The sequence below is a fragment of the Perca fluviatilis genome, chromosome 18, assembly GCF_010015445.1.
Source record: "Perca fluviatilis chromosome 18, GENO_Pfluv_1.0, whole genome shotgun sequence".
Lineage (NCBI taxonomy): Eukaryota > Metazoa > Chordata > Actinopteri > Perciformes > Percidae > Perca > Perca fluviatilis.
This window is the reverse complement of record NC_053129.1, coordinates 5,232,196-5,304,284: the sequence shown is the minus strand read 5'-3', so window position 1 is coordinate 5,304,284 and position 72,089 is coordinate 5,232,196. Positions and strand designations below refer to the sequence as shown.

General features: G+C 40.4%; 2 protein-coding genes across 2 annotated transcripts; both read left to right on the top strand.

The window, feature by feature from the left end:
* Positions 1-24,564: 24,564 nt before the first annotated feature.
* On the top strand, positions 24,565-44,820 carry LOC120547345 (G-protein coupled receptor family C group 6 member A). Its single transcript, XM_039782918.1, has 6 exons — positions 24,565-24,790; positions 35,188-35,479; positions 37,134-37,976; positions 38,160-38,372; positions 40,163-40,280; positions 42,049-44,820. Exons 1-6 carry the CDS (start codon positions 24,585-24,587, stop codon positions 43,206-43,208), a joined length of 2,832 nt encoding a protein of 943 aa, XP_039638852.1. The 5' UTR covers positions 24,565-24,584; the 3' UTR covers positions 43,209-44,820.
* Positions 44,821-50,584: 5,764 nt separating this feature from the next.
* On the top strand, positions 50,585-56,340 carry LOC120547277. The gene is made up of 2 exons (XM_039782808.1): positions 50,585-53,582; positions 55,649-56,340. The coding sequence occupies exons 1-2, from the start codon at positions 50,905-50,907 to the stop codon at positions 55,716-55,718; spliced, it is 2,748 nt and encodes a 915-aa protein (XP_039638742.1). The 5' UTR covers positions 50,585-50,904; the 3' UTR covers positions 55,719-56,340.
* Positions 56,341-72,089: the final 15,749 nt, after the last annotated feature.

The following is a 72,089-nucleotide window of genomic DNA, read 5'->3' as shown; positions in this document are numbered from 1 at the left end:
TTACTTGTTAATTTTTTAAAAAGTAACTACCGTTTTCTGTCCAGCCCAGGTAAAAAGAAAAAAAAAGAGAGGAAACAGAGGTGGGCTTACATTAACGCTGGTGCAGGTATTTATCGCTGCTTGTCTCGTTCACATTAACCAAAGGCATTTGGTAGCCTTAATTTCAAGGTATTCAGCAGCCTCCGAAGGATTGTTGTAGATGTAGGCTACTTCACCTTGTAGTGACAATAAGCCAAGCGGGGTACAGTAGACCATGCAGCTTCGTTTTTTTCCGGAGTTTCCCTCTGATGTCATCATATTCTGCTCGTTTTAGCTTAATCTCCGCTGGCAAATCCTGGAATTCAAGAAAAGTTGTTTTTCGTGGCTGCTACCTCCAAGGCCTTCTGTCTGTCACTCCATCACAGCAGACGCAGTAGATACAGGCGCACAGGTTGGTCCTGGGCTTGAGGCGCAGGGGACACTGCTGTCTTTCAACCTCTGGCGTCGGCTCGTTGGTTTTGAGTTCCAGAATATACATCCGTATGTCATCCATCATCTCGGCTGGGTCTGGGTTACGTGACTCAAAACCTTCTTGGCCAACAAAGACCAAATTATCTCACCGACTATGAGCCTCCAGGTTGGTGAACCTTGTTTGTAGAGTGTGTTCCCCTTTTTGGTTAGATCTCCCATGGCATTTTTTTTGGCATTAGAGAGTCTATTCAGTGTACTTCGTGTTTCTTTCAAGCTCATCCTTTTTTTTCTTTGTTTTGGCTCGGGTTTCACAGGAGAAACATGCATTATAAATGCATGTATAAAGGCAACTATATTTTAGGCAGACAAATCCAGATCTTTAGTTTAAGTAAATTGTCATTGAGAGGCCCAACATGAAGTTTTAAGGACAGAGCTGTGCAGGAGCGTTCGTCACGCCATTCCTCTCAGTTAAGACATCTGACCGATCTAGTCTTTTTGTGTTCATAAATAGAAGGTGCACAATTGTCCTGTTAACTTACATTGTAGATTGTTTCACTGATGCCGACTGCAGCGTTTTCGCTTAATACTGGACTAATTTCAAAGATTGTTGTTCCCATCAGTCACTTAGACACAGGTTAAAAAAAAAAAGTTTCCCTTTAGTTGAAAAGCCCTTGTTAATCTCCAGAGGAATTTTGCTGAAAAAACTGCTTTATTTATTCATTATTAGAGGGGGGGCCCTGGGGCAAAAAATAGCTGTTGGCACCAAGTGACCTCCCCATTGCCTCTACTCTCTATTCATTGTGTATGTAGTAGTCGGTAATTAGGAATTACTTTGTAGTAACTTGATTACGCAGAAATATATTTTGTCTATTGCACCATGTAAAAACAACATTGTGATTAAAGACACATTGAACTGCAGACACAGGCAGGGCAACAGCATATCTAGTGCAAAGTACAGCATGCTGTAAAAGTTCTTTATTTGGTCTTTGCATAATGATTTGCTTTTAGTCTGAGAGGCTGACTGTCTTGTTTGAATTGTTCTGCCTGTCTCATGGTCCCGTTGTTTTTTCAAGTAAAACATATGCACTGTAGGCCAGAAACAGTACTTTGGGTAGTTTATTAAAAGCAAAGTCAACTAGAAAACCACTGACTGGTAAATCTTGTTAAAAGGGCTTTAACACAAAACTAAATTAAGCTGCACAAGCAGTTGTGAAGCACCAAACTGCATGTCGGCTTTTAGACAGTCACCACTTATTTAAGTCACACATTTTATTTTTTTCAAATATTACATTCATAGCACAAATATAATATTGACAATTGCAAATCTATTTTTTTTGTTAAGATTGACTAAAAACGTTTTGGAATTTAAGTTCTGGACGGATACATGATGAATATGAAAGTAATGTTTGTCTCCTTTTTAAAAAAAATCAAATGTCTTTTGTGTTGTTGTCTCAGAAGATAAAACGACAAAAACAGCATGCTGTCTGCAAATGACACAGCCTTCTCAAAACTATAGCTATCAACATCATCCTCTGCGACCATCACATTAACGTCGCATCCTGATTACAATGAAAAAGCATTTTTTCAGCTACCTCATGCATCTTCCCTAGGGTGTATCCTTACTGTGGGCCTTATCTAGCTTAAAAACACCCTCTCGCCGGTGCTGTGGGGGTTAACAAACACACCACAGTCTTATTATCTCAAATTTAATAGTCAACCACTGATGCCAACATTTAACACACTTAAGCCATACATAATCTGTAAACCCCTTTATAGAAGACATAGAATGCATAAAGTTAAGTAAAATATAACATTTTAAAAGAAGTGCAGCAGTGCAAAAGAGGAAAGCAAAGTGTAAAAAAAGGTTTCAGGCTTGTATTAGGTAAGTCATAACTAGTTAAAAGATAATGTGACGAGCTATATGCTATATAGCTATATAGCTATACAAGTTATATTGTTATGTATGTAATTTTACCTTCTTTTAGGGTGACCTTTTTACCATCTGTCTAGGGACTGCAGATAAAAAATAGCCTTCTGGCTAACTCTGGCATATTGACAGAAATGTTTATGTCCCTGTAATAAAAAAAAAAAAAAAAAAAAATTAATTTTTTGTGGGGGCTTCCCTGATATTTAGTGTGATCCATAGCTTTGGGGTGTAAATTGACAAAGGCTGCATCCCCGATTTTATTTTGGCTGTTGCTGGGAACCTCCAATAAGCAGGGGATCACAGTGTTCTTGAAGGCAAATAGTTCACAAGGGAATTAGAAATGTAGCGTGGTCCTTGCCCATTTAGGGCTTTCTCTATAAAGAAGAAGACATTTTGCAGGGCAAATGAAGTGCTGTGCTGCTCAGTATAAAATGGTGTGTGAACCCTGTTTTACAGCAAAACTCAGGCAGCTTCATCAGGCCAAAGAAGACGCCTACAGAAGTGAGAACAGAATCCTGTACATCCTGTACTTACCTATGTATTTACATTCAGTTCTTGCATTATTTCACTTCTTGCTATTTAACCTGAATTGCAGCACTTGTCTCTTTAAACTCCAGACTGTGTGTGTGCTTGTTCAAGTACCAGCTGTTAGATGAGGATTGGGGAATGGGCTGTATTTTTTTCATAGTATCTTCTCTGTGATATGCAAACACTGTACACATTTGTGTATTTGTTCAACGAAATAACATAATACAAAATATTTGAAGGAAAAAAAGTTTACTCATATATAAAGTTACAAGGGGCGGCTGTGGCTAAGTGGTAGAAAGGTCGTCTGCCAATCGGAAGGTTGGTGGTTCGATCCCTGGCCCTGCAGTTCCATGCCGAAGTGTCCTTGGGCAAGACACTGAACCCCGAGTTGCCCCCGATGCTGCGCCATCGGAGTGTAAATGTGTGTGAGTGTTTCTCTGATGAGCAGGTGGCACCTTGTACGGCAGCCTCGGCCACAGTGTATGAATGTGTGTGAATGGTGAATGGTTCCTGTACTATGTTAAAGCGCTTTGAGTAGTCGTTAAGACTAGAAAAGCGCTATATAAACACAGTCCATTTACATTTACAAGATTCACTCTGTTGTGCTCAACTTGGCATTCTGGTCAAAAAAACTGTCTTGCTCCTCAGACTGATAAAGCTGTAGTGCGTAACTTTTTGATATTAATGAACGTTACATTCAAGCCGTTGCCAAATGTGTTGCTACAAAGCTAATTAAGACTATCAGCTCCACACAACTCTCTTTGTATTTCTCAGTATGACTATGTTCAGAAGATTGTGTCGTCCGGTGACTTCCCCGTGAAGAAACTCTGTGTCCTCCTTGGCTACTAGCAACTGTGTGGAGGATTGGGGGGGGGGAGGTGCACAGTTATGGAAGGCTTGTATCATGTGGACGAGCCAACAGTTTTGTTGTCATTATTTATAATTCCTCCCTATGTTCTTTCACAAATATGTGCTCATTCGTTTGTAATTACTTCCACCAACTCATCAAAGTATTCTCGTAAGCATAGAATCTGCCATTCAGAATCATTCAGAATACATAGGAGCGAGTCGCTCGAATGACGGCCGCCATGTTGCACCTCCATCTTTAAAATACATTAGCCAAAGAGGGACATACCTCCGCCTTTCTCGCTTTTACACTAAGTGGCACTGTGTGACGAATGCCAGGGAGGGGGAGATTACTCGCGACTGCCGGCAGATTTGAAAGCCTGTTGAAAATAGAGGATCACACCTATTCTCGAGGACATGTAACCGAAAAGTAAAGGAAGTTAAAAAGAGAATTAAAACAACAACGCGACAGGCAAAGCAACAAGACGAAAGTTAGTATTGGAGTGGCTTTTCCAAGATGGAAAGAGCTCATAAGAAGCAAGGATTTTAAATGGGACACCGACGTTGCCTGCTTTCTTCTCAATAGGTAATTCTGCCTATTTGTGTAAATTCAAAGTTTCATAGTTGCTTGGCTAACTATAGCATGCATCCTGAGAGCTGAATCCAGAACCAGGGACTGATTTATGGTGAGTTTGAGTCCTGTCGCCCGAGACCAGAGAATTGCCCGCTCAAACCTGACGTTCGGACCAGCTGGAGAGTCAGCTGGAGAGCCACGCGGTAGCCACTTCGTTTTGCTGAGGGAAAACACAGGGAGGGAATTTGTCCCTCCCTGGCCAGTAAGTCCCGGTCCAAAACGGTGTTATCAATAGAAGACGAGTGTGTTTTACTGACGATTGGGTGAAATATACAACATTACTGCCGCCAAGTCTCTCTCGTTCTTATTACAGGCTGAAAAGAGAGGAAAATGGCAAATACCAACGCGAAACAGAAAGACATTAATGACGTCAGGAGCCTCATCGAAAACAAGTTCGATGGACTGAAAACATCATTGGAATTTTCACAAGGGGAATTCGGTGAAATCAAGAAAAACTTTGGGTGTTGGGTTTGATGAAGAGGGGTTGATGAGCTAGAACGACAGAATGAGGAGAAAGACAACAAAATTACAACCTTGGAGGGCAGGATCAATGATTTACAGCAGTACCCCAGAATAAACGACAAAGCCTCAGTCATACGCCAAAGCAGCAGTCAGTACACGAAGAGGTGACTTGTTCAACGAGGAAGACAACCAGTCAGTTGAACAGCAACTGATTACGTTTTTACAGTCAAACGAAATCCTAGTAAATGAGCAGGACATTGAAGCTTGCCACCCCCTCCCACAATCAAGAAAACAGAAAGAAGAGGGCAAGATAGCACCCATAACAGTGAGATTTACCAACAGAAAGTCTAAAATTATCCTACTGAAAAAAGGGAAAATGCTCAAGGGAACAATTTATTCTTAAATGAGCATCTTACAAAAAACAATGCTGAGTTAGCCTGGCGTGCCAGACAGCTGTGCAGAGAGAAAAAAATTAAGGGTACGTGGACCAGAAATTGTAAAGTTTATATACAAACGAATGGAACTCCTGAAACAGCTGAAGTGAAGCTAGTGAGAGGCCTAGAAGACCTAGGGAAATATAAAGGAAGATGAGGCCTTCTAGCCGAGGTAACACTATGATATAGGCCACGAATACAAAACAAGCTTATGAACGTAAACCAAGATACAGATCCGGAAATTAACTTTTTTAACAATTTAGACAATTGCAATTATTTTTCTGTGGACCAATTTAACAATGATATTAAAGTAGAAGACAAAATTTCAATTATTCATTTCAATAGTCATAGCCTAAATAAGAACTTCCAGGACATAGTCGATTACCTAAGTGAATTTAAGAGGCATTTCAGTGTTATAGCAATTTCTGAAACTTGGCTTGGTAATGGTAGGGGTGAGGAATATGAAATTCCAGGATATGGGTCAGAACACATAAACAGAACAGCAAAAGCAGGAGGAGGAACAGCGCTGTATGTAGATAGAAGATTAAATTATAGCGTAGTAGACAGGTTGACAGGGGCTGTGGAAAATGTTTGTGAATGCATAACTATAGAGATTGTTATGAGCAGGAACAGAAATATCATGATAAGTTGTGTTTATCAGGCTCCGAGTTATGATATAACTATGTTCAGGGATTGGATGGAAAAAGTGTATGGAAAGACTGAACAGAAGGTCAAGTTTATATGTGGGGATTTTAATATAGACTTATTGAACCCAAACAAGCAATCAGCGATAGACGATTTAATGGAAACTATTTATGCAATGAGTCTATATCCCACAATAACAAAACCAAGTAGAATTACATCACATTCAGCCACAATTATAGATAATATATTTGTAAATAGTATGGAGAATAAAGTAGTAAGTGGGCTTCTTGTGAAGGACATTACTGACCATCTACCAGTCATGCAAAGCAAATGGAAAAACAAAAGTAGGGATAAGCCCTGGCTCACTAGGAGTATATTGAATGCATGTAAAAAAAGAACCTTATGTACAAAGAATTTATTGAATATAGATCCACAGACAAAGAAATCAAATATAAAAGATACAAAAACAAACTAACAACCATAATAAGAAAAAGTAAAAAGGAGTATTTTGATAATAAACTTGAAATCAATAAATCAACATTAAGGGAACATGGGATATACTAAATTAAATTATCAGTAAAAAAATCAACTGGTACCACATATTCCAGTCATTTTATTGCCAACGGAAAAGTTGTCGATGACATAAATGCAGTGGCAGAAAGTTTTAATAATTTTTTTGTAACAGTAGGCCCCAATCTGGCAGGGGAAATTATACCGCCAGATGGGGGCAGTGTAGAACAATTTTATGGAGCCAGAAATTCTGAATCAAAGTTCCTGAGAAAAGTGGGAGAGAATGAGATAATTGAACTTGTAAATAAATTGAAAAACAAAAATTCCACAGACTGGAATGGGATAGACATGACAATAATAAAAGAAGTCATTTCAGACATCGTAGTGCCTCTGGCGTGCATTTGTAACCTATCATTCCAATTGGGCTGTTTCCCTGATAAAATGAAAACAGCTAAAGTAATTCCACTGTTAAAATTATAAAATGATATACAAATTATAGACCGGTCTCACTCTTATCTCAATCAGAACAGCCGCGTGTAAACACTGGAGATAATTTCGGGTTCGGCCACCGTAGGAGTTAGAACGCACTCAGGGGCTAGAAAGTAATATTCAGTTGGCAGTCATAAACAATTTCACCGCTAGATGGGAGAAATTCTTACATAATGTAGCTTTAAAGCACTAAAACACTACAGAACTTTTGATATCATCACGATGTGGTGGCCCTACAGTTTCAGAGTGTAATTCATTTATACACCGCTGTCGTAAATATGGACAGCTGTAAGTGCATTAATTATGATTACATTACTAATAATCAAAAACTATCAAGCAACGTTGCTAACACAACTTAACAATAAGCAAGTGCAACAATCCTGTCACCCTCCTATCTGAAAGTCGTTGCTGACCAGCTGGCCCCGTCGTCACACAGATTTTAAACAGATCACTGGAGCTGCATTATGTAAAATCCCCTGTAATGTACAACATGTTTGGCTGTAAATTGGCAGCAGAGGGCAGCATTGTCCAAGTTTATCACAAAGGTCCCTCATGCACATTCAGGATTCATTGTCATTGTACAATGCCGGGTTGCAAAAATGCTGTTGTAATCAATTTATGCTACACAAGAAAAAACACTCACAAAATAATATAAAACAAACTCTACTGCATTTTTAAAAATGTGCATCCAGCGGAATATTTACAGCAACGACATTGGTGTATTCTCTGGGCAGATGATAAGGCATGCATCTTAACAATAAAAATTGGACATCAGTGAAACAAGGTCCATCAACTTTGACTACATTGGAGCACCAAGCATCAAAATAAATTATTTTGACAATGTGGATGAGGTCAATACAGTCTCCAAAACAACAGACTCCCTGAACGCCTTTTACCCGACTCACGTTCCACTCTCAAATCAACTGTCTTCGGACAAGAAGTCACCTTGTGAGATCGATGATGTTGTCAGACACTTTTCATAAGAATCTGAACCTGTCAGTGGTATTTGATCAAGGATGCAAAATTGTCCTATTAGGTTACATAGCAGCTTGGTTCGCACCAGCCTGTCAATGCGATCTTGCTCAATACTGGACCAATTACAAAGATTTTTGGTCACATCAGTCTGTTAGACACAAATGCATGGGGAAATGGGGTCTATGTTGAAAAAAACTAAAATTACCCTTTAAGCGTGTTACTGGGGTCTGACCTGTGCTTTATCCTCTTCATGAAGGATTTCTGATTTTGCAATTTGTAAAAATTCTACGACACTATACTAATTGATATGCCTGTGGATAAGCCTGCTCTTCAGACAGTGGATATTGTGTCTCACAAGAGATAGAGGCACTGGCAAGCCTGCCCATTTTTTTCCAGGAAGTGTTTGGTGAATAAATAGTAACTGTATGAAATAGATGCAACAAAAAATGCAAGTAATGTTTCTTAATGTAGCTTTAACACCTTAAAGTGTGATTTAATAGCTAATACTATTTATTTTATGCATAATACACTTTGTGCCCAGAGGTGTTTAAAAGATGAGTTCACCCAAAATGAAAAAAATGAACAACAAACACCTTCCCCCCCAGTGTAGTTTATCAGTCCAGATATTTTTGGTGTAAGTAGTTTTCTATGACTTTTGCTGTTTTTCTGCCCGATGGGCAACAGCTAACCTGAAACAGCTGGCCATTGTTGGCTGGTGTTTTTTTGGAAGAAAATACTTCTTAACACAGAAACTACCAGAAGCATTTCCTGGTAATCTCTACGCCTCTGTTATTCTGATACTATCATGTAATACAATAGAAACAGGCAGTTTTGCATTTTGCAGCACTGATTCATGGTTTTACACAGAAACTACCAGAAGCATTTCCAGGTAATCTCTACACCTCTGTTACCTAATATTACCATGTTAAACAATAGAAACAGGCAGTTTTGCATTTTGCAGCACTGATTAATGGTTGTTACACAGAAACTACCAGACGCATTTCCAGGTCATCTCTACACCTCTGTTATTCTAATGTTACCATGTAATACAATAGAAACATGCAGTTTTGCAGCACTGATTCATGGTTATTACACAGAAACTACCAGACGTGTTTCCAGGTAAGAAGTCACAAGATTAAACCTATAATTTGTGAAGTATTACCTTGAAACAAAAGGAAAATGTTTGGAACATAATGAGTGGATGAATTTCAGCATTATAATATGGTAATTACCAATTTTAACTTCCAAGAAGTTTTATCTAATTTAGAAGGTATTAGGCTGATAGTAGCCTATAATACTGTGAAAACCTCAACATATATTACCCCATTATTACCATGTTATTACAATATTAATATAACTATATTGCCATTACCTAGATATATATATGGTTATCATTGAACCCTTTCCTACTTACTACATTGTTAATTATGTTATTACATCTGTTAACTTCTTATCACCTTATTACCCCAGTATTACATCTTATTACTGTGATGTATTACCCAGTTATTAATTTAGCCATTACATGTTATTACCTATATATTACATCTTTATTATCACACTGTTACCCCACTATTACCACCTTATTACCGTGCTGTAATGTAAAGTGCTACCGAAATATATTTAGTCTTTTAAGTTTTTTCTTAGCACTTGTTAGAATATATTTGTGAGAGTAAGCTAACAGGATTGTAGAGTTCATGATTTTGACCTTGTTGTCTCGTTTCCCTGGGTTTTGAGAGGCCATCTGGTTCTACAGTGATTTGACATTACAAAAGTAGGATGAGATAATGCCTGAAATGAAAAGGTCTTCTCTGATCAAAGGGGGAACAGGCAACAAGGTCAGTGTTTTGTAAGCGCGTGATATGTGACACAAAGTATAGTGGAATGACCTGACTCTTGGAGAACTCCGTAAATTTGAAGGAGATTAAAAAAACACAGAGGTTCAAATTTAACAATAGCAGTCTGTCTTTATGAGCTGAGAATGAGACGGATGAAGCAGAGAGAGGGAATAAAAAGTAAAGGTTCTGGTTCTTAGCCGGGATCAGATGCTGGGGGAAACTCTGTCTGTTTGCTAGGTTTTAGCGATAGGCTGTTTTATCTTGAAGTAATCTGATCCTTGTGCACAAGTTTATTGTATTTTTCAAATATCATTCACTAAAGCTTGTTATTAACTTTAACTGGACGAATCCTGAGTCTTATTTTGAATCCTGAGTCTTTTCCTCTGATCTACCAGTAAACGAACACTCTTCAGTGACCATAGAATTGGAGTCAGATTAAGTCTGGCCTTTTTAGGTCATCGATCACATTTTAGATTAAAATCTTACATTGTGACCCCGACGTGATGGATAGATCGGATCATCGGCTTCTTGGAGCTGTTCAGAATTTTTTGGCAGCCTCCACTACTCAGACTCTCGCCTCTCCAGGTCCAAACGGTACCGAAACGACTAACAGGTGAGAGAATTACCAATTGCTTGATATAGCTAAAAATTCTCATATTTGGCACTCACACTAAATTCCTTTGGACCTGGGTGAGTGTGTATCATCTGAGCATTTCAAATTTAGCAAGAAAACATGTCTGGTGACTGATATTGCAATGCTGATACCTCTATTGACTGTGATCATGTTGGATAGGGTTTGTTATTGGGCACTGTGAGCATGTGTGCCAAATCCTAGTTGTTGTGATCATACATTCCGGGTAAAATAACTGTGATCATGTATGGTAAATCCTAGTTGTTGTGATCATACATTCTGGGTAAGATAAGTCACTGTGATCATGTGTGGTAGATCCTAGGTGTTGTGACCATACACTCTGAGTGAAATAAGTGAATTGTTTTGCCGTTGCGATCATATGGCTGAATCTATAATTGCCGTGATCGTGTAGTTATACGTAATAGCTGTTTTGCCGTTGTGATCATGGCTGAATCTATAATTGCCGTGATCGTGTAGTTATACGTAATAGCTGTTTTGCCGTTGTGATCATATGGCTGGATCTATAATTGCTGTGATCGTGTAGTTATACGTAATAGCTGTTTCAGGAACTGTGATCAAGCTTCCTGATCCGATTGATACTGTCCGTTGTGATCATATGGCTGGATCTATAGTTGCCGTGATCGTGTAATTATACGGAATAGCTATTACAGGAACCGTGATCGAGTTTCCTGATCCAATTGATACAGTCTTCTTTTGTATTTTTATTGTGACTGCTGTTATCGCTGTTGTGCCTGGTGTTTGAGACATTGTGCGAGAGCATTCAGTTTCCTTTTTTCCTCTGCAAAGTGCATGAACACATTTGTGAACACGCAGTTAGGACTCAGATTGACTTGTACAAGTGTAAAATTAATTATAAACGGAGGTCTGGGCACTCCTGTCTCTACACCTGGGTGCTAACGCCTTTTCTGGTGGCAGTGTGTTGGTTTGTAGTTGTTTGCTGTGCTTTGTGTAACATCTGGCGCTGGTTGTTGGTTTTGCTTGTTCTTGTGTGTCATTTATATAGTCTGTTTTGCTTGTATGGTATCTGATTGTTTTACATGTGCTGTTTGCGTGGGTTACGGTGCTTTGTTTGTCTTGGTTTGTTTTTTGTGTATTTGACGTTTTTGGTTGGGGTTAACTGTGCTTATTAATTAAATAACATATAAGGAGCTCGCTACCGAGGTTATATTTACTGATTGACGCGTTAATATAATAGCGGCTGCCTATACAACCTATATATATATATATATATATATATATATATATATATATATATATATATATATATATGACTATTACTACTATATGATCTATCATCCTCTGTTGGGCTTACTCTAAAGCTGTGTGGTAGATCTAAAACAGATTGAAAATGTCAGTTTGTCTGCAACTGACTGTTGTCCCAATTCCACACCTGGCTCTATGAATCACAGTGATATTTGTGCAATTGTGTAGCCTAAGGTTAACACCTATGAAACACCAGTTAGCCAGAATTTTGATACTATAAGGGGTCCAAATAATAATAATAAATGACTATAACACACCATAGTTTTTCTTTATGTACTGTTACATTTTCTATAAAGTGTGATTCATGTCTCTAAAGCCCCATAGCTATGATATCAAAGTTGCAATGAGTTGTTTTTATGATCTGAATTGACGTATCAACAGATATCACTTGATCGAGCCTCACAGCGACACGGTTTGCTGCTTCTGGGTGTTTTAATTGGAATGACTTATCTCCTACCCGTTTTTACACACTTTGTGACGACTGACCTTGTTAACTAAAGTTAAGTCGTCGACGTTGTATGTTGCTATCACAACTTTCCGTCTGTTCTGACAACCGTCTTTTGATGTGGTGACACGGATAGACGGCGTTTTGTAATTTTGACAGTTACCCAACGGTCTGCTTTCTTAGTGTGTACTGTCTTGCTCTGCGGGCCGACTCTGACTGGATCAAATTTCACGCTGAGCTGCCGAACAGGGCGTGGCCTGTCTGTGTCTGTCCTGCTGTAGCACCTCTGCTCCTGCTCTCAGCACACACACACACACCCTTTCTTAGGCTCGGCTCCTGTTGTGCTGTAATGATTTGCCTTCTACCCGTTTTTACCACTCTTTACTATACTACAATATCTCTGATATACTTCAGGGAACACACGTTTGTGGTAGACCTGACTTATTCAGTTTATTACTGATATACCTGTAATCTCATAATAATAATAGTAATTAGAATAGACTTTATCTGTACTACATTTTGCATTTAGAACTAATCTCAAAGTGCTACGGTTCATACTAGAATATACCTGTTTGGTATATTAAAGAGGGAGAAGAACAGAGTGGACTAGCTTTGACAGGTGGGGAGGAGCTGTCTGCTAGTGAGCGGCTGCAGCAGTAAGGAGGAACCTGCCGCAGGCCTTCTGTCTCTGAGCTGCTCAGCACACGAACATAACAGCTTTAACTGTAACACACACGACCATTTTTTTAATAACTTGAATTGGCAAAAATAAATTCAATTCAATTTTATTTATCAAATCATAAGTATCAAATCATAACAAAACTTATCTCAAGACACTTGAGATTGAGACATGTTGACCGCACTCATTTTAAATGCAGAAACTCCTGAGCAACAGGATGAGTTACTGCAAAAACTTAAAGCACTAAAAATACATATTCAGGCCCTACTAATGGAGCCTCAGAAGCAACCTCTCTCTCAGCAGCAGGCTCCCCAAATCCATCAGCCCCCATTTTACGGGCCTCCAGCTCAATATGCTTATCAGCCTCCTCAGGGTCAGTTCTACGGGCGTAGTTGAGGAAGAGGCAGATTACGTGGTGGATATCAGAGGCGGCCACAAAACCAGGCACAGCGTTTGTGTTAAACGTGTGGCAAACCGGGACACTTCAGCAGGAACTGTTACAGTAACAGGCAGTCTGCACAAGGATTGGCGGTATGCTTTTAGACATTAGATGAAGATAACTCTTTTCTCAAATAGTAATTAATACATTAGTCATGAAAAGTCAAATAAAAAGTTTGTTATGTTAGTATAATATAATATCATGTTAATTCATATTTTAGGAGGTGATGAGCTTTACCAGTAGCACACAAATTTACATTATGATCAGCTAATTTAACAATTGTATAAAAGCATTGTATTTCTTTTATATGGTTTTAAAGAAGAATATTTTGGTAAATTTAGTTAGCTTTTTCATTGAGTCAAGAGAAAAACTGAAAAGAAGAATAGTGGTACAGTCTCCATGCTACACTAATGGTAGTATTAGGATTTTCCTCTGTGGACACATGTCCCCTACCAGTATAGTTGTGGCTGTATTATTTGTGTCCCCTTAAAAATTGTTCTTCGGAAATGTCATGTATTGTCCCCATTATTGATTATAAGTCTCCAACCATTTTTCTTCAAAAAATAATGTTTGTTAACCTTTCCAAAATTGAGTCCATTTTTTCTTTGTGTCAAAAGACGTCTAGCTGGCCTCATTACCAGAACAGGACTGACACTCCTAATATTCTTGTCTGCGCAAAGACATGAGATCAGTAACAACCAGCTCACTAACTGTGGCAGACAATAGTGATGTGTTCGGACTACAATGTACCTCAGGAGGTTAATCACTTATATGAAATTGAAAATGCTATCTCACAAGCACCATAACCTAGAAACTTTAAGACAAACTAAGGTTACTTTTGTATACATCACTAATTTAAGATTTCAAAGCCAAAAAACAGTCAGTATCAGGATTTTGTAAACATGTTCAGATATTTTTGTAATCTGATATATTCTACTAAAACAGACAAATTAGGATTTTCCCTGTGTACACAAAATATGAAATATGGTGTTTTATTATTTGAACTGCCTAACAGTCATACCTATAAGTCCTGAAGTTTTTGAACACTTTTCTGCATTACTATTTTTGTTTATTTTTTCCTCAACTTTTGGGGCATGTTATTTTTATAAAAATACATACATATTTTTTTCTTAGGTTTTATTTGTTTTGCATATTGCTGGCGTCAGCTCATTGTTTGCAATTTTATTTTAGTACTTCCTTACGCAAATGGTTTGACTTCTTCTACCGTTCTGCCTATCTGCATTTTCTTATTTTGCCTAAGATCGACTACAGTGAAAGTTGTTCACTGTTGACAGATCAGACGTAGATTGGCTGTTTGTTAACATAGCATGAAAGAACTCCTCCTTTCTTTACCAAACGCTCTGAAGACACTCACACGACACAGACACGAAGCAGTTTCCCCCCCACAAACCTATTATTGTGGAGTAGTCAAAACTGTTCCAAGTTGATAAATTATCTACTACATAACGGGGATCAATATAGTTGCTGTGTCTTGTACAGTCTCACGGTTCTGACAGTTTCACTCAGACTCCTCCCTGTTGTGCCTCTATCTGTCTCGGCTGTGTTGAGGTTTGCATGGTTTCGAAACTGATATCTTATATATATACCTGCACCTCACAATGTCTACTTCATTCCGTACTCTTTTCTTGTTGCTTATAGCTCAGAGTTGTACTTAGGTCTGGAAAAGAGGGTTTTAAGTTCCAGGACACAACGGCTGTCTCGTACATGGTTATTATCAGGACCTAATTGAGGGTTTAGCTTGCTTTTATTTAGTTTTATTTTTAGGATGGGGCACGTGTGTCAAATTCAAGGCCAGCGGGCTAAATAGATTTTTATCCGACCCGCATATCACTTTTGGTTTACAATAAATTTTGGCCCACCTGATTTTTGTTGCTTTTTGTATTTTGTTGATTTTTCTTTCAGACTTTTGGCCACTTTCTTCTTTGATGGCTAACATTTTTGCTGACTTTTAACTATATGTAAGGAGACTATACGAGATTTTAAAGTTTTTTGATTACATAAAAGTTTGTCCATAACCTACATGTCTGGCCCTTGATGTGGTTCTCATTTTCCAGTGTAGTCCTTAGTGACCTTGAGTTTAACACCCCTGGTCTACAGTTTAAGTTGTGTGCTGCTCGTTGTCTTCCCGGTGCAGTGGCTCAAATTTCAAGGTTAGCTACAAACGGGGTGTGGTTTCTTAGTGAGCCCTCTGGGAACTGTCAGGGTGGGGCTTCCCAGCTGCACAGACACACACACATGCTCACATTTGACAGTCAAACATAAATTGTGCTCCTGTTGCTCACACTTAGCAATACTGTTAATACACTGAGGTATATTTTTTATTTGATTTATATGATTGTTACTTTCTGTCTACTGCCACTACCTCTAGGGAACATTTTAATTCATGATGATTTTATCAACGCCAGACAGCACTATTACTTTCTGTTGCGACCCAAATTATATATGAAATACACCTGTTGTCTTCGTCATTTTTTAAGCCCTTTATCTTGAAAGGGAGATGGGACACTGCCCCCCTGCTATATCTAGTGTGAATGCATTTGCATATTACTGGACCTATGTGTGGGGAGTACTAACACCCTGATATTTACCTATCTAGTGCATGGAATAACAAGTTATTACTATATCCTAAAGACTGTTTTGTGATTCTACAAATCATGTTTTAATGCTAAACATGCATGTGCCATGGTGAATCCTTAAGATTTACTGTATCTGTGGACGGCTACTTTAGAGACTACCTTCCCTGGAGGCCAGTGAGCAGTGGGGATTTATATTTGCTAATAATAATATACTGGACTCATGTTAACACTTTAATTTTGAAAAAAAAAAGAAGAAAACTTTCAAACTAATTCAGGACCCCCCCCTTGCATTGACTCTGAGGACCCCCGAGGGGCCACTTACCCCATATTGAAGATCCCTGGAATAGACAACATGTTTTTGTTTGATTCATCTCAGTTCATTGGTTGAGATTGTAATTAAAGCCAATTCAGGTAGCTATGAGATTTCGTTTTAAATAGCTATTCTATTGGACTCTGCTGAGTTTGTCAGTTACACTACACTACAGACTTTGTTTTATTTGGACTCACTATATGACAATTTTTTTTTTTTACACTATGTAGTTCATTTTTGCAAAACATTTTCGGTATAATTTATTTCACTTCTGTTATTTTATACAGCTTTTGCTGTTGTAACAAGGGAGGGTGTTTAAGATAAATAATAATAATAAAAAGAAAAGATGAAAAAAAAAAAAAACATTAACCATTATTTTGATTTGTTATTGAGTCATGAGTTTTCATGCCTCAAAAGAGGGATAGCATACCAAATACCAAATTTAAGTAAAGTGTTTTAATAAATAACGTGTTATTTTGGATTTTTGGATATTTTGGATTTTTATTTTTTGGATAAAAAAAAAGAAAAAAGTTCACATTTGTTTTTACCAATTATTTTTGTTTGTTTTCATCGATATCGCTGAAAATTCTGTTTGCTTGTTTGTTTTATGGCTAAAAATTCTGTTTTGTTCTGTTTGACTTAACATCAGGAACCCGGTGGCTATAGGTGCTCCTTGAAGTGATAAAGCGAAATATGTCCAGCCCTAGGTGGAATCATATCAAGCCCTACTCTCTACTGCTACCACTTTCAAATCACTGAAAGGACCACCTGGATTCACCTTCATCAAACTGTAATAAGGTATTTGGGTTGTCTGGGGGAGACAGAGCGGGCTGAGGAGTCTAGTCTCACTGATCCGAAGTGGGAGAGGGGAGTCTGGGCTACAAAGGGGGTCTTTTAGACTAGAAAATTGTTATTAGTGGACCGTCTCAAACCCAGTGAAGAGAATATATATGTATAAATATATACGTATGTCTATATATATAGATTGCATCCCTCAACCATATTAGAGGAGAAAGTGAACTGGACTCATCAGTAAGGGGTCTCTAACCAGAAGCCCAACCAAAAATGGACCGCAGACGCCCGTGGCATCCTTTTAGGCTTTCGGGACTGTGCGGTCTCAGGGGAACGATGTGTTTCCTCTTCTTAGCTGCACTAATTATACTGCCACCAATAATATGGCACGACCTGCAGCTACTAAAAAACAGGAAAATAACCAAAATCAATGCTACGAATCTGACTCTGAATCTGACCACTGATACACAACCGAGCATACCAACCAAGCCTATCTCTGCACAGAGTACTGTACCAATTGGGACCATGTTTTCCAACACTCCACAAGGGTTACAAAGCTGACACCAAGCAGACGTCCAGATGGACCTTAGTTAGAAAACCGTTGAATGGCCAGTCACCTAGGTGGGATAGTGTAGTGACAGTAAGGAATGTAAACAAGGCAGACCAGGGTATCTTTTGGGTGTGTTCAGATGTCGCTGGAAAAGACCTATGTCAGAGAATTGCTATCCGAGTACAAGAACCTCCAGTCAATGAACCCGAGACAACCTTTAATTTGCAAGATCAAATTGTCACCTAACCAACCGACTTGACCCGCAAAGATAAAACCGCTATGGAACAATTGCATAAGCATGCTCCACAGTCAGACCCTATTCAAAATTAAACAACAAAAATGATGTCACAGGTTTGTAATGTGTCTTTAGTCTGTTTAGCTATGCACTCTCTAAACCTCAAACCTAAAATGGAAAATACAAGTCATTGAGTTTACTGTTTCCTTCAGTAAATATTGTCTTACCACCTGTTACTTAAACCTTTTCCAGGTAATGACACCTGCTTCTTGAGAACAGGACGGGGAAAAAAGTGTGCATCTACTAAGCTCGTCTTGGTGTTAACATCGCTACTGACAAAGGTAACTCCTTAGCCTCATGGTCTGTTAATCAAAGCGCCAGTAGAGCTGACATACGGTGGCTCGTGGGGACGGTTCAAAGGACGTATCTTCCATGTCCCACACTGAGCAGGAAGTGTACTCCTGGTAGCACTTTTGATGACAGACTGTGCATGTGTGATGAAGCTTGATGCACTCAGAGGCGTATCTACCAGACGAGTTTATTGCACGCTATCAAATTTGGCACTGGCGTTTAAGTCATTCTTTTCTGGTGGGAAACCGTAAACAAAATTTGAATTGTATTACAGTGTTTTGCTATTTGCACATGGGATGCAGAGAAGGACATTGCTAAACCAGCTGAGAATAACTTCTCCGATGACTTGAAAGAATTAGTAGAAAAAATTAAATATTTAATGTCAATATTAATGCTTAAAGTTATGTACAATGTTAGCCTGTAGCCAATTGAATGCATGGGATGTTAAAAATAAAAAATGAAAAGACATGATTATGTCAATATTGATTTCCATAGCTGTGTCCATTGGTATCCTCATTTGGGAACGGTACCATTCCCACTCTCACCGGTGGACCACCCTATTGGCTATAATTGTATGTTAAGTCTTTACAGTGATGTGACCATGGAAAGTGATGTCTGCAGGACCCTGTCTCTCCTGTATCCCAGAGTGCGTGCAATACAACCGCCTCCAGGAGTGGTCGCTTACCCTGGTAACTATACTTGCATCACACAACCCAACAGCTCTACCATGAATGTGGGACACCTACCTAACGTTTTGTATGTACACCTACAACACATCTTTGTTCGCTCCCAATGTCACACAGCTGATGTTTAACAATCAGAGTAAGGGACTCGCTGATGTCTGGTGGATGTGTGGGACACAGCCCCGTCTTAGACCATACTTACCTGCTAAATGGGGGGGCACCTGTGCCTTAGTGTCCCTATTATTGCCGATTACCATGCTTCCTATTAATGCAAGGAAGCTAGAGGAGACAGTACAGTCTACCTATCACAAACATTCCTTGAAGAGGGCTAAAAGAGACACTGACTTGGGTTTTTGTACATGGGGAGACCCAAACACCCTGTTCGGGTCGTTTTTGGCAAATACAAAGCAATTGTGCTCTCCATGCTTATGTCCGTGGCAGTGTTTCTGGGCATATTGGTGTGTTGTGGATGCTGTTGCATCGCTTGTTGTCGCACTCTGGTGAACAGATGGATTGATGTGGCTCTGACCAAAAAAGATCCCAAGAAAGATGCTCCTCCAGCGTACTCCATGCCCCTGTTGGGGATGGAAGACGGTGATGAGACTGATTCAGACAATGAAGGAAGTGAATCACCAATGTAATGCTATGCTAGATTAACCTTGCTTCTTTTTCCCCTAGTGCGGCCAATTGTTGAATAGTTTAGTGTGTTTAGTGGAAAAGCACCATGATAGCTTAGTCATGCAAAAATGAGAAAAGGATACTGTTGTACGTGCAGTATGACGGTGGTCAGAAAGCAACAAGAGTGCAGCAACAAAGTTAATATCAGTTTGATATCAGTTTAACCATGAAAGTAAGTTACTCCTCAATCTGTGACGGACAACAGTGGCGCATTGTTCTTTCTGACCATCAGCATAATTAGTCTGCCTAACAACTGATGAAGAGGGCGTGTGCCAAGAGACTGGGACCAGTCTGTGCACCAACCAGGGGAGGCTAAGTCTAAACCACGGTACTCCTCCAACTGTTTTTCTATCCTCTTTTCCTGATCCTACTTTGTTTCTTAGTTTTGCGCGTGGCTCCAATGGGCTTTTTGATTTGAATTAATGTAACTGAAAAGCTAAAACCTGAATCTAATTTTAGTAGTTTTGCAGTCAGTATAGCCTTAAGCAAGACATAGATTTGAAGTTTGATTTCACAATTTTAATAGAAGTAGATGTTTATATTGAAGTTTTTGCTGTTTCACTATGCTTAAGAGATCTCCACAGATAAAAGAAAAAATGTAACCACCAAGTATAGTCATAGACGGCAATGTATTCTGCAGCTTACATTAGCAGCTAAATTCTACATAGAGGCTACACGCACCACATCGCACTGCTATTTTATTACCAATATTATAATTAATTTTTCTAATATTGTCGATCACGTTAAACTGTGTTTAGGTTAGCAGTTAGGTAGTTTTATGTTACACAGTGTTAGCCGTGTAAAAAGGGGGAGATGAAATTTTTCCAAAATTTTTACTGTTATGATATGCACCGCGTGTGCGTTGCATAAAGGGGGATTGTTAGAATATATTTGTGAGAGTAAGCTAACAGGATTGTAGAGTTCATGATTTTGACCTTGTTGTCTCGTTTCCCTGGGTTTTGAGAGGCCATCTGGTTCTACAGTGATTTGACATTACAAAAGTAGGGTGAGATAATGCCTGAAATGAAAAGGTCTTCTCTGATCAAAGGGGGAACAGGCAACAAGGTCATTGTTTTGTAAGCGCGTGATATGTGACACAAAGTATAGTGGAATGACCTGACTCTTGGAGAACTCCGTAAATTTGAAGGAGATTAAAAAAACACAGAGGTTCAAATTTAACAATAGCAGTCTGTCTTTATGAGCTGAGAATGAGAAGTCGAGGTCATTCGTTTATACAATGTGATACATATCGTTAGATGGATGAAGCAGAGAGAAGGAATAAAAAGTAAAGGTTCTGGGTTAGCCGGGATCAGATGCTGGGGGAAACTCTGTCTGTTTGCTAGGTTTTAGCGATAGGCTGTTTTATCTTGAAGTAATCTGATCCTTGTGCACAAGTTTATTGTATTTTGCAAATATCATTCACTAAAGCTTGTTATTAACTTTAACTGGACGAATCCTGAGTCTTATTTTGAATCCTGAGTCTTTTCCTCTGATCTACCAGTAAACGAACACTCTTCAGTGACCATAGAATTGGAGTCAGATTAAGGTCATCGATCACATTTTAGATTAAAATCTTACACACTCAATCATGCATTTGTTGCTTTTCCTCAGGACACTGACCACGAAGAAAGAGTGGTTCTTAGCTATTCGCCTCACAGGAACGTCATAATTAGGTGAACAAGAAGATCCAAGTTGACAGAACTTTTGTCTAAACTTGAAACGTTGGTAAAGTCAACAAAGGTAGTCAAAACTCAATAATCTACCAAAATCTTACCAACCCGGCTGCTCACCTCTTAACCAGCTACAAAAAAACTGGTTAACCAGCTGATCCCCAGGTAAACACAGCAATGACCAGCTAAGGTTGGACGTTGATTCTCGCTAGATTTTCCAGTACGGGACCGGGACCAGCCCACTCCAACTAAATTCACACTTTAAATGAAACATAACACCCACCCTTATACATCTATGATATCTATTACACGACAAAAAACTATGCAAATCACCATAAAATCACTGATTAAAGAATGGAAAGAAAGATCTTTTTTGGTGTTCTGGCTTTTTTTTTCTTACTACATCTAAAATAGTAAGCCTTCTTTTCAGCAGTTCCTCACCCAGGGCTTACGATGTCAAAACATTGTAATTTAATGACCATTCAGTCCTTCTGCTTTATGCCTGTATGCCCTGAGACTCTTCAGGTGCTTCCACAGGGGGTTTCCCAGTATCTATATATTCTGGGCATAGAGTGTTGGTCCAATGGCTCCCATTACATATACTTTGATAATGCGTTTGTCTGGTTTGTTTGGTATGTATTTTATAAAGGTACAGTGCCCACGACATGCAACCAGACATTCATCCGCAGTCATGTGAGAGCCTGGATTTTAAAGAAAGGGTTATTGCTAGACACACCTGTCCCATACATCCCATATTGCTGCACACAGGAGAAAACATGGAATGTCTTCAGAGACATGGTGGTTGGAAATATTTCCTTTCCAGTGGCAGCATTCCAAAGGCTTGGCCTTCTGACTTGTGCACTCCTGCCAAAGTGAGCAACCCAATGTAGGCATTGCATCTGTGGGTCCTATTGTTTATATAGATGTACAGATGTGAAGCCAAAATATCCTGGATACTGACGGTGCCATCTTGTAATTTTGGGGCCAAAGTCTGCGCAGTAGTGATAGAGCGGTGGAGCCACGGTATCAAAGTCCCACCCATTTTCTTTTTTACTTTAGTCAAAGGGAACTAAACAAAAGGTGGGAACACAGCAATGGTCGCCATGCATCATTAAAGTATAATTGTATAATTCTTTTTTAAACCTTGCCAGACTGATATAATTTGGACACGAGGGACTGTTAGGTTGTAAAAAGTTAAAACTATGCTTATGTATTATGTTTTAAATAATAAATTGTATGCTGCAGTCAGGTTATGAAAATAGGAATGGAATCTAGAATGACTAGCCTACTTAGGTAAAAACAGCTGGTTATTTCTTTCCCCCTCTCTTCCTGTTTCTTGCAGATAGATTAGGTTAAAACCAACTATTAACATATGAAGAGAAACGTCTCTTTGAGTCTCCAACCTCCTGTTGAGCTAGACGTGATTAGAACAAAGGAAATGCATATTTCTGTAGAATCAGCACTACATGATAATCAACTTTAGTCTGTGACCTGAAATTCAGAGGTGTGTCCTTATCCTTAGAGATAGGAATAAATGTGGGAGCAGGAGAAAGATTCGAGGCCACAAGCACGGGACCTGACAAGGGAACAGGTTCTGTGGTCCGCTGTCAGCTGCAGTGTATTGTTTTGTCATGTCGCATGGCTGCTAACTGTGACCCGACAGGGGAAGCATGTTTGCCGTCTGCTGCTGACAGTGTTTCATGTTTTATGTTTTATTGTGTTTTGACTGTCGTTTTCACCGTGTTGTTTTATTAAACCTTTTGCTTTAAACTTCCAATTCGACCCCTGCCTCTCCTCCTTCCTCCAGAAATCAGAACGAACACGTCTTTTAGAGAATTCTTAACAGGACTCGACTGGGTCCCTTGTGGGGTTTTGGTTAATAGGAACTGAGGGGACCTGTGACTAAAGGTGATACTAAATTGTGTTAGCTCCAGCCTGCTGTGACCCTGATGAGACTAAGCATTAGAGCTGTCTTCCTATGTTCCAATCTTCTCTAACATCATGGCACATTTCCATCATGCTGCTCTGATTACATTCATTTTCCACCACACAGCGAAAAACACAAATCAACAGAGAACTCTGTAATGAAACATTATCTAACAAGCGTATGAAGCGGTTGTAAAGGCTAACGTTAGCACAATGACAATATGTTAGAAAGCACAGCTGAAACAATTTGTCATAAAGTAGCTTAGTAACAATAGTGTTAGCCAAGATGCTAACAGCATTGATAACTAAGCCAAACGGTGCTGTCACTACTATTTTAGTGATTTATAAGCAACCTGTTATATATGATATATGAAATATATGAAGTGGAAGCTAACTCTGACAGCTATAGGGCAGCTAACATTAACTTTAGCTGTCTCCATAAAGCTCCCAGCTAAGCTCCTGTATCTCGTGACACAGTTAGGAAACGAGCTAACTTACGATAACTCGGTGAATGTTGATTTTAAAGTCATGTTAAAACTATTTCCCATCCTTCTTCTGATCCTAGCTCCGTGATGTTGTACTTACGTTACTCTGTACGTAACGTTAGCTCCTTGATCTTAAGACCTCACAGTACCTTGTTTCTCACTCCCGCTAAATTACTGTTCATCAGACGTGAAATGACAAAAGCATTATGTTTTCACATGCAGGTAGGCCAAGGCAAGAAGAGGGAGATAAGCTAACGTTTAATCGAACAAAACAAATCTATAAAAAAAAATCACATTTGAATAGTATAGATTTTTTTACTATTCGAATTATATTCTACTTTCAAAATTCGTTCCAACATTCCTTCCCTACTAAGCATTCAACTAACCTGGATAAAAGATGAAATGGCACTGCAGATCCCGACACAACCTGTGGCAAAAATGTGGCAAAAGTGTGTTTGCATTAAAAAGGACATTAATAGAGGAAAAAAAACAAAAAAGCATTTGATTAAAAATGTATATAGTTCCACAGCAGTGTGCAATGCTGTCTTTAGCCTGCTAGTTGTGCTGGAAAGTGTTCTTGTCCAACATATTTTTTACATGACTATTTTTGGTCCGACCAGTAATTACACGGTCTTACAGATACACAGCTCCACCCTCATATTTACTGGAAGGTAGAGTGAGCACAGCCAAGCACAGACCAACCAACAACACAGCTGGGCTGTCACAGCAAACAAAGAACATACCGGTTTAGAAAGCAGACATTTATGAAAATTATATTGTTTTTATCAGAATAATGGGAAACTAAATAGCCACTCATCCATTGAGACACCCACTCTCAAGGGCCTCTAGAGGTCCCTTGACCCCACTACAGCATTCTTCATTATTCTATCTAACAATTGTGCAAATTACAGATATTAAATGGCACTTTACTTCCTTGTGCTAGCATGCAAGGAAGTGCCTGAAGGATAATACTTCATGCATGAAACATTCTGCATAGTTTCCAAACCGGTTTTTGCTCACTTTCTCTAGCACCAGCCAAAGAGAAAAGTGTTCCTCCACATCACAGAAGTGCTTTTTGTTTCACACCATTCAGGATGCCGATGTGCCGCCTGCTGTGCAGCTTCTTCTTGGCCCTTATAATACTGAGCAGCATCCCGGCTAGTGTGGATGGATGTGATTATGCTCAGTCCATTTGCGGTGCCCAAGCTCCTGGTGATGTTGTGATCGGTATAATGCTGCCATGTCATAGTAAAGTGTCTCTTCAAGAACGGATTAGACCCGAAAGCTTCCAGTGCTCTGAGTGAGTATAAGAACAGACATGCTGTATTGGCTACATTAGATGGTATTCATATATGTGTCAGGAAGAATACCTTTTAGTTTTAGTATGTCGATTGTAGTGTTATTAGTTCTCGCGAGAAAACATATTATATCCCTTCGAATTTCTTTGTCCTGACCTTTTTTCCTCCAACATTTGCCATTCTTATTTATTAAATCATATACATTAATACTATGTATATATACATTAAAGAAATGAAAGAAACACAAGGGGAAAATATATGTGTTAATATATAAGTTAATGATGTATATTTCTCACAAGTTTTATCATTTTTTTCAAGTTCAGTCTACATATTTTCAGTCATTGCTATTATCTCCTTTGGACTTGTTATCCTATTTGGTAACACTTACAATTATAATAACTACATTAGTTAAGTATCTACTTAATTCATCATTTATAAAGCGTTCTTCTTACAATAATACAAATTAGTATGTGAAATATAAACAGCTATAAATGATTTGTTCTTGATTAATAAGCTCACCTATAATGTGTTACATTATTGTATTTTCATACTTGAGGGATTTACAATTTCTAAATTAAGTATTATATAAATGACAAACCATTTATTTGGGAATTGTCAGTGGTTCATAAGATCATTTAGAAAGTCCTACTTTGAAGTTGTAGAAATAGGAAGAACTAAAACTCGGTACTCTCAAACAGAAAAATACTTTGCACAACAATAACATGAGACAGGTGCGTCAGAGAGGGACAAGTTGGTCAAAAGTTGCAAAGAAACTGCTGCCCATGTTTATTTAATTATAAAACATACAGTTACAAATTTACCAGCCATGTTCTACTGAAGGAAAATCAGTGTTTATTTTTATTTTAAATTAATGATTCACAGAGATACGTTTGTATTACATTGTTTGCATCTTGCAATAAAATAGGCATATATTCTATATCACTTAGTGTTGTGTATACTTTCTTTTTCTGTTAAGCAAATAGAGACTTTTGTGAGTGTTGAGGTACTGCTGGCTTTTCAGTCTCATTTGTAAATGCTTTGCGAGGCAAAAATAGTCCTCACTTTAGATGAAGTTGAACAAATACCTTAATTAACAGTATTAAGTGTTTCTAAAACATTTGTTAAAGGGGTGATAGAATGATTATATAGGGTATTTCACACTGTTCCTTATGGTCTCCTAATGGGGTATGTAACATTGGTTGGGCTGAAAATGGCCTGGTTGATATTTTATTGGCCCTTATAATAATAATAATAATAATAAATTGAATTTATATAGCGCTTTTCATGGACTCTTATGCATCCCTGTGTTTTGGCCCTATTTGTAACAAGAGCTTTTCTTCCAAATATGGTATGGTCATGAATATTTAGATGAGCTGCGCGCTGATTGGTTGAGCGACTTGCCATACGCACATATTAGAGACGCGCGCTGATTGGTTGAGCGAATCCCCAATACACATACATTAGAAAAGCGACAGAATCTCATATTCCAGACACTGCAATGTTTCATTACCAAATTCACTTCTGAGACTTTTTTAAGCGAGAAATCAACTATATAAAGCTGAAATATGCACAATATATTTGGTAAGATGTGTCGGACTTTAGGAGCTCCACACAGTCTGACGAGAAAGCGGCAGCCTGCTGGGCTCCATACCCAGGGCAAAGTCACCCTTTGTGGATACTGCACTACGGGGCTCCGCGGCCAGCTGCCGGCATAACTATAATATATTTACGGTTTGAATTTCGTCACGCCACTTTGATTTTAAGGCATTTTTATGAACGTGAGGCTTCTTTGTAGGACGAGCAGCTGCTTGCAATATGTCCCATTCATTACAATGGGGAAATACCGCAGCTAGCTAGCTACACTGTCGCCATAACTAAATTATATTTACAGTTTGAATTTCGTCACGCCACTTATATAACATCATTTCCCAATGTCTTATAAAGCTAACCGTTGTGTCCGATTTGATTTTAAGGCATTTTTATGAACGTGAGGCGTCTTTGTAGGACCAGCAGCTGCTTGCAATATGTCCCATTCATTACAATGGGGAAATACCGCAGCTAGCTAGCTACACTTTCACCATAACTAAATTATATTTACAGTTTGAATTTCGTCACGCCACTTATTAAACATCATTCCCCAATGTCTTATAAAGCTAACAGTTGTGTCCGATTTGATTTTAAGGCATTTTTATGAACGCGAGGCGTCTTTGTAGGACCAGCAGCTGCTTGCTATATGTCCCATTCATTACAATGGGGAAATACCGCAGCTAGCTAGCTACACTGTCGCCATAACTAAATTATATTTACAGTTTGAATTTCGTCACGCCACTTATATAACATCATTCCCCAATGTCTTATAAAGCTAACCGTTGTGTCCGATTTGATTTTAAGACATTTTTATGAACGCGAGGCGTCCCAGACAGCATTTACATCTGTGCCAGATCCGTTTTCGAATCAGCAGATTCGCGCAGCAGTCACACTCAGTATGCAGATCTGCACCAACTTTGCGCAAGACTTGTCTGTAGCTTCTGAGAACGATAGTCCGTCCGGCGTGTGCAACGCAGATCCGGGACAGCTGCGCAGACCAGACACGCCACATGTCCGCCTGGCGAGTGCGGGCCGGATCCACGGGAGCTGCGCAGACCGGACGCGCCACAACTGAAATATGTCCGCTTAGCGTGTGTGGCCCAGACGGACACGCCACAACTGAATTGAGTCCGCTCGGCGGTGTGGGCCCGTTCTAATACATCATGATGTGGGCCGGATCCACGGGAGATGCGCGGCCGGACGCACAACTGAATGGAGTCCGCCCGGTCTGGGCCAGATCCACGGGAGTTGGCGCGGACCGGACGCGCGCCACAACTGAATGGAGTCCGCCCGGCGGTCTGGGCCAGATCCACGGGAGTTGCGCAGACCGGGGCGCCACAACTGAATTGAGTCCGCCCGCGGTGTGGGCCAGATCCGCAGGAGCTGCGCGCAGCCGGACGCGCCACAACTAACGGAACGCTTTTTTCCTGCATAAACCCGCAACTCTATTTGAAATGCAGAGAGGAAGACTGCAGGCTGCACCGTCTTTGTGATTATTGGTAAGTGCATTATACAAGTAAAATTGTAAAGTAAACTGCTGTTGATGTCATGTTAATATGTTAAATATGTATAGGCTAAACATAAACGTTTACAAACTTAGTTTACACTGACATTCTGACAACCTGAGACGTGTCAGACAATACGCTGGGTAGGCTAGTAGACCTATAGCTAGGCTATGCTTGTAGTAGCTATAGGTTCTTTTAAACATCCACAACTAATGTGAACAGGCTTTAAGGCTGAATCAGTGATCTTTGCTTATTATTCACCAAAATTACTGAATATCGTGTCCATTGTGTGTTAGCTGCAAAATCGTTTGTTAGTGCTACCCACTAGGCTAAACCGTCTTTTGTTAGTTTTGTTAGTCTTTACTTAATCACTCTCTCACTCATTCACTCACTACACACCACGTCACATTTGTGCAAGCATTTTACTATAATGTCATGTAATAAATAATCTTTGAATACTTAATCTAACATACTGTTTGTTTCTTTGCTTTGTGTGCTTTTTGTAGGCTACGTCTTACAGGAGCAATGAGGAAGAATCGCATGTCTGACAAAGCCACGGACACGGAGATAAATCAATAGCCATCAGATCTGCCTTAAGACTGCGGGGGTGGACGCCGTGCCCGGTTTCACCCAACTAATAAGCAGTAAATATACCTACAGTAGGCGCAGTGTTCACATTAGGTTACTTGGTTTTGTATTTTTTTTTGTAATTTGAATAATTAACAATGATCTTTAATCATATGCTTTTTCTCTTTTTGTACATCTGGATTCACGTCAGATGGTTGTTCATGCTATAGTTTTCTCTTTTGCCTTTTTAAAATAAAAAATAAAAACTATTTTGAAAATTACAAATTGCGTGGATATTTGTAAATATGAATCACAGATCAGGGCCAGATGAGCCCCAGATGTAAAATATGAGTCTGGGCCAGATCCGCACCACACGTCATGGCATTAATAACTGTACTGGGCCAATTCTGGCCCAGATCTGTCTCTGATCCGTAATTCCAACCTGTTCCGGTACTGGGCCGTTGGAACAGATGAGCCCGGCCCAGGTCCGTTTAGCGGATCTGCGCCAAATGCTAATGAAGACCTGGTCCAAATCTGGCCCAAATACATTTTGCTGTCTGGGGTCTTTGTAGGACCAGCAGCTGCTTGCTATATGTCCCATTCATTACAATGGGGAAATACCGCAGCTAGCTAGCTACACTGTCGCCATAACTAAATTATATTTACAGTTTAAATTTCGTCACGCCACTTATATTACCGTATTTTCCGCACTATAAGGCGCACTTAAAAGCCTTTAATTTTCTCAAAAAACGACAGTGCGCCTTATAATCCGGAGCGCCTTATATATGGATCAACCTCTCGGTTCACTGCCCCGTTGACGGGACACTGCGTCGCTGTAACCTCGATAAAACTTCCACTCATTCGCGTTTTTATAACTTTAAAGCATTAAATATTCAAAATATACAGCCATGCAACACACCAATTGAAAGCTTAGCCTCTAATGATTAATTGAAGCCCACATACAAAGCATAAGATGATTTATATCAGTTACACAACAGTGTCGAGAGTGCATCCATACCCGTTTTCGTTGTCCTTTCAGCAACAAAGTTGTATTTTGCCCAAAACTTGATTTTCATAAATCCACAAGAGTCCGAGGAAATGTAATATCCAAGCTTTATATTCCAAAACGATCTGTTCGCCTCACAATGTTGACGTTTCTGGCCGAATCACAACGGAAAGCTTGCTACATGATCGATGTGGGTGTCATCGTATTCCCTAGCTTCTAAGCTTTCCATTGGTAGCTCATATTAGCCAATCCGTTCAGGTTTGCCTCTGATATGGCCAATGGAAGCGGACAAGCCGATGACAACATGTCAGGGACCACGTTGAGACGATCGACCACTTACATTAAAGACCACAAAATGGCACCTTTCAAGAGACACGCTTACGACGCAGAGTTCAAGCTGAAGGCTGTCGGTCACGCAGTAGAATATGGGAATAGAGCAGCAGCGAGAGAATTCAACATTAATGAATCAATGGTACGTAAGTGGAGGAAGCAAGAAGGTGACCTGCTTCAAGTAAAGAAGACTAAACAGAGTTTCCGAGGGAACAAAGTGAGATGGCCACAGTTAGAGGACAAACTCGAACAGTGGGTTGTTGAACAGAGAGCAGCAAGTAGAAGCTTCTCTACAGTCACTATTCGAATGAAGGCAACAGCGCTAGCACGGGACATGAACATCGATGAATTTCGAGGCGGTCCTTCGTGGTGCTTTCGTTTTATGAAAAGACGTAATCTCTCCATCCGCACACGAACTACCGTCTCGCAGCAACTGCCAAAAGATTACCAAGAAAAGCTGGTCACTTTCCGCGCATACTGCAGAAAGAAGATCACTGAAAAGAAGATCCGGCCAGAGCACATCACCAACATGGACGAGGTTCCACTCACCTTTGATATTCCTGTGAACCGCACTGTGGAGAAAACGGGGACCAGTACGGTGTCTGTACGCACCACAGGGAATGAGAAGTCATCCTTCACTGTAGTTCTCGCCTGCCAGGCTAATGGCCAGAAACTTCCACCCATGGTTATTTTCAAGAGGAAGACCTTGCCAAAAGAAAACTTTCCAGCCGGCGTCGTCATCAAAGCTAACCCGAAGGGATGGATGGATGAGGAAAAGATGAGTGAGTGGCTGAGAGAAATTTACGTCAAGAGACCGGGTGGCTTTTTCCACACAGCTCCGACCCTATTGATCTACGACTCCATTATCACCGATGCTGTCAAAAAACAAGTGAAGCAAACTAATTCGGAGCTTGCCGTCATTCCGGGTGGATTAACTAAAGAACTCCAGCCGCTAGATATTTGTGTCAACAGGGCGTTCAAAGCTAGACTGCGAGCTGCGTGGGAGCAGTGGATGACAGAAGGCGAACACACGTTCACCAAGACGGGGAGACAGCGCCGGGCGACTTACGCCACTATCTGCCAATGGATCGTGGATGCCTGGGCTGATATATCAGTCTCAACTGTGGTACGAGCTTTCACGAAGGCAGGGATAATCTCTGAACTGCCAGGCAACAGCAGCGACACTGACTCGGATAATGACGAGAGGGAGCCGGGCAGGTTGGATGCCGTAGTCGCCCAACTGTTCAATTCGGACACTGAAGAAGAAGAATTCGAGGGATTCGTGGACGGGGAATGAACTGAAAAAGTGAGCTTTACGTTTTATACATAACTGAACAATGTTGAGTTATGCACTAACGTTTGATTTACCGTAGTGGTATCAGACTGTTTCTTTTACTACGTGTTTACTGAATCAGGGAAAAGTTCCCCTCCACGTTTGGGAGAAGAGTGAGAAAGGCTGGGAGATATTGTTAATATGCACATTAACGTTTGAACAACATTACCATGGGAGTGAACGGAGTTGTAAGAACAGTTAATAAAGTTTGACTTTATCGGACTGTTTTGTTGACATTCTCTTTAGCACACCTCCATCTAGTGGATGCATAACGCAACCCCAGTCAAACGTTTGACTGCAGTATCTTCTATTCTATGCGCCTTATAATCCAGTGCGCCCTATATATGAAAAAAGTTCTAAAATAGGCCGTTCATTGAAGGTGCGCCTTATAATCCGGTGCGCCTTATAGTGCGGAAAATACGGTACATCATTCCCCAATGTCTTATAAAGCTAACCGTTGTGTCCGATTTGATTTTAAGGCATTTTTATGAACGCAAGGCGTCTTTGTAGGACGAGCAGCTGCTTGCTATATGTCCCATTCATTACAATGGGGAAATATCGCAGCTTGCTCACTTTTGCATAACTAAAGTATATTTACAGTTTGAATTTCGTCACGGCATGAATATTACAGGTTCCTCAAGGTCTTACAAAGCTTAGCTAACACTTGTCCGATTTCGGATATCAATTGAATGTATTTTTGTGAATGTCAGAGTTAGGAAGAGGCTAGCTAGCTCTCATTGATGGACTCCATCTCACCGCGGCTCTATCAATGAGACTCGCGGACAAGAGGCTTTATTTCCCCGATTGTTTGTTTAAATAACTCAACACACATACCCATTATAAGATTTACTGGAACCTGCGGGCTGCGGTAAAAGATTGCGGGCGTAACAAGCTCGCTGACACTGCGGTCAGGGTGGCGATGTAGCAACCCAGGCAGCACCAACACCGGCACTAAACTCCAACACACAGTCGGAGAAAATTTGCAATTAGCCATCCTTTTTGGCGAAAGCGGCCCATATTTGAGCTTTATATGGTTGATTTCTGCCAAAAAAGTTTCAGAAGTGAATTTTGTAATGGAATAGCAGAGATCTCGTGGACTCGAGCTAGATTCAGAAGACTACCTGATCTCAGGTCAGTTGTGTAGCCTATGTAAATATTAGGGCGTGACTGTTCTCTTAAGGTTCCGGATTTTGAGATGCTTGCGTAAGCAACTCAGCTTTGTTGGGATTCGCCCGTTTTCAGTGGCAGTTTCAAAATATGAGATTTTCATAGTAAAGGGGTGTCAGTGGGACTTTGAGCTTCTATGTATGTCCTATTTACCCACCGAACTGTCGTTATTCAACTATGACATATATGGTTTTGCATTCTATCACCCCTTTAACACACTTACTAACATTAGTGTATGTCTAAAGCATTATGTATAAATGCAGAAATAAATGTACATCTAAATAGTTTGTTAATCATTTACTTAGTTTCTAAATGATCTTATGAACCATCTTTTTCACAAAGTAGGCTTAATGAATAAGGACCACTTTGCTGAGTAGAATCCACAACAGGTCCTTTCCCTTCTATCCATGTTCCAGATTTCAGACAGTTGGACTTAGCAAAGTTATTCAGCTAACAGAATAAATATGCTTATTACCTAATATTTTCTATATTCTATATAACAGTGGTAGCTCTCCAGTCAGAGAGTTTTTGGTTTACATATGTAAAAGGACTTACGTTAGCATCCTTTCATCCAGTGGTTCTCAAACTTTTGGAGTCGCGGCCCCCCAGAATAATGAAGATGGTATTCGTAACCGTTTTCTTTACTCCCAAACTATCTGGAGACCCCCAGAAATATTCTTACTTGGGGGTCCCTACACCCAGGTTGAGAGCCACTGCTTTAATCAATCAAACTTAAAGTCCCAGTGAAACAGAAGTTGTAGCATCGTTAGCTTCTGTGCTGTGATGTTTGTCCTGGGCCAAGTCCCTCCTCTTCCAGTGGACCACCATGGGACCTTATTTTGGAGAACAATTATGTACAGTAGTGAACGGGAGAGACAAATCATACTTTGATCCCATTTGAATTGAGCCATTAATTATACCTGATTTTCCTCAATTTAAAATATAATTTTGCAAGTCAAGAAAGTCTCAGTTTGTCATTAAACTGTTGAAGTATCATACCAAAGTGAGGACACTGGATAAAAAATATCAGGTAAGATCAGGGCTGGACTGGCCATCTAGCATAACGTGCATTTTCCCGGTGGGCCAACGCACTTTTGGGCCGAATCGCCGATATGAATAGGCCTTTTTTAAGATACCGATACCAAACATAGCTAAGCTAGCTAGCTACTGAGCAAGCCGAGAATCAAGCTATGTAATTCATGGCTCAATTGAAATGGGATAAAAAAAAAAGAAAAGTTCACTGCTCCATGTTCACTACCATTCATATTTTTTTTCAAATAAGGTTCCATGGGGTCCACCGGAAGGGGAGGAACTTCGCCTCTCTATAATCTGGGAGATTGAGCACTGTTGGCAATGGCTCCACACATAATTCCCCATACCTGCTGTTGCTGTTAGATCAGGAGGACGAAAAAAGATGAATGGGAAACTTTGTAAATGTATATTATATATAATAAGTGTAATATTATATATACTATAAATATAATATATTGTTAAATAGGTGCACAATATGACCGGGATGTTATTTAAAAGAGTTAAAAAGGCATTTTTGCTTAAATAGACTTTAAAGTACAATCTACCTCACTGTAATTTTTTTCGGTTATATGCAACTTAGGCATTTTGTAAGGAAAGCCATCCCCCAGTTTGAGTCCTTATGTGAGAGACACACTCTTTTGTATTCGCTTTTTTTTTTTAAGATTATTTTTTTGGGGCTTTTTCCCTTCACTATGAAGTGACAGTGGATAGACTTGAAAGGGGGAGAGAGATGAGGGACGACGCGAAGCCAAGGGCAGCAGGCAGGACCCAAACCCGCGCCGCTGCAGGACCCAGCCAACACGGGGCGAACACCCCCACTGGGCGAGCCAGAGGCCGCCCCAATTGTTCTCTCTTTTATCGGAGAGTAGGAAGCTTATCACCAAATTTGTGAATTACTTCTCCAAATAATCTGTGTCTGTCAACTGGAAAAAAGTAAATCATTGCTGTGTTTCCTTAACCTGACCCCGCCAGATGGATTGCTTCGCATTTGCTCAGTATATCCATCTGGGAACTTACCATTGGAGAACTTTTGGGAAGGGGCGAAAATACTGGTTAGCTGATTGGATAAACCAACTGTCTATCATCACCTATGTTGGTGATAGACGGGCCAAATCAACCAATCAGATCAACGAAGCATATGAAAATACAACCACAAGCCCCTGCTACTGCAGGCAAAGCATAGCTCGTTAGCTCAGCAAGCAAGCAACATGTCGGTAAAGGATATTTGCCGTTTGTGTAACGAGAATTTACGAATAAAAGGCACCATTTCAGGTTCCCGGTCCATATTCCAAAAGAAGGATCCAAGAGAAAAAAGCATTAGCGAGCGGCTAAAATACTGGTTAGCTGATTGGATAAACCATCTGTCTATCACTGCCTAAACCCGCCTCAAAACCAACGCTGATTGGTCGGTGGTTTGGCGAACGGCTCCAAATTTTCTCTATCTCAAGATGCCAGACTGATCTGCGAGTGGAAAACTGGAGATCGTGAGATCAGGACTCACGAGGCTAGTGTTTCCTGGTAAAATGTGGGGCACTGCACTTTCCAGTATTCATAGTTCAATTTTACAGTGATTCACCAGTGTCATTATTATAAGGTTGTGTTACGCAAATTTTACCCCTCCCAAATGTAAATCAAATGAAAATTACCTAGGTCTACTTTGTGTGTGTGTGTGTGTGCGTGCGTGCGTGCGTGCGTGTGTGTGTGTGTGTCAGAACATGTGTATGTTTAAGACTTCCTCTATGAAGTGAAACACCTTTTATCCAAAATATATATATATTTACATGTATACCAAAACTGTAAACAGTTTGCCTTTTTGCCACAGTTCCTCAAGCAAAGATAATTTATTGTGTTTCTACCACTCTCCACTTTCAGTTTTGATCTGGTGTCGTTTATGAGATCATTGGCTACAATCCACGAAATTGATGAGATAAATGCAGCTGGCTTCCTCCCAGGAGTGCATCTTGGATATTTGATGTGTGACACGTGCTCCTTTGCAAGCAAGGCGTTGGGGGATGTGGACTACATGCTCGAAGGCAACAGGACTTTAAATGTGAAGTGCAACTACACCGAATTCAGGCCCAAAGTCAAGATTATTTTAGGAGCTTTAAACTCTGATGTGTCCATCGCTTTGGCTGGCCTGCTAAATGTGTACATGGTCCCTCTAGTAAGTCACAAATACTGTCTAATCAGAAAATACTTTGTTCTAAGATAGGTTTAGCACATCCTGAAACATCCTGTTTGATTTGCATATGTAAGACCTCAAACAAGCATACTTGTCATTTTAATTATATGTTTGTAATATTTGTAGCAGTCCAGTACTTTAACAAATATTGAAATTTTACTAATCCCATTAACATTTAAAGATGTACTACTAACTTTCGTAGTTTAAATTTAAAACAGTGTGCTGGGTGGAGATCTTGGGATTTGAGGTGACTTTTGGGTGCAGTAAGGGACTGTTCATTATTTATTTAAGGGGCTACCGGAGGACACACAAACACATTAAGCATGGAAACTAAATGCACACTTCCTGCATTACTGCATTACTTTAAATACTAAGTTGCTCCTCTAGTAAACTAGTATTCACATGAAATAAAACAATAAAACATTGAGACCATTCAACAAAGGACACTGGGAAATAAATTCAACACTGGTTGCTATGGACTCGTCACTAGGCTTCCTCAGTCATTGTATGTTTAAGCACATAGGTAAAGCTGCCGAAGTTGAACATTATATTCAAAACATATAGGTTTATTTTTAAAGCAGATTTTAGATTACATTGTAACAATTTAACAATTCGCCCTCATGAAATCCAATCGCTGCACGGCTGTCTTGGAACGCAATAGACAGATGGTGGCAGACACTTAAATTCAACTAAAATGTAACAGTGAACAATCAGTGTTCAACCCACAGTCTATTCAGAGATGCCTCTCCAAACGCAGAAACCAAGTTTAATCACACCATAAAATGTTAAGAAAAAAGATCCGTATTTTGCCGTAATCCAACGACACGAAAAAAAAGTAATCCACAGCGATCAGTAGATCTACAAATAGTCATGATGTATCCAGCAAGGCCTACACGAGCGTCACATTCACCAGCCAGCTCCAAACAGGGGAACGAGGCCTCTCCACTTCGCCGTTTAAACAAAGTGGAATAAATGTATAAAAGTCCAAATCTACACAAAACCAGCAATCAATTAATAAGATGACATCAAATGTATATACATGGCATTTAGGAAACCTTTATTGCAACCTTGGCACGGCAAGGTGTCCAGACATAGTGCAACAGTAATTTTCGTTTTTTACATTACATCCTGCTGCTCCCATCGTCAGTCAGGTAATTGTTTTTTACTAAAGCAGTATATGAAATCTGATGTATTGCCACCATTTAGTTTTGTGTTATTTAAGATATTTATAAAATATCTGGTCATGCCAGACGTAATTATTCCACTCATTTTTTAAACAATGCAATTACAGTGCTCCCCCTGCCCCTCAGCCAACTCATGGGTCTGACCCATCTGGTAGCAAAGGAGGGTCGAGACTAAGAGCTACATTGAAAAATATGCACCAAACAAGCCATTTTCAAATTTTGCTGTGTTATGAATACAAAAGTTGGGTCACCCCCTAGACAACATTTTTTGGGTGACCCTCCCCACAACAAAGAATAAAAAGACATGACCCACCCCTATTTTCCTCCGGTGGTCCATTCCATGAATGGTCCCTAACAAGTGTAAATTATAAATTTAAATCATGCTTGTAATTTATATTTAAGTTTATTTTTTGTGAATTAAAAAGAGTTTTTGTATGATTTTATCTTATCAGCTGAGCAGCACATCATCGGCACCCAAACTGAGTGATAAGTTGCGGTTCCCATCTTTCTTGCGCACTATTCCCAGTGACAAGCATCAGACCAAAGCAGTGGCCAAACTGATGAAACACTATGACTGGAACTGGGTCGGGGTCGTGTATGGGGATGATGAATACGGGAAAGCAGCTTTCCAGAGCTTCCTCGCGGATGCTAAGGCAAATAATGTGTGCTTGGCCTACCAGGAGGTTTTGCCTCATTACCTTGATAATTCACAGGCCATGGTACGTATTAAGCAAGTCGCCGAGCAGATCCGCTCCTCCAGTGCCCAAGTGGTACTGCTAATCCTTAAGTCAGATCTGGTGGAGGGCCTTTTTAGGGAAATGATCGAGACCAACACATCAAGGATTTGGATTGCCACTGATGCCTGGTCCAGGAGCAGGTCCATTGCCCAAATGGATAGCATCAACAAGGTTGGGGACATCTTGGGCTTCACGTTTCTTTCAGGCAAGAGTGATTCATTTGAAAAATATCTGAAGAATCTGACAGCAACCCCAGGAGGATACAACTACTTCATTGAAGAATACAAGAGCCTAAGATTCAACTGCACCCCAGAATGTGACTCCAAAACACCTCCATCCTATTGTTCCATACCTGATCTCAAGAAAATTAAATCTAGCAATGCATGCAATTTCAAGGATCCCCAAGAGCAAAATGATGACTATCTTGTAAACACTCTGGATACAAGTCAAGCCTTCCTTCACAAAGTAGCTGTGCAGGCTGTAGCAAATGCCCTCAAAAAGCTACTGAAGTGCAACAGTTCATTATGCTTGGGAGAAATAAACTTCCCACCATGGAAGGTGAGAATTTATATAATCTTCAGATGAGAACATAGTCAAATTTGAAAGTGTAGCTTTCTTATAATTTAAGAATTACGATGTAATGTGTGATTCTATCCCTTAGCATTCACATTAGTAACAGTTACAATGACTAATCTCTGCAAAATGACGATTTAAATTGGTATACCACCCTTTGCTTTGCAGCTTCTTGAAGAACTGAAGAAAGTAAACTTCAGTTATGACAACCAGAGTTTCTTTTTTAACGAAAATGGTGATTTTGCAAATTTTTATGAGCTCATCATGTGGAAAACGGATGGGGAATATAGAAAAGCTCAACGGATTGGGAATTACAAAGTTTCTAATCAAACAGTTGAAGTCCAGATAAACATCACCTGGCTTTCAACAGCCAATACCACGGTAAGACAACATCATACTCACAGCATTAACTCATATTGATATGATTTCTGCAACAGTCAGTGCAGTTGTCTATGTGTCCTTAGGCAATGCAGTACCAGAGTAAAGAGAAAAGGTCATGTGGTCACCAAAGACTTTAGGGCATCAAACTCCGCAAGCTCGTCAGATCGTTAACCAACTCTTAAAAATAACCTTCCAGATGTTGGAATCACCATAACTTTCTGAAACAGGCAATCCTACAGTTACGCCCACTTTATTCATTCTCACATTGTTGTGGAGGTGGGAAACCATAACTTGAACGTCCCTCAGAAGTTGATTTTATATTCTCCGATACTACTTCCGTCACGTTTAAATGTGAAGAACTGAGTGCAAACACCTTAATGCCTTTAAGAGGAGACTGCAGAAGTTGACAATGTTAGACCCACTTATATGATTAATTGCCTTGGGACTACAAAAATATGTGCAAAAAGGACAGAGTTATTGAAGAGAAATCAGGGAGGCAGCAGGATATAGCCTGGCTATGATATTAGAGCAGGCATGAATTGGCCATCGGGAGTACCGGGAGATTTCGGTGGGCCGGTCTATTTGGGTTGATATTTTTTTTGTTGATCGGCCCATAGAGAGAAGAGAGATCACATGCTATGGCCCACTTCTATCCTAGTGTAGAGAGATAGCGCATTTAAGCCCCGCCCCCACCAGCAGGGAAATAACTCCACAAAGTGACGGTAGCTAGCTAAAAACACGAGATTTAAGCATGTCAAACGATTATTTTAAGCATCCTTTGTCTACCAGAGGACAAGTTAGCTGTTAGTAAGCTAATGTTAGTTATGTATTAGCAAGCTAAGGCATTTGCAAACATAGTAATAGACACAAGTCGACTATGTACAAAATGCAGCTTTAGTTTAACTTACAGACTTTTCACTTGTTTACAATACAAGACAATCACCTCCACCCTCAACCTTTAGCCATCTTGCCATCAGGAGCCAGGCAGCCTGTGCTGCAGTGCTGCTGTTTTCAATGCCTCCGTCTGGTGGAGCACATTGTTTTAATATGGTCATCATATACATTGTTTTTTATGGCTTTTGCTGGCAAACAAGGACGAGGATCTCTGTGCTGTTTTGGGCTTTACAGAGATGACCACTCAGAGAAACCGTGCTGTGCCAGTCCCACTTCAAGAGGGGTCAGCTCCAGCATCCCGTGGCAAAAACACTTTCCTGATGTAGCGCTGTGCACTTTTTTTGCATCAACTTTAATATGGGATCATTTCTTTTTAATATCGGCTACAATCTGACCTTCTGAGGCTGTGGCATTAACTGCTTCTGCAACATGCTGTTACTCTACAGTTTTTTTGGCTTTAGTAATGCCTCCAAAAAATTTTTTTTCCTCTTTTCCACCTCTTCAACAAGAACTACAACTGCACATTGAGTGAAAATCCTTTGTTTTGTTTTCCTCTCTGCTCATGATTTCTGTATGAATGAATAATCCTTGGCGACGTTCCACTGACTATTTATAGGCAACTATATTATAAATCAGAATATTTCTGTGCGAATGGACTTCCTATGTTTCGTCTGTACGCCATTTTTGACACAAATCTGCCGCATAGTTTTATAAATGAGGCCCCTAGTGACCAGGAATATCCTTCCCGGAAGAAAAATGGGAATCCAACCTGCAGAAATATTAGGCTGGACCAAAGAATTTATATAAAAGTATTTATTAATTTTAAAACTACAGCTTACGTGAGATTTTACAGATTGATTAGTAACGATAACTCACGTTCTCTTTTGTGCTCTCAGAACCCTCAGTCTAGATGCTCAGAGCCCTGTCCCCCTGGCTCAGTAAAAAAGATCTTGAACGAATCCTGCTGTTACAACTGCATCCCATGTGTGGAGGGGACCTATTCAGATGAACCGGGTAAGCGTGATTGAAATACTGATTTTATTTTCAAGTTTTACTTCAAACTGTTGTCAACAGAAAGAAATGCAAACAAATGTTATGTTATTTTTAATTAATTTAAGATTATTATCATCTATAATTTATTATCTTTTATGAGTATAATATCTTCCTAAATTGCATATCATGTGTGGTAGGATTTTATTTCATATTCATTGGTCTGTCTCTGCCTTGCTGCTTCAGACTGCGTTCTCTCTGTGTTTGCGGTAGGCTACAGTAGCCTGAATGTGTGAGAGTGGGGCTAGCCTCTCTCTCACAATGCAATCTGCATTGTACCTGGGAAATTATTATTACATATGCTCAGAGTGTAAGTGTGTTTAATGTAGACAGGGGCTTAGAACAAAATTCTGGGCCCTGTAGAAAGGCATTTTCTACAGTTATTCATTCAAGCATCATTTTGGGCCCTACCCACATGAGGGCCCTGGGTACTCAGTCCCCTTTTCCCCCCCCAGTCCAACGCCCCTGAATGTAGATCACACAAATATGATGCCCAGTGAGGCTGACAGCCCGTTGCCCCACAACAGCGGCCTTTCATATTTCAGACTTGATTGGATATCCGTCTGGCGGGTCGTCAACACTCGTCGGCAAGAATGGGGAGATTGTCTTATCGTTGCTAGATAACTTTAAAAAATGAACAAGGTGGATTTCATACTCAAGCACAGAGTTGAACCCTTAACTTGAAGGAGAAACTGGAACTAATATGCCTTGGTGCTCACCAGTCACTGAATATTGTCATCACTCAAATTGCTAGTAAAAGTAACCACGGTTTAACGTGGAGTGGTTAGCATACAAAATAAGTCAAGTTTGCCCTGATGAAAAACCGCTGTGTGAGCATATTTTATTATCATGCCTTTGAGGTGCTGGTCCATGCATTGGTCATTCGGTCATCGATTGATATTACGCTAGATGGCGACGAGTGTGTCCATGCTCGTCCATCAAGGTTGTTGTCAAACAATGGATCTGTATGGATCTGTAACCCTAAAAAGTTGTCTGTGCGCTTCTTTATGATCTTCGTGGTGTTGAGCTCATAGCGTTACTGTTTGCGTATTGCCCTGTAAGCGCATTTGTTCTGGTTGTGTCGCCTTAAATATTTCACTCTTAATTTAGGTTTGTGACTGTAGTAATTTTACATGTGTGTGAGTAAGAGAGAGAGAGAAAGGGGAATGCAACAACACAAGGTACACTCCTCACACAGGCACGCACACACACACACACACACACTCTCTCTCTCTTGCGCTGTCTCTCTCCAACTTTGAGTGTTTTGTGGAGCCATGCTGTTGTTGACATGTTAACAGAGTGAGATACAGGGTATTGCAGTTTTGGTATGTAGCCTATCTTTTGAAATGGTTGGGGGCCCACCAGTTATTTACATGTATAAAAGCCACTGAAGTGGCAGAATAGCTCAGTTGGTAGAGCAGGCACACTTATGTAGAGGTCTATGAAGGTCCAGGGTTTGAGTCCGACCAGTAACGGTTTCCTGCATCACGTCTTCCCCTGGCATGTCTGAGTTGTCCTATCGTTAAAGGTGGAAATGCCCATAAAAATAAATAAATATATAAAAAAGCCACGACACAGGAGCCCTTTTCTTTAATTCAGATGTCATTTTGGCTTTTGAGATGATTCCATCTCTGTGAACTTCCGATTCCAGATTTGTTGACCTGCTACAGACCTAAATAAACCAGAATGGCCTTATTTTGCCTAATATGTACATCACCATTTTCTCTAACAGATCTTAATAACTGCAAACCCTGTGAAAGTGGAACCTGGTCTCTCAAGAATTCGACTGGGTGCAAGCCAAGAACAGAGTCTTACATGAAATGGCGCGATCCTCACCCAATCGTCATGATGGCTGCAGCAGCCTTTGGTATCTTGCTCTTGTTGGTTATCTTCATTATCTTTTTAGTGTACAGAGATTCCCCACCTATGAAAAGAGCTGAGGTGAGATTGTCCTGTGTGATGATGGCTGGTCTATCAGTGAGCTTTGCAAGTGTCATATGCTTCATGGGCAAGCCCAACGTACATTTATGCCGTGCCCGCCAGGTAATGTATGCTATGGGCTTCACCCTGTGTGTGTCCTGCATCCTAGTCAAAGCCTATCGTACTTTCCTGGCTTTCCTTCCCTTTGGTCAGCTGACAAGCAGGCAACTACACAAACTTTACCATCCACCTGCAATTGTCATCATCATAACTACTCTCCAGGGGATCATCTGTCTTCTTTGGCTGATCTTTGATTCTCCTGATATTGACCACACACCTCCATCTCCACAAAGCATGACAAAACTAATCCACTGTGATGAAGGTAAAACATATATAGGTTTTGGCATTATGTTGAGCTACATAGCTCTGTTATCATTGATTTGCTTCCTCTTGGCCATCAAAGGCAGGAAGGTTCCACAGGAGGTCAGTGAAACAGGCTACATAATCTTTAGCATGCTAATGTACTTGTTTGTATGGGTGTGTTTCATCCCAGTTTATATCACCAACAATGAAAATGGCACTCCTGTGCAGGCTTCAGCCATTCTAGTGTCCAGCTATGGCATCATCTTCTGCCATTTTTTACCCAAGTGCTATGAAGCACTTTGGGGTTCAAAGACAAACACAATGGAGAAGATTCTAAGAAAATGGCATGTCATCTCCAGTCCAAATCTTGATTCTGTGACAGAGATAGCTATAGATAACCCTGGAAAGAACCCTGGAAAGAATACACACTCACTAAAGAGTGACAGATATTCCATATCAAGTACAACAACTATATTGAGGAGCTCAGGGACGCTAAGCGAGACCAGCCATACTGATTCAGTGCTGGACATAACGGATATGTCCACTGAAATGATGCATGCCTATCTTAGGCTAAGAACAACAATTAGGAAACGCAGTATATCCTTCTGAAAAGGGTTCCAGTGAAATTGTATTGCACTGATATTCAGTTATACTCTCTCTTCTAGTCTATTAAAATATTTTAATATTGAAGAAGTTGTTTTTCAACCTTTTCTCGTCACTAAACAACAGTTTTAATGTCTTCCAGTCAGGTTTTTTGACCACACCACACAGGTCTTCAATGACACCACTGAAATACAGACAGAGCAAAGTTTCAGTCTTCGTATCACATGATCTCAGTGCTGCATTTGACCCCAAATTAATAACAGACCTATTGGAAAACTGGGTTGGACTTTCTGGCACATCACTAAACTGGTTTAAATCCTACTTGAAGAACAGGGATTACATATCTGAGGAGACAAAAATGACATGCAGAGTTCCCCAAGGCTCCATTCATAGGCCTCTTCTGTTTGACATTTACATGCTTCCACTAGCTCGGATAATGGAAAACAACAAAATTAGACACATATTTACATAACCATGTCCAATGCAAACACTGAGTATGTGCATTGAACAGATTAACAATTGGATTTGCCAGAATTAAAGACAAAACTGAGGTAGTTGTTTTTTTAAACCAAAGAAAAATGATGAAAAGTCGGCGCTCAGCTTCAATCTGTAATGGGCAATGTTTAAAACAACTGACCAAGCCAGAAATCTAATCTAATCATTGACTAACTTGCAATAGCCACATTAAGACTTCTAAGGAAGGAAGTACTACAACCATAGTACTTCTACCTTAGAATATATCAACAGTTAAGAACTTATGTCTCAGCAGGATTTGGAAAAACCTGTCCATGCCTTTATGTTCAGTAGATTTGACTACTATAACAGGTACTTCCTAACAAATCAATTAGACAGCTGCAGCTGATTAAAAACACTGCTTGAGTCCTTACTAAGACAAAAAAATGGGTCACATCACTCCAGTTCCGAGGTCTTCACATTGGCTTCCTGTCTCTCAAGAATTGATTTTAAAACACTACTGTTGGTTCATACAGTACTGAATGGTTTAGGCCCAAAATACATTCCTTACCTGCTACTACATTGTGAACCATCCAGACCTCTCAGGTCTTCTGGGTCAGGTCTGCTTTCTGTCACCACAGTCAGAACTAAACATGGAGTTGCAGATTTTAGTTTTTTTGCATCATGTATCTGGAACAAACCCCCAGAAAACTGCAAGTCCGCTATAACTCTGTTCTTTTAAATCAAGGCTAAAGACTTTTTTGATGCTGCCTTTGTTTTAAATCAAGTGTTACACTGCACTGTAACTTGTATTGATGTATTTATTGTATTTTATACCGTTCTTATTCTATTTGAGCTGTTTATATGGTATTTAATGAATGTTTTTAATGTTTTTTTTACTCTTTGTTTTATGTAAAGCACTTTGAATTGTATTGTTGCTGATATGTGCTATACACAAAGTAAATATAGCTGCCTTAAATTAGCTTGCCTTGCCTTACCATTTTCCCTATTTATAGACACTCTTTTGTAAGATATTTGTGCTGTAAATACATGTTAAGTTAAAATATGTGTTCTGCTGAAAGTTTTGCATTCTTCTATGCCAAATGTAACTCATTTGTACTGTATTGGCTACAACTACAAGTTATATTAAAGTAAAATAAGTGCACCATTTGTCCTTCAACTCAAATCAAAAGTCAATCAAAGTCTTTAGCTTAACAGATACTGTAGCTAAACTGGAGAACTTGCTACATAACATGGCCTTCTTTGTATCAAGGTGATGTGAATTGACACAATGTATAAACTGTACACTCTTTGTGGATGGGCCGCATCACATAAATAAAAAAAATAAAATGAAAAAACATGATAAAAGCCTAAGTGGGTGTTCAAACCAATAACAGACTTGTGTTAAAAACAATATGCCTTGATGTTAGTATTGCTTTAAGGTACTGAAATATGATCCAGGAAGTCTTGTTGGAGTAGGCGATTAATGCATTAAAACGCTCAACAGGTCCGTTTATATTCAGTGTTTCTCACCTAAACAAAGCATCCACTAGATTAGTTGAATAGTCTGAAACTATTAGCAGGACTATTTATAAAATCACGCATACACATGCACAAGACAAACAAAATGTTGACCCACTCATGAAAAAGATTTTGCTACAGCACTACTAGTTTACTCCCCAGGTAAACTTTGGGAACTGCACAACAGTATGTAATACTCACAGTCGCCTTAAAAACAGGCGAAACATCATTGTTTTGGTACCTAAACTGCACCCATACAGACCATCCGAAACATGGATAGTGATAGCAAGATTACTTAGGTTTCATATTATATTCTTACGTGATTAAAAAAAGGACAAATAAAAAATGTGTTGTTTATGAAATGACAGAGACAAGAAGTTGAAGGTAATCAAAGTTAAATTAACCAAAATATAATTTAAGTAAAACAATTTAATTATAATAATAATTATCAAATATAATAAACAGATCAATCCCTGCACGGACTTCAACTGCAAACTGTCCAGAACATAGATGCCTACAGAACAATAAATAGCTCCTGATATTCCTGACATGATCTCTGTCCTCAGAGGGGAGGTCAGCTTCAGCGAATACGGCGCTCTTGTTGTGCAAGCCTGGGAGAAAAAGCTGGAAGGGAAACAGCTGAGAATAACACAGCTATTACACAACTGTCAGTCAGTCACTACTGATCCACCTCAAAAGGTATTGAAGCCGGTTGTGCTGCCAACACAAAGACACACTGGCCACGGTCAACCACAATGGCTTTTCCTCCTGGTAATAATACATTAAAAAAACACATAATTTTCTCTCTGATCAAAGCTCTCATCTTCTTTCAGACCATATATTCCATTATCCAAGTCTGATCTTTTCCAAACTAAATTGTTAAATACTTCCTCATAACAGCAACCAATGATAGAAAACCAACATTCTGTTCTTTGCAACTCTCTGTGTGAATGCTCATTTTGTACGTCAACAGTCAAAGTCACAATGCAGCTATTGTGGCAGTGTCTATGTTTTTGTAGTCAGATGTCAATAATGTTAATTAATAATCTATACTCTTTATTGATCCCCAATGTGGAAATTACAATTTACACTCTGTTATTACACACTATTAACAGGCCTGAAATACACACACATGCTCCTTTATATGCACTAATGGAGAGATGTCAGAGTGAGTGGGCTGCGACTGCTGAACAGACACCCTGAGTGGTTGAGGGGGTTCGGTGCCATACTCAAGCACACCCCAAAGTTCCCAAACCAACTCCCTACTGACTGAGCTACTGCCACCCCAAGCTACACCAAATGTATTGTAAAAATGAGTTAGTAGTGTAACAAGGAAACTAAAGTAGACTAGCTGTCAACTAGGTCACATCGTGCTTCATGTCAGGGATAAGCTAAGTATCATCAGTGAAAGATCAACATGAAGTTCTCATAAGAAGTAAAACACTGTAACTAACTAATGCAGTAAACATTCACATTAAACGTACAATATGTAATTTTCTGCTGCTAGGGGTCTTTCAATCAAAACAATGCAAATATAAACATGATTTGTATTGGTTGCTAATGTGAGCTAGCTAGTTTAAAAGTTAGCTAACATTAGCCAGCAGCTAAAACCACAGTATCACAATATATTTCACGTCAGTTACACGTTTTGGATGTTTTCAGCACCTGGGGGAAAAGGGTTTGTTGTAACGTTTCTCATCCCTGCTGAGAGACTTACTTCGCGGCTGGGGCTGGCAGCCGATATGTTCTGTTTCCCAGATGGAACATAAAACTTTCTGTTACTGCCATTAGCATAGGTATCACCCGGCACTAGAGTTTGTGCTGGCTGGGTTCGGATTGCTGTAAGTTAACGATAGTGACTGGCTGCTGGCTGACTCTAGATGTGTCGTGTCCCCGGGGCTGTTGTCGGCTTTCATCCCGACTGAAGTCCCTTAGCGCTGGGGAGTGAGGCAGAAAAAACAGGGTGGGATAGCTCGCTAAATTAGCATTAGATTTGTCTTCTATCTATACAGCTAACGTTAACGCCAACGTTAGCTGGCGAACATTTCGTTGGTTAGCCCAGTGCTGTTAAACATTAACTTTACCTTGATCAAAACAATTATACTTAAAATAACTTCATGAACGTGTTGAATGATGTTGTAAAGTTATAACGTTGAAGTTCCCCACCGAGCATTAGCGTGAGCTAACACTAACATTACTTGTCAACCTAGCACATTAAGCTGGATCAATCAATATTGAAATGTATCAATAAATAAGATCTCTGCTGTATAACTGTGTTGTAAGTGGCATGTAATCAATGACAAAATGATGCTGTGTGTCAGAAAGCAAGGTTTATAACGGTTACTGAGTATTATTCTTTCTGTGACATTGTATGATTTACGATTACTCGCGAACGTATCATCTCGGTGCCCGTGTTTTGACGGAAGTAACTAGAGGGGTCAAAGGTTTTATGACGCTACTGACAGGCGACTAATGAAACGTCCCGTGTCATTAAAATAAACTAACAGATTTCTCTGGGTTTGAACGTTTGGACGTGGAACATTTAGGATAGTGTAAGTACACAACTCACCAAAATATATAACATAGGTATAGTCGTTTTTAGACATTTTAATGCACACGTTACATATTGTACATTTTAAGTTCAAAAGATTAAAAGTAAAAAGATTTAAATACACAGTTGTGTGTATAACAGTTATCCTAACAGTAGTAGTAGTATTCAACAGTTACTTATAATGTTGTGTTAGCAACACACTTGCAGACAGTACAGTCACTAGTTTGGTTAGCACTAAGCTGATCATAGAAAAACAAAAACAGGTGTATTAAAATAGAATATATACAGATTTTTGGGGAGTAGTGAACTATAAGTAATTAAACTAGTAGTTTAACAAAATTTCCCAGTAGCTTGCTGTAGTTCAACTACATCTATATTTGCATAATGATTCAAAAAGTTAAATTTTGTTAGGATCCTGCTGTGACTGACTACCTTTGTGCCACTCTTGTTGCCATGTTGTGTATTGTGTTGTGATTTGTGCTAGTTGCTGTGTTCCATGTGTTCTGTGGTTACCTGTCTGTCATGTGTCTTTGTCTCCCCCCATCCCCTTATATGGTCTGCACTTCCTGTCTTGTTAGTTTCACTCGGGTTCTGCTCTCACCTGTTCCCAATTGTCTCGTTAGTTTCCCTCCGTTCTGCGCTCACCTGTTTCTTGTTACTGTCTTGTCCAATCCTCTGTCTTTCTGTTGATTGGTCTGTGTATTTCTACACCCCTCTGTTCCTGTTTGTTTGTAGGTTTGTGTTTGTAAGTTGTCGAGTCTAAATAAATTGTGCACATCTGCCTGAAAGAGTCTTGCATTTGGATCCTCCTGCTGAAACTGTGACAAATGTATTCAATTGTATTTATAGAGTTAAATCACAACAGGAGTTATCGCAGGACACAGATAGAGTGGGTCTAGACCACACTCTATACTTTACAAAGACCCAAACAATGTCCCACAAGCAAGCATTTGGTGTGAGATGCGAGATGGGTTGCCACCTGCCGCTGCCTGTTGGGACACAAAGACACTGATACAGATTTTCAGAAATTTTAGTAATATTTTATGTGGGGAAACCATGGTAAACAAAATATTATTCATAGCCGAGTATTTTTTTATATACTATAAAATGTGTCTAGACTTTAAGTAAATGTAACCATAGCTGCCAAATAAATAAAGTGGAGTTAGTCAAGTCATATCAAGTCAAGTCAATTTTATTTATATGTCAAATATCACAAATCCATTTGCCTCAAGGGGCTTTACAATCTTTACAGCATGCGACACCCTCTGTCCTTAGACCCTCGGTTCAGAAAAAGGAAAAACTCTCCAAAAAACACCCTTTAACAGCGAAAAATGGAAACCTCAGGAGGACCAACTGAGTAGGGATCCCTCTCCATTGACGGACAGACATGCAAAAGATGTCATGTGTAAAGAATAGAAAAATCTGAATTGAAATGGAGTAGAAGTAATAAATAAGAAATAATGTAGCATATACTAAAAATGATCAAGTAAATTATCCCAAAAATATAAAGTCTACTAAATAACAGACAAAGGGTTAGCAGACACCAGACCTTGAGCAGTTTAAGCTCCTTCTGCTCTGCTGACCAACAGCTTGCTGAGTTCCTGTTACTGCTATACACCTGGATGTGGGTGGTAAAGATTACAGAGATGCTTTGAGACAGATAGCTGGGCTCAGGCTTTCTGGGATTCTCTGATGCTGTGATGACCCCCTATCTGAGAGTGCAGTTTTTTATAAACTCTTTTAATCCTTGGGAGAGTCAATTAGCCAGCTTGTTTTCAGCAAAGGCCTGTCTAACATTTACACAGTTGCATTCAGTGTCTAAAATCTATCAGTGAAAATAAAGTCAATGCCAAGAATAAGTACCACAGCCATACAGTATATGTTTAGTAGTGTTCCAGCTTGTTTTAGCCTGCATTTTGTGCACTTGATACTGTTCCTATTTGAATCTGCACATATGTTGATAAGCTTCCAGTTTCTTTTACCGATGACACCTGCTTTTCTTCTATTCTTATTCAACTATTTCTCAGAGGAATCTTTGTCTGTTTCTGCCATTTTAATTTACAGTCTAGTTGAACCATTGTTCAGCGTTTTGTTCACCATGTACGTAACATGACTTTTCTTTGTTAAGCCTGTCATGTAAACCAAATAGTTCAGTGTACATGTGCAGTTAATTTTAGGCACTGGATAAATGCCAGGATTCTGTTGGTGATAAAGTTGAGGCTAGTCAAGTTTGACTAGGCACTATGATTAAGTAAAGGGTGGTTATTTTTTGTCCAAGAGATTTCCTGTTAAGAGATCAAGAGGGCTAAACCATCCCTATGACATAAAAGATATGACAAAGAAACCTGATAAGTGCCTAGTGTGAATGGAATTCACATAGTTACAGTCAGATAAATGATGATCAGGAACAGGAACTATCTTACTAAAATTCCTGTCTTCATTAATTCTTGGCACAACTGGCATCTTTACCCAGCACTTACAGTAAATGCTACGAACGAGTTTCTGTGTGTGTGTGTGTGTGTGTGTGTGTGTGTGTGTGTGTGTGTGTGTGTGTGTGTGTGGTGTCTCAAAGTAAGTTGGACATGTCTGGCAAACAAGAAAACAGAGTTGTTTATATCTTAAGTGAACCCACAGCACAGTGGATAAGGCTAAAAACACCACCTGATAAACATGGCTCTGAATTACCTGATGAGCTTAAAGTCTTACATGCAAATGCGTGTGTGTGCGTGCGCGCGTGTGTGAGTGTACTGTGTGTGTGTGTGTGTGTGTGTGTGTGTTGATGCACTTAACGTAACCATATGTGCGTGCTGAAGGAGAGAGAGGGAAGAAACCCCCCCAATCCGTCTTATCTTTTCAGCTCCTTACAATCACAAGCCTTGGTAGGTAGTCAGTACACTCAACAGGTTGCAGGTGTCGGCTGTGTCCATGCACTGTTTGACTACAACATTCTGAGGAGAGAGCATAAAAATAACTGAAGAAATTTAAGTCAACTGGCCCGTGGAAGATGCACTGCCAACAAAAGGACATTGTTGAAGGATCCTAGAAGACCGCATCTAACCGAATACACACATCCTTACCAATGGATATACACTTTGGCTTTCACTTTTTCTCCTGACAAATTTTTCTTCAGAGAAAGAGATTTTTTAAGGTTTTCTTGAGTCACCTTTGAATGCAATAATGGGCTGCTCTCCATCCAAAGGAAAGTTATTTTCAAAGCCAGAAGCTCCTGGACCTCAAAAGGCTCCACAGGCTGAGGCACCACAAGATAGTGTTGATTCTAAACCTGAAGAGGAGAAGAGCAAATGTTTCGAGACCGACGAGAAAGAAAATGAACTTCCTCTACCCGATGAAGAAGAACATCCTACGAAAGAGACTATGTGGTCTCAACTGGCCCCTGATACAGATGCCCAAAACACAGACGACGTTAAAGAAACAGAGGTAAATGTGATGCCCCAAGAAAACGTCGAAGAGGTTATACAAACAGATAAGATTAAAAAGATGGAGAAAAGAAAGAAAAACAAAGGCAAGGGAAGGTCCAACAAAAAGCAAAGAAAAGCCTCTATTTTACAGACAAAGGTAGACTTCCCACCACACATGGTGAGGGCTCACCACGCAGCCTATGCTTTTTTGAACCCGAACATCTCCAAATATGAGACCCTGTTGGGCCTGCTGGACCAGGCCGCCCAGACACAGCTGTCCCTCCAGCCCACAATGTCTGCTTTGGTGTTTCGCTTCGAGGAAATCAACCAGGCCCTAGAGGAGATGGCTGAGGAGGGGGAGCACATGTTGAAGGAGCATGAGGACTACATGGCCTTGCCTTCTGGAATGATAGGCCCAGCTGTTATGCCAGCTAAACCTAGGACTGACACATCCAACCCCCCTTATCCACCTCCAGATCTGTTACAGCAACTGCTCCAGCATTCAACAGAGAAAATGAGGCATGTGGGGGGCTCAGTCCAGGCACTGAGTGACACCACGCTTAAGGACGCAGTGGAGTACTTTTCTTCCCTCTCTAAACTACTGGTTGAGAAGCTGCAGGCCAAGAAGGCAGCAGAGCAGAGGTTGGCTCAAGTGCTGTCACGGGTGGAGGAGGCTGCCATAAGGAAGTCTAACCCAGAGGATTTGGCACTGCACAGTGAAGACAGCGGTTTCGGGGGAGAAAATGAGAGTCTGACAGGGTCTGAGAGGCACCGCCGCCACCGTGGGAGTGCTGGCTCTGGAAGTTGTGGATCTGGAATCAACATTCGTGGTGCATTAGATACTCTGGCCAGCAATGTACCCAACCTGGTAGGCTATAATGAGTATGAAGAAGAGGAGGATGATGATGATGATGAAGAGTATGAGGATGATGAAGGTGATGGGCCTGAAAGAAAGAGGTCGAACTCTGCCCCACCAGATCCCAGTCAAGCTTTTCTTTTCATGTGTGCAAATTACATGCAGGATTGGCAGCCTACGGTCAAACGACCCCAGACTGCTGTCACTGCAACCAAACCTGAACACTCTTCATCCACCAGATGTGTAAACATTATAACAGACCTACAAAAGGGCCAGAGGAACTTGGATCAACAAATGAGAAAGATGTCTGAAATCCAAGGAAAGAAAGAGTTAGCAGGGCCTCATTATAACCTGTATAGAGCTGGACTAAGGAGGCATTCAGTAAGTGGATCAGCAGGTGCACAAAAAGGCCCCTTCAGAACAAATCAATCACCTGATTCCTTACCAATGTTGGCACCCCAGCCACCCAAGCACCACTCTGTCAGAAGGCTGATAAATACATTTAGCCAAGGGGTTGATGGTCGACCAGGGCAGAGCCTTGATAATATTCCACCTCATATCAGGAGGCCTAGGAAAAGTAATGAGGGGGGGATAGTCATCAATGGCAACAATAACAACAGTTGGCCTGAGGGCAGGGATGACCTGGATGTAGACAACCTACCACCTCCGCCCCCAGAGGTTCTGATGGACAATTCCTTCCAGAGTATTGAGGACATACCAGGAAATAAAGAAGGGTCACAGGAAGATTCAGTTGTGAGTCTCCCAATAATAAACCAAAAGAACAGAGTCTCCCAGCGCCTTAAGGCATCGGTGCACAATGTGGAAGTGCTGCCAAACCGGACCAGCATAAGGCCAAGCTCGATCAGTATCTTGTCTGCCCGTCCTGTCAGGCAGGATGCTGTTATGGGGACACAAGATGCAGAGCAGCAAACAGAAACTGATCTGGATCCAGAAATGGAGAAGGTTAACTTGCTCTACCAACAGGCACGTAAGATGATTCACCTGCGCAATGCAGGAGAATCTCCTGACAAGACAGATAATACAGAATTAAGCAGCAGAGGACCACCCCTTCAAGCCAGAATGGGCCAGAGATGTGGAAACAATGAATTATATGAAGGTGAGATGTCCTCTTACAGCCTGCCAGTGACAGCACCGCCTGTCTCTAGAGTCCGCTTACCGCCATCTTGTCCTTCTGTGTGCCACAAATTTCCAAGCCCTCCTGCGTTCCGACCTCAGCCCACCTCTAGACCCTCATCTCGCCCAAGTTCTCCAAGAAAGGTAACACGTGCCACAGATAACTGCACTGAAGAGATCATTCCATCTGTGTCCTTTCACGCTGCCCGCTCAGTCTTCTGTGGAAAGGACTCTCAGACCTGCATAGCCACTGGTAATACTGTACTTCCCAAATTATGGGGAGAGGCCTCCCGGGGCAGACTCCCCATGAGAGGGATAGACAACTCTACCCGCCGCACCCAATCAGAACAGAGGCCTAGTGTGACTTCCTATTCAGAGTTTTCCAAAGATGGCTGTTCAGCCTCTACCCAGGCCAAGGCGAACCAGCCTGTAAACACAAAATATAGGTAAGTAATATCACAAAATTGAGACTAACCTTGTTAATCCTTGCTTTATTGCTAATAAAATAAAGGACTTGACTGGGTACTCACCAATACCGTAATTAAAAATTGACTCATCAAGTCTTTATTTGAGTTTTCAGGCAGCTATTGGCTATAAATATTAAAATCTGATGTACATTATTTTTTATATTCTTCTAAAACTTGACTATTCCATAGGCTTCCACGTAGCTAAAGGTCTGTTACTCTATGACACATTGACAGAATTTGAAATAAAGTAAGGGTTAGATTATATTAGGGTATTATTAGTGTAACTAAAGCACTCAATTAGGTTAGTTTGAACTTGGATGGTTGTTTACATTGAGTCAGGAGCCATATGTGTGGATTCAAGAGTCAAGAGCCATCTGTGAGGATTCAATCAACTGCCTTTCTTACCGTTTTAAGCCAATGACATCAGCACATCTGACTATTTGCATTCCCAGCAGACACAAAACAGATCTGGTACCACACAACTGGTTCAACTTGTAGGTGCTACACCAGATGTCCTTTTATAGGGGGGCGGGCGGCTTTCTTTATTGGATAGTAGAAAAGACAGATAGGTAAAGGGGGAGAGAGACCGGACAACGCGAAGCAAAGGGCCGCAGGTCGGACTTGAACCAGGGCCGCTGCAAATGACTCAGCCCACATGAGGCACACACTCCACTGGGCGAGCCAGAGTCCTCCCCCAGATGGCCTTCTTTATTCGTAAAAGAGTGCTCAAATGTTTTGATAACCTACATTATAACTTGTCTTTCCTAATCAAGTTTTGATAATTGTGAGACAAAGCATCTTGTTATAGTAAGTGTATCATAAATCATTTGTTGACTGCATATTTGAAATATGTGGTCAAGCCTGAATCATACCTTCAACTTATGTTGTAAGAAAATCAAACTGTATAAAGAGCATTAGACAACATGTACATACATATTGTAACAATACTCTGTTGCCAACAAAGAATTATCTTTAGTAAAAAAAAAGTACTTTGATGTAGCATTTCTGCCCTTTCACATGATCTGAAACTGAAAGCATTCAGCAGTTCCATAAGGCAAAATGACAAACTGAATCTTCTGAACATGTAGGAAGACGACGACAGAGACAAGAGAGTCAAATTCCAATTGGCATATGTAACACATTTTTTTTTTAAATGGTTAGGTGAAAGGTGGCTTTGTACAAACAGGTGTAGCAACAACAAAAGACGGGATTAGACATATCCTCTGCAGTTGAAAGGAGAATAGGATAGGGATTTTTGATGGAATGTGGAGTGTTTTTACACTCCGGAAATTACTTGTCAGCCAACCAAACATCAGGCTGCAGAAGAGGGGTAACCCCAAAACCATTTCAAGATGGGTTAGAGGCATGACTGGATTACCCAGTGTTCAAAACTGGCACCTGCCCCTAAATCCCTGGGACTCCAAAGTCCCATGTTTACTCTGCCAATTAGCTGCACACAGTGTTAGTAAATTGCAATTTCTATCACTAAGGTACACTATCAACTAAGGTATTATAACTTAAACTGATAGTACGGTTACATTGTAATGCACTTCCATGAAGCTGGAGCAGGAACGTGTGAGAGACAAATTTAAAAGAGAATTGTCAAAATCGATACAGAAAAGACCTTTTAGTCCATAGTATGGGTCAAGCTCCAAAAACAAAGGATCCTACACTTCATAAGGCACTGCCTGGCCCAGCCCTGCGTAGCAGAGATAGTTCAGGAGTCTGCTATATCTTATCATTTTAAAATCTATGATTTATATCTTTGTAGATCTTTCTTTTTGAAGATTAACAGTAGACATTTAGTCACTCTGCTTCTATCGCAACGTGTTTGGACACCAGCAGTAACAGTGCCCAGTTATATGTTACTAGCTCATCTCCTCCCTCTAGAGAAATCACTTGGCCTAATTCAGATTGGATTAGCCCTCCCACCCCACTCTCCACCTATGCGGTCAATTGAGCTCCTAGGAGCTCCACATAATCCACTCATGCTATAACTCCACTCACTAAAACTCCTTTGCCCCTCCTTTCTTGCTCTCCTATAGGCCGGGCAGCCCTCTGATAACAGGAGACGATGCCCAGTTGGATCCAAGTGCTGCTGTGACAACAGCCTAGACCCCAGTTGTGATTGGACTGCGTTGCTAAAGTAAAATACAAGGTGGAAAGGGAATGAAGAAGGGGATTATGGATTAGCAGGATTCTGAGGTTTAGAACCTTTCTCTTTTCTTGTCTTTTTTTTCTTGTCGTTCCTTTCATGGTGAAAGAGGTTTGTTCTGAGAGTGGGTGATACATTTATAATATTAATTCAAGTGGTTGGTAAGGACCTGAACATTTCTCTTAGATTGACATCTGAAAGGTCGGTCAGAATTTGTCTATATCAGTTTTTAGAAGGTCCTATTTAATCTTGATATACTGTACATGTTGACTCTATAATCAACCTTGAATTTGTTTGACGTTAAAGATAAATGTACACATTTTGTTATGGCAGCCATTGGCACCCCCAAATGTCCTTTCAGATCAATGTTGAACCTCAGAGCTGGAAGGAAAATGTGGGATTTTGGGGTGCTTTTAGCTGCTATAACAAAATCAAAGAGTACCCCTCTAATTTATATAATAATCGGACTCAAGTGTTTTTGTATGCATTTTATTTTGTGTTTGGATGGTTTGTACTAGTTTCCCATCAGTGTTAACCATGTTTTCTACCTCGACTGTGTCCCAATAAAAAGTAAAAAACATAGTCTTATGTCTTTTCTTTAATATGCTGTTTATGGAAATATTCAGGGGCTGTTATTCCCACCCAGTGCGTCATAATAAACATGGTATCTCAGCAATATCCAGCCAGAATAGTACTAAATATAAGAAAAACCTGCTTTACTTTCTGTATTGTTTAACTTAACTCTAAGTTGGTTTATTAAATTATATAGAGATATTGAAGGATACAACTGACAGATCTATAGTAAGACCAGCCAAATCACTTGTTTAAGAATCTGTGTATTATTATTAATGGTTGTATTATCTCTGAAAGCTCAAGCATCAAAACCTTTGGTGTGATTTGTGATCCTCGCCTGACATTCCTGTCTCACATCAAGGCTATTACCAGGACACCATTTTTCCATCTCAGTGATTGCAAAAATTCTACCAATCTTATCATTTCATGATGCTGAAACTGTAATCCATGCATTTGTGTCCTCCCGACTTGATTTAAATCAGGAGAGACTTTGTTTGTAGATATGCAAAAATTATTTATTGTACAACTGTATAATATGAAATGTACAAAGTCTTTTGGAGATTAGACTCCATCGAATCAATAATATTTTTCAATGGGGTAGAGAACAGGAACATAACCCCCGATGGAGCCTAGACACTGGTGGCGGCGGAGAAAGAGACCAGAGACCGGACCGAAGAGGCAACGGAGCGTTCAGCCGGGAGAAACACGAAGACCGGAGGTGGCAGGGGAGGAGGAGGGTCGAGCACTTTGCCTGAAACGACAGCTGACAGCACAGGGAGAGAACAGATTTAAAGCACAGTTGTAAGGCTGTGATTGGCCCTTGAATTTCGTGGCCAAGTCTGATTGGTTTAACTGAAAGCGTCACTTCTAAACAGCTGATTTGATTTAAGAATGAGTAGTGATTGGGTTAATGACATCTTCCTGAAAGAATTCGCGCTGAGCTTCATTACTGCAATGTCCTTTTTTCTGGTCTTCCACATTGTGCCACTAGAGGCCTTCAACTTGCTCAGAACACTGCAGCCAGAATCCTGACAAAGACTAGAAAATATGATCACATAAAAACCTGATGTGGCCTCTCTTCACTGGCTCTGATTTTAAGGTTCTTCTTTTAACATATGAGGCCCTGCATGGACTCGCACCACCTTATTTATCTGAGCTTATTACACCATAAACACCGGCACGCTCTCTCTGCTCCCTTGATGCTGGTCTCCTGGTCAGTCCCCTTTTTTTAAATCTAGATTGAAAACCCACCTCTACTCATTATACTATAGCCAACCATAACACACCAACCTTCACAGACAAACCTTTTTCACTTATTCTCTTATGTTGCTGGTTTTGTATTCTTTATTATTACTGCTTTAATGCTGTTTAATTGTTTTGTTGCTGTCTGTTATTTGTGTGTTCCTTTTAATTGTAAAGTGCACTGAGACCATGTTTAATGGTGATTTTACACTTTAAATAAAATTTGATTGATTGATATATTATGGCACTAAACTTATTCACAATTATATAAGAACTTTATTATGTGTGTTCCTGGCTCCAATCTGATGCTAAATTAAGTTGAGATTGTTAATTTGTCTATAGCATATAGAATAGATATAAATTTAGGTATGATGCAAATTAGCGACAACAGGAATTTATGACAAAATTCTTTACAAAATGGTAAAATTAATAAAACACATTTTCAAGTAATTGACAAATAAATGAATCTGGACAACAGCAAGAAAGAAAACACTCTCCTACTTCCTAACATTGACAGTAGTCTTTTTAGGGTTAGGGTTAATTTCGCTTCCGTGAACTGGATGTAGTTCCCACTCCGACCGGTCCTACGAGAAACCAGTGCGTGGAAAAGGTTCCTAGGTATGTATCGAATGTAAACAAACCGGCATTGGGGGAATACACACGCTATCTTGCCTGCAGTCGGAATGGAAGGGGTTTGATGCAAATTAGCGACAGTCGGCGTTAAGGGGTTAATAAGTGTCATTTGCAACTTCAATCACATCAAATATTTAAGAAATGTATCAAAAAATGGGAAACCTTTTTTAGAAATCACACACTTCAGTCAATTCTGGCATATGGAAGCACTGCTAATGAATGTTTTAGCTTTTACATGTGAATCTATTGTGTAGTTTTCTTTACTATGAGTATTGGTTATACCTGAGATTACATAGGCTTTGGATATACTTTTTCACAGTGTCACTCAAAATACATGCCTTTTGTAATCCCCTTTTTTTATGATCCTTCTAGAACTTCTTACTTTGATGTATCCATACTTAATGTTTATCTTTTAGGACGAAAGACATTAAATTAATCAAACTTTTAATATAAGGAACTTGAGCTCTCCCTTCAATCCAATCTCTCTATTTATCCTTACTCACTCAATCCATCCTTCTATACTGTCCTTTCTTTTCTCCTCACTTCAAAGGACCAAACATGCTTCCTGTTCACTTTTGCAAGGATACACTTAATTTCCTTCCTTGGAAACTTCATCCAGTATTTCCTTGTGAATGTGACAGACTGCTACTTGGTTAAGGCCACCATAAATATTTAGTTTGTCAAATCTCATTTTTCCCCTTCGGAAATATCTGAGGTGCTGGGGACTATTCCGCTCGTCAGCAGTTTTGTTGTTGGCTCAGTCAATGCAGGGCTCTCAAGTTTTGAACAGAGTTCAGAGTGAGATTTTGGCGGCAGGTAGGGATGGAGTCTGATCTGATAAATGATACATAAATTCGTACAAATAATTTTAATTTTATTTAATTCAGTATTTCTTTGTGTGTGTGTGTGTGTGTGTGTGTGTGTGTGTGTGTGTGTGTGTGTGTGTGTGTGTGTGTATATGTGTGTGCACAATAATTAATACTATGCATTGTCTGGATAAAATATAATGAAATAGCCTAGGCCAAAGGTTTTCACAATGGGGGCCGGGAAGTTGTGCAGTAAAAATAAAAGGAAAGGAAAAACTAAATATATTCCAAATTATTATGGGTACTGTTATAAAAGTATTATTGGTAGGCCTATTGTAAAATGGGTATCTTTATAAAAATATAAAACTGTCAGAGTAGCCCTGCAGTCGATTCAACATGTAGCAATAATAATAATAAGCGCAAAAGCTAACCAGTGTTTCCTCTATGTTGATTTCTGCCGCCACAGTATCAGGCCCAGTTTACACAAAGGGAAGACGCAGATATTTTCCTGCGGTTTGGCCTCTCATTTACACGAAAACCCTGTTTTTATCAAAGAAAACGATTATTTCTAAAAACTCCGGCCAAAGTGGAGATTTTGGAAAACTTTGTTTGCACGTTTGCATGTAAACTGAGACAAACGGAGGTTTAGGCAGCCGAGAGAGAGAAAGAGGACGTGATTGGTTGGCTGTTGTTGCTATTGTCGGGATTCTGATTGGCTAACGTGGGCTTGAGCTTTTCGTTACACTGCCACCTACAGGTCTGGCATGCTCTTGACGGCATTGACGGCATATATACACGGGTACATATAAACTGAAAACTGAGAGGTTGAAATGTCCGTTTATGAAAATAGCCGGCCACGTGTAAATGTAGCATCAGAAATAGGTCAGACGCACAACAGGGTTTCCGCTATGTAGCTACATGTAGTATATAAAGTCCTAATTACACAACTCTACAGAGCCCTACTGAACTCAAGCCAACTGTCATCCGCTCTCTCTCCCCTCAACTGGAACAGTGACAGGACGTCATCACTCGCCAATTCATGGCAACCAGATAAACAACAGGGCGAGTACACTTGTCACTCAATCTCAGGCAAAGTCACAAACAGCGACGAAAGCCACAACTTGAAATCCGCACTCACTCAGCTGGAGCGTGGCAGGCACTAGTGGCACCAGGATTTTGATTGTAGGTGGGCCTCCAGAAAACTGGATGGGCCAGTTAAAATAAGCCAAAAAAAATGTATTCAGGTTCCCCCTGCATTTAGACAGCCAGACACTAATAACGTTAAGACACTACTTGCCTTGCCGGTGTGAGGGGTGGGCTACGAGAGGACTTGATGGGGAGAGTGCGGCCGAGCAGGATGGTAACTCGTCACTTGTAACCGCGTTACTTAAAATGTCCTCCTCCTGCTCCTCGGAGCGTTTCTTGCTGAATTTAAATGAAAACAAGCTGCTTTGCGTTTCATATTAGCTAATAGCTACAGTCTGTGTCTGTCTCATTGAGCTAGCTTGAAAAGCTTGCGCGTAAACATCATTCATTTCATTGGATCACTTGCTGGTGATGATGCAGCCTGTGGGCAGGCTTAAGAGTCCACACGTGGGGTAGAAGCCGCTGATTGGCTGAGAAGCTTTCACTCAAAGCTTTCCTCGGGCTGCTTATTGGATGAACTGCTAAATGGGTCAAAATGGGGGGGCCCGGACCTAAAATGACCAATGGTAGCGCCGCGGGTGGTGGCAGGGCGTTCTGAACTCTATGGGGAACTCACTTGATTCCTCTACCTGTTCCACTGTTTAAAAAATAGCGGTGCAACTTGGTGGGCGGTATCCTGGTAATTTCTCTGCGTGAGAAATACAAGGTGTGGCGTGTGAGCGTGTGAACGGGTTGAAATGCGTGTGTCTCACGTCCGATGCGTGAGACTTGAGAGCCCTGGAATGTTATATTTGCAAAAACAGAAAATAGGATTATCCTGGGCTAAATTACTTAATTGCCTTCTAATAAACCAACACATTTCCGTTCTTTCTTTTCATCCCGTCTCTAAAGATAGACACTGAGTTTAACTGCTGCAATTTCTCAAGTGTGGAACATGTCCGCATCCACAGTCCATTGTTGGTCCATAGACTGCAAAAATGACTAGAGTAAAGTAGGCAGACTGTCTGTGTCTGCTTTTTTGGAGGAATTAATCAGAGCAAAATCAGCTGCTTAATTAGTCAGAATCTGACAGCTGGCAAAACAGTAGCATATAAAACATGATTATTTATTGTATTGTCTGTTAGTATAGTATTAACTGGCAATAAAGTTGTTGGGTGTGATAAAGAGTTAGGGGAGTTAGGGTCAGGGGGTTAACTTCTGTTGTGATTTGACACTATAAATAAAATTGAATTGAATTAAAGAACATATCTTACAGCCTCCAGCTACAATGTATCATTATGATGACATAACATAGAAATTTGCCTCCATTCTAGGCTTTGAAGTGGCTCATTACATGGTTCTGTTAACAAAAGATTTAGTGGGATATCTGAGTTCAATCAGGTGGAAAATAATAATTATAAAGACAATCACACAACCCCACATCATATCATTAACGTTGATGGGGATTCAATAGCTTGGATTGAGTTGAACATTGTTATGGATCTTAGTGTAGCAATGCTGCCATCTATTGTTCTGAATTTGTGAGAGTATCATCTATTTAAATACTTGCTTTTGAGTTATTTAACAAGAAATTATCATTAAAATATCTCTTTTTATGGATTTCCTTTCATATTTAATTGTCAATATTCAATATTTTCTTCCCAAAATTAACACTGTGGTCATTTTTGAAAAATCCTTGTAAAAGAATAAAATGATTCTGGAAGGTAATCATAATGACATCGACAATTAAAATGATGATGAGCTGAGCACACAGCAGCTTGGACACATGCTGTAATTTCAAACCTTTTGGAATTTTTTCAAAGATGTATGTTTCACAAAAGATTGATTGATTCATTCAGTGTCAGGAAATAGAAAACAGTAAATTGTAACTAGCGCTGAGTTAGCAGTGAGTCCCATCTTCTGGCTTAAAAAAAAAAATCTCACTGGAGTATGCTTATTTACACATTTTACAGAAAACTACACTCAACGGTGTCACTTTACCTATGGCAAACTAGTTAGGTGAAGGACGAGCTCAGTGTAGTGTACTGCTATATTTATCCTTTTCAAGATTCTGACCAGAGATATTTGTGCTCAGCTGGGACGAGAAACATTCTGGATGCCGAAAATGTAAAAATCTAAAAAGTAAGCGGCCAGTGGAGACATTAAGCGGCATATGCTCCGTGGTGGAGACACGGCTGAAAAGAGTCAAAATGGCCCTGCTGCTGTGACCGTGGCAGAAAAGCAACAGGCTCACGACATGTCACAGCAGATATTGGTAAAATATTCGCAGCCCTAGAGAAAATCTCCGCTGAGCCAGAAGGTCTGATGAAAATATGCCGCTCTGTTGTTTTGATGGAGTAGAAGCTCTCCGGCCTGGTCACCAGAATAAATGAGGTGGAGAGCTGCATCGAAAGTTTAGAGTTGGCCAAGAGTGAAAGACAGGATGATTCTGCCACCAGCAAGAGAGAGGTCAACATGCTCCGGGAAAAAATTGAAGATTTTGAAAATCGATCCCGACGCAATAACATCCATTTTGTGGGCATCCCTGAGGGTAAGGAAGGAGGATATATGGTGAAGTTTCTAGGTGAGCTGATTCAGGAGTTGCTGTAGACTTAGGGAGAGATTGAGGTTGAGATTGAGCGTTCGCACAGAACCACTGGCCAGCAGGAGGTAGACCATGGACCATTCTGGTTATCCTGGCAGAATAACACCACAATGCTATTTCCAGACTTCACCAGAGCAACACAGATAAAGTGCGACAGGTTCAAGGAGTGTAAGAAAAAGGTTCATGAAAGAGAGGTGAGATTCCGAATCCTGCATCCTGCCAAACATTAAAATAGAAGCCAAGGCTGGAGTTAAGACATTTGAATGCCCCTGAAAGGTGATGGCATTCATAGAAAATATGGAGTGATTTGTTGGCAAGGGATTTATAATGATGTGCAGCCGCTGCTGATGGCTGAGTTACCTTTTTTTAAAGGAATTTGAACTGTGCATTAATTGTTCAGGTTCAGGTGCACATGGGCTGTTCTGTGAGTATTTGGGATTTAGTTGTGTTTAGTCATCACCACTTTGTATTTGCTATGTGCTCAGAAGATGGCTGTGATATTTTGATATATAGTTATGTCGTCTAATATGAAACTGTCGTTTCTCCACCTGGATTGTTAATGGAATTGGGAATCCCATCAAGAGAAGGAAGGTTATGTCTAGTTTGCAATCAAACAAACAGGATGTGATATTTTTTGCAAGAAACGCATATGTCAATTGTGGAATCAGAAAAATTGTGTGGAGGATGGGCCGGATATGTGTTTCACAGTGTGGGGTCTAGCAGGAGTAGAGGGGTCATTACACTGATTAGCAAGCACCTGCAATTTAAATTAATTAACAGAATTATCCTTAATTTGTTTATCGTTCTGGCTGAAACGCAAGGGCAAGAACTAATTCTGGTTAACTTATATGCACCTAATGTAGATTATCAGGCATTTTTTATAGATTTGGAAAATTAATGAAAAGCTGCAGGGGACCACAATATTGTTTGGAGCAGGGGTTATTTGATAATGGATCCAGTTCTGGACCACAGTGGAGTTGAAGTACGCAAAACCAATGTTAGAGCTAGAAAGTTTAATTAATCACAGTGAAAAGGGGTTTAACCCTTGTGTGGTCCTTCGGGTCCCAGTGACCCGAAGGACCACACAAGGATTATGTACTTCCCTTTACTTTGTTGAGAATTCCTCTCTAAACCCTGTTTGTGTAAAGTAAGTAAGTAAAGTTTATTTCTAGAACACATTTAAACACAGTTTAAGCTGACCAAAATGCTGTACAAACAAGAACTAAGGTGCTGTATTAACCCATGTTTAGAGAGCAATTCTCAACAAAGTAAACGGAAGTACATAATCCTTGTGTTGTCCTTCGGGTCACTGGGACCCGAAGGACAACACAAGGGTTAAACAAAGAATCCACAGAATGGCCTAAGAAACCTGACTCAATTAAAATACCAATATAATAATAATCTCAAAAGGTTGAACTCAATTTATTCAGGGCAAGACCAAATTATTTAGAATCAGGAGACAAGTCAGGAAAATCACTTGCTAGATACATAAAACAATCAGCTTCCACTATTTCTGTAGTTAGATCCGATTCTGGAAGTGTTTTTACACTGATCTTTATAGGTCATTATCTACCTCTTCTGATGAAGAAATGTGTTCCTTCATAAAGCCAGTAGGGCTTCCCAATCTGAATCCCAAAGAGAACTCCTTGATGCGGATTTGACTATAGAGGAAATTAAAGAGCTAATGGTGGCCCTATTTTTTTTGTTTGCAACTGAACCGGCTCCACTTCTGTTCAACCCGTTCTCATGCCGAACTCGTAAAATATGAACGTTTGGACAGTGGCTGTCAGCGTCTGATGCGACGAAAAAGGCGCCCTTCAGCGTATTTGTGTAACGCAAAGGGAAAGCCGCAGTTAGATAAGATTTAGCGAGTAGTATGTAAGGGAGAATGACCGCTAGAGTCTCTTTTTAGAGACGCCTTTTTCTTTCCTCCCGCGTGTCACGGAACCGTACGTCCACCCACGACCCTTTCCTAAACCCAACCGTCCCGTTCTTCCCGTGTGTCACGGAACCGTACGCCCACCCACGACCCTTTCCTAAACCCAACCGTCCCGTTCCTCCCAAAGGGACGGCAATAGTGGCGACCAAGCGCGTTCACTTGTAGCGCTAAAGGAGACTTTTAGCGTCAATAAGAACGAGAAAGGCTCCTGACCAAACGTCCTTATTTTACGAGTTGGGTTGAGAACCTGTTGTTCTGTTAGAGGTATATAGAGAGGCAGTGCAGAAGGGTACACTTCCGCCAACATTTAGGCAGGCTTTAATAACTTTGATTCCTAAAAAAAAGTAAGGGGCCGGGAGACTGTAAGAATTACCGCCAAATTTTCCTAATGCAGTTAGATGTTAAGATAATTTCAAAAACATTTGGCAAAAAGATTGAATAAGGTTATTACGTTTGTAATTCATCCTGATCAGGTGGGGTTTATTCGCGGGCATAGCTCGTCACATAATATCAGGCATCTCATTAATACTGCATGGAATGTAGCTGATAGACAATCCCCAATTTCCCTTGATAGAAAAGGCATTTGATATGGTTGAATGGGGCTATATGTTCAACATTTTGGAAATGTATAGGTTTGGCAGCATTTTTATAAAGTGATTAAAGTGATGGTTCGGAGTAATTTCACCCTAGGGTCCTTTGCACCATGATCTCGAGCCAAACACCCCCCCAGAAGCTTTTTTCACCTGGGTCGAACATTGGGAGCGTTAGCGTAGCGTAGCGTTATCAGCTGAATAGCTTAGCGCAGAGGCTAACGGATCCGAAGTGTCTCTTAACATTACCCCACTAATAATGCCCGAACCTTCTGGTGCACTTACAAACTTTACAATCCATCGTTTTATGAGTGCATAACCTATATATACTAGTGTAGACCTTTGGTATCATTTCGGGCATTATTAGTGGGGTAATGTTAAGAGACACTTCGGATCCATTAGCCTCTGCGCTAAGCTATTCAGCGGCTAACGCTACTCTACGCTAACTCTCCCAATGTTAGACCCAGGTGAAAAAAGCTTCTGGGGGGGTGTTTGGCTCGAGGTCATGGTGCAAAGGACCCTAGGGTGAAATTTCTCCGAACCATCACTTTAAGGTTGGAGGCTGCGGTGCCAACTAATGTGTTAATTTCGGAATATTTTTCTCTTGGAAGGGAACAAGACAGGGCTCACCTCTGTCTCCTTTGTTGTTTTATTTAGCCATAGAGCCCTTGGCAGCAGCCATAAGGGGGAGACTAATTTTTCAGGTGTTATGGAAGGAGATGTGCACAAACTTACGCTTTATGCGGATGAGATATTACTTTTTGTAGCAGATCAATACCCTGCCTACTCGGGATCATTGACTCTTTCTAGAAATTTTCAGGTTATAGGTTAAATTGGTCCAAGTCAGAAGTGTTAACTTTAACAGCTTAGTGCCCTGTAACAGCCTTACAATAAGATGCATTTCAGTATATATGGGTATCTTATTTCCTCCCCAGTTAAAAGATCTAGTTAAAAGGTCATTTGGATCTCTTCTGATGTTATTAGATGGGCGACTCAATCTCTCAACAGCAGGGAAGGTCAATGTTATAAAAATGGTTTGTGTTCCCAAGCTGAATTATCTCATCCAATCTCTTCCTCTATTCATCTCCCTGTCATATTTTAAATGGTTTGACAGAATAACAAAGACATTTATATGGACTGATAAAAACAAATGATGGTAAATTAGAAAGACCGATTGATAGAGGAGGTTTGTATTACTATGCATTTAACTTAAGGCATCTGGCTGTGTTCTTGTTATTCGTTGTTATTTACAGGGCTCCTGGTCCGTATTCTGAATTTTTATCTGAATTCTCAGAGTTTTTATCATGTTTAGTCCTTAAATCTGACAAAATACTTATTGTAGGTGATTTTAATATCCATGTGGATGTTGACAATGATAGCCTTAGTACTGCTTTCAACTCATTATTGGATTCAATCGGTTTCAGTCAGAGTGTGCACAAGGCGACGCACTGTTTTAACCTCGACCTTGTGTTGGCATATGGTATTGAAATTGAGGATTTAATAGTATTTCCGCAGAATTCGGTATTATCAGATAATTCTTTAATTACTTTCGAATTCTTGATACCTGAATATACTAAATTAGATAAACACTTCTACACTAGATGCCTGACAGTGCTATAGCTACATTTAAGGAAGATATTCCAACAGCATTTGACTCTGTCATGCCTTAACATAACAGAGGACCTTTATGTTAACCTTAGTCCCTCTCAAATTGATACATTTGTAGATGGTGCTACGAACTGCCTACGGATGACTTTAGACTCTGTTGCTCCCCTCAAAAAGAAGATGATGAAGCAAAGGAAACTAGCACCTTGGTATAACTCCCAAACTGGCAAATTAAAACAAATCTCGCGAAACCTAGAAAGTAAATGGCGTTCCACCAAAGTGAAAGAAACTCATTTGGATTGGCAAGAAAGTCTCAAAACCTATAGGAAGGCCCTAAGAAAGGCCAGATCAGACTATTACTCATCACTAATAGAAGAAAATAAGAACAACCCAAGGTTTCTTTTCAGCACTGTAGCCAGGCTGACAGATAGTCACAGCTCTACTGAGCCATCTATTCCTCTAGCTCTGAGTAGTGATGAATTCATGAGCTTCTTTAATCCATCATCTTTTGCCCTCAACTTCTAACGGTTCACCTTTAAACGCAGGACCGCTAGAAAGAACGACTAGTCCCGATGTATTTTTAGATTGCTTTTATCCTATAGACCGTCAACAATTAATGTTAAAGGTATCCTCAGCTAAGCCATCTACCTGTCTCTTAGACCCCATCCCAACAAGACTACTCAAAGAAGCGCTACCCATGGTTAACACTTAATTACTAGATATGATCAATATGTCCTTATTAACAGGTTATGTACCGCAGTCATTTAAAGTAGCTGTTATAAAACCTCTTCTAAAAACAAAACACCCTCGATCCTGAGGTCTTAGCAAACTATAGACCTATATCTAACCTTCCCTTTTTACCCAAGATCCTTAAGAAGGTAGTTGCTAATCAGTTATGTGATTTTCTACATAACAATAGTTTATTTGATGACTTTCAATCAGGATTTAGAAAGCATCATAGCACAAAGACTGCACTGGTGAAAATTACTAATGACCTTCTAACTGCTGCAGACAAAGGACTTGTCTCCATTCTTGTTCTACTAGATCTTAGTTCTGCATTTTACACTATTGACCATACAATCCTGTTACAGAGATTGGACCACTTAGTTGGCATTAAAGGAATCGCTCTAAGCTGGTTTAAGTCCTATTTCTCTGATCGATCTCAATTTGTCAATGTTACCGATAAATCCTCCAAGTACGCTAAAGTTAGCCATGGCGTTCCACAAGGCTCAGTGCTTGGACCAATTTTATTCTCCTTATATATGCTTCCTCTTGGTAATATTATTAGGAAACACTCAATTAACTTTCACTGTTATGCGGATGACACCCAATTATACTTGTCAATCAAATCCGACGAAACCAATCAGCTAGCTAAACTTCAAGCGTGCATTAAAGATATAAAATCCTGGATGACCTATAATTTTCTGATGTTAAACTCTAACAAAACTGAAGTTATTGTGCTGGGCCCTAAACACCTCCGAACCTCATTATCTAAAGACTTAGCTACTCTGGATGGTATTGCCCTGGCCTCCAGCACTACTGTCAGAAATCTAGGGGTTATTTTTTATCAGGATATATCCTTTAACGCCCATCTAAAACAAACCTCAAGACCAGCCTTTTTCCATTGTCGTAACATTGCCAAAATTAGGAATATCCTGTCTCAAAACGATGCTGAAAAACTAGTCCATGCATTCGTTACTTCCAGGCTGGACTATTGTAATTCCCTACTGTCAGGTTACTCAAATAAGTCCCTTAAGACTCTCCAGCTGATCCAGAATGCTGCAGCACGTGTTCTCACAAGAAGTAAGAAAAGAGATCATATTTCTCCTGTATTAGCTTCTCTGCATTGGCTTCCTGTAAAATCCAGGATTGAATTTAAAATCCTTCTCCTGACCTACAAAGCTCTAAATGGTCAAGCACCATCATATCTAGAAGAGCTCCTAATACCTTATTGTCCCACTAGAGCACTGCACTCCCAGAATGCAGATTTACTTGTGGTACCTAGAGTCTCTAAAAGTAGAATGGGAGCCAGAGCCTTTAGTTATCAGGCTCCTCTCCTATGGAACCAGCTCCCAATCTGGGTTCGGGGGGCAGAAACTGTCACCACATTCAAGAATGAACTTAAAACTCCTATTTGATAAAGCTTATAGTTAGGGAGTGAGGAGTTGCAGTGTCCACCTAACTGGCCCACCTGCTTCTCTTAATAATTGTTAGATTAATAATATATAACAAAAGTAGAGGGAGGCAGGCCAGCACAGCCCGATCCGGCAGGGGGAAGTTTCAAGCCCGAACAGGCCACCTCTCCTTATGACCGGTCTCTCTTAGTTACGCTGTTATAGTTCTAGACTGCCGGGGGACTTCCTTCCTTTGACACACTGAGCTGCTCTCTCCTCTCCCTTTCTATTACCATTTGTGTGCATCCCATTCCAGAAATGCTTGTTATTAATCCTAATTTCTGGGGAGTTTACTCCCCGGAGTCCTTATGTTTTTTCCCCCAGCGTATTTCCTTGGAGAATGTTGGCACCAAGATCCTGGGTGCAGCTGTCGCCGTGGTCCTGCTGCACTCCCTGCTGAGCTCAGCGGTGCCCTGTAATGTCATCCTGCGTCCTGCTAAACCCTGCTGCTTCCATCCATGCTCTGCTGGGCCACGCTACATCCTGTAACGCCCTGCAGCGCCCTGATATGACATGAACTACTATGACTACCATTTGAAGTCACTGTTCCATTAATGTGACTATTATCGCCACTGTTCATCGCAACCCCAACCGGCAACGTCAGACACCGCCTACCAAGAGCCTGGGTCTGTCCGAGGTTTCTTCCCAAGAGGGAGTTTTTCCTCGCCACTGTCGCACTGGTCGCACTGCTTGCTCTTGAGGGAATTACTGCAATTGTTGGGGCTTTGTAAATTATAGTGTGGTCTCGACCTACTCTATCTGTAAAGTGTCTCAAGATAACTCGTGTTATGATTTGATACTATAAATAAAATTTAATTGAATTATACGCTGTGTGTTTTAAATAGCGTAAAAAAAAAAGAATAACGAAACGCAACATGTGGCGGCTGGTGTTGATTGTGTGGCGCACCGCCACAAATTAGTCTATGTGTGGGAAACACTGAACTGTACCAACGTTTGCCAGGAGTTCAGCCCGACCTTGCCTGAACTAAGAAGATGAATGATGCTGAAATTAGAAGCCACAGACTGGTCAAAGGGAAAAGCTGATAAAGATCTCCATGCTGCAGCACTGACCACATTCCAAAGCGAGGCAGAGATCAGCAGCTCAGCAGCTGCAGCTCAGACAAACATTTCCACCTCTCCCTGAATTACTAGATAATTGGGACCAAACCGGAGCTGCTGAGCAGTAAAACTCTTGAGAAACTAACAAGCTCCGAGCAGCAGCCACCACCAGGCATGTTGGCACTCACTGGTCCACACAAAAGGTTGGTTTGGACTACACAAGTGAGTGAAAGGGGCTACCACCATAGAAAAATTTCTGCAAAAACATAGATAATACCCAATCATCCCTAGGAACCGCCGAAGCTGGTGGTAAGACAAAATGGCACAGTTGCAGGGCGCACCTGCCCTCCGCCAACTTGCTTCCCAAGGTAGGTCACGACAGCCTTCCCAAACTCACATTTAGCCAGATTTAGGGTCAGAGATGCTTGATCTAAATGAGCAAACACAGTTGTTAACGTGGCCATGTGATCAGACCAACAGGAGGAGAACACCACAATGTCATCCAGGTACACATTACAGTTAGGCACATCACCAAGCAGCAGGCACATAAGCCCTTGAAAAGTTGCTGGCGCATTGTACATTCCAAAAGCCATCACAGTTTACTGGGGAAAATGATCAGGCAGAAATCTCAGAAGCTTTAGGAGTAAGAGAATCCTGTCAGCATTCTTTCAGCAAGTCTAAGGCCGGTTACACACTGCACGCGTCTCGCGAGCGTGGCGTTTCTGTTGCGTCTCAGCTGCGTGGATTTTTCTGTGTCCTACATACCAGAAGCGTGTCTGACGCGGCGCTGCTCCTGCTGCTAGGTACAGGGAGGGCTGATCTCGGGACATAGTGCCGACAGATTCAAACTCTGATAAATGGGTAAGTGGGCCGTCTGAACAACTTTGTGTAGCTGTAAAGAGCCTATATAGCCTATCTGATGTTGGACCGTCACTCAGAACACACACAACGTTGTTATCGTAACCTATCCTACCATTTATATATATTGCCTACTGATTTGATTAAAGCAAGACAACGTCGGCAGTATTGACTGCAAAATATGTTACAGAATATTTCGTTCTGTATGACAGGTGCAATATTTGAAAATCTTTTCTCTGAAATTTTGTATTACATTTATATTTACATTGATGTCAAAACCTCAAACATCAATATGTCATTTATTAATATGTATTGTGTCTAAATGACATATAAACATATTTTCCTATTCTATTTTGCCTGGAAATGCTTCCAACACGCTCGCGTCTCGCGTGAAAAATAGGCAGTGTGTAAGCTCTAACCTGTTAACATGGGAGCCGAAATATAAACGGACACGCCACGCAGCTTCCGGTGTGTAACCGGCCTAATTGTGATGTAGGTAGCATCACCTATACTATCCACGCAGTCCTCCATGCAAGGCAAAGGAAATGAGTCGGGCACAGTGACTGCATTTACTTTGTGGAAGTCAGTGCAAAAACGAGGCGTCAATAGACGGGGAGAGTCCAGAAGCTACGGTTAGGTATTGGTGACATCAAGAGCTACGGCTAGGTATTGCCGACATCAATATCATGCTCCAACACAGTGGTACATGAAGGCACATCTCCAAAAAGGGTGGGAAAAGACTGTATCAGACTCACACTCAGATCATCTTTTTGGGCATCTGGAAGATAGGAAAGGTAAGTACCAAGATTATCTAGGATTGCAGAATTTGGCAACCAACCACATTGCTGAAGGTCGTCTTGCAGCTTCAAGCCATCATCAGTGTGAGCCACCAGAATGGACAACAGAGAGATGGAGGCAACAGTAGCTGTAGGCTTAGGCTGGTTCTCCTTTAGTTCCGGGTCATCCTGGGCACTTTCCCTGGAATGAAACAGCTTAAGGATATTCACATGACACAGTCGTGGTAGTTGTCTCTGGCCTGGAGTGTAAATTATGTAGTCAGTCTTTAACTTTTTCCTTCACACCATATGGGCCTGTAAACTGTGCAGTAAATTCAGGACTAGA

Coding starts and splice junctions, on each gene's coding strand:
- LOC120547345 (XM_039782918.1), top strand. CDS start 24,585: ATGCCGATGTGCCGCCTGCTGTGCAGCTTCTTCTTGGCCCTTATAATA. Junction 38,373..40,162: donor TTTCAACAGCCAATACCACG/GTAAGACAACAT, acceptor TTGTGCTCTCAG/AACCCTCAGTCTAGATGCTC. Junction 40,281..42,048: donor GACCTATTCAGATGAACCGG/GTAAGCGTGATT, acceptor TTTCTCTAACAG/ATCTTAATAACTGCAAACCC.
- LOC120547277 (XM_039782808.1), top strand. CDS start 50,905: ATGGGCTGCTCTCCATCCAAAGGAAAGTTATTTTCAAAGCCAGAAGCT. Junction 53,583..55,648: donor CCTGTAAACACAAAATATAG/GTAAGTAATATC, acceptor GCTCTCCTATAG/GCCGGGCAGCCCTCTGATAA.